We start from the raw sequence: 72,089 nt of genomic DNA, 5'->3' as shown, positions 1-72,089 counted from the left end.
CAATGTGAACTCTTTAAAAGAATTTAAAAAATGTATCATCTCATCTATATATGATGGCGATGTGAAAGCCTTGCACAACTAATGCATCAGTATTGGCTTGGTTTAGATCCTAAATGTGCATGTTTTACTTCTCCTGTAACTCTCTAAAGACCTCAGTTTGGCTGAGTATAGCAAGCCTTTTAAAAATTCCCCAGTGACATCTATGTTAAAGCTGAACTGCTTGGCTAGAAGGATTCTGGAGTTTGGATGTTTTACTGTTTGTGTATTAAAAAATGTTGCATGCTAGGCCATGACCTCACCTTGTCCTGAATCCTACCTTTATGGTTCCAACTATTCTACTTTCCCATGCTCACAGCAGTTTGAACTTCTGCAGCAGTGTGCTGGTTCAGTGGAGAAATTTTTCACTCTTTCATCCTAAGTCTAACGAGCAAACATTGGTGATGTAGCAGGAGTGGAGGGGTTTATTTGCTGAAGTCTGATTTCAGGGGAAGTTTATTGGCACATTTGAAGAGCTGAGGATGTTTTTGTAGTATAGCAGCCAAGTTGACTGTGATAAGGCCCTGTGGGGTGGAACACCAGGGTATTTTCTGTGTTTAGTTAAACTCTTATATCTGTGAGAAATTTAAAATGTTGATTATATTTTACTGAAGACTTGTGATTCAGTTTTCTCAAGAGGCCTACAAATGTGAGGCTCTTCTTAGTCTGTGAACAACCCATATTCCAACATCAGATTTAAAAAAAATAAACAAGAAAACCCCAAAAAACTTTCCTAAGACAATGGTTGGTATTCTAAAAACCTATAAATTAGTTAGTATTCCAAAAAGGAAGAGGGGGTGAAGTCCAGGATAGTCACTGCCTTCCCAAAAGAATGGGCTATGCAAGCTAGGGTCTGATCCAAGACTTGCTGAACCTAGTGGAAGGTCTCCTTTCACTCCAACAGGAATGGAGCAGGCCTCTAAGGACTCTGTTACAACCAATAACATCATGAAATATAGGAAATGGCAACTGAAATTTTATGACATATTATAGCCATTCGGATACAGGACACTTGGAAAGAATTTTTTTCTTTATGCACAAGAATGGCTGAGAGCTGTAATTTTATGTATGTGAGACTATTTTGACATAAATCTGTGGAATAATAAAAGTTACTAGTCGCAAGTGTTAAAAAAATAGTAATAGGACTCTCTGCTTCACTTTGTCTGGTCAAGACAAATGGAAAGAGCCCACAAATATATGGTATAAAATTATTTCCAAATTCTTCTCTTTGCCTGCTGAGCTGACGTTTATACAGTATGTGCAGTAGGTACAGTAACATGTTGTGTATAACCAGCCATTTTGTTGCAGCTGCTACCCTTTCTGTTGAAACTTGCTGCTAAGTATATAGCTAGCATGCAGCTAAGAAACATTCACGCTGAATATTATTTCTGCTGGAAACAACCTTCACTGTTTATGATAGTTACTAAAAGAATTACAAATACACAGTTGCAAACACTTTGAATCTGAAATACTCCTCAACTTATTAAAATATCAGTTCCATCATTTCCATGGAATCTGCCCTGCATTTTCCTGTTGTGACATGACTGACTCTCATGACCCAGCTAACCCAGACTGTTTTCTTGTGACACAGCAAACAGGCAAACACAGAAAGCTCTCTACTTTCTGTAGCAGAAATTGTCAATCACCTACAAATGTAAGCTATGAAAACACAAAATAAAAGCCTTCGTAATACTTTCCTAGATGTATGGTGTTTTTCCCTGTGTTAATCTCCTCTGTTTCCATACAACCACGATTTTGTGCTACTTCTGTATCTACTTTAAAGTGTTACATAAATAGAGATCCACTGGAAAGAAGGAGATGGGAGCATTGCAGGTTATGGGATTTTGGCCAAACCATCCCTAGAGAAAAAAGTGAGAGTGGTTATGACGATACAGGATAAATTTGTGTTCTTAGATATGAACTGTTAGTCCAAAAAACCCTGTCTAATAAAGATTGCTTTAAAAGGCAATCTATTCAAAGTCTTAACTTGCCAATATCTTATTCAAAACAAAATTTGGAAAACTAAATTTTCAAAGATAAGCTTCTGATTTTCACATAATATCTACATCCAAATACATGAGTACCCATCTGCTCCTTTTGAGTACTAATTAAAAATATACTGACATAACGATTCAGGAACTTACAACTATTTCTTTGTGTTTGTTTTTGCAAAATGGAACTTTTATAGTATCCTGGCTTCTTTTTGCCGTGTATGCTACATAAAGAATTGTGAGGGATATAACTTCAAGCACCAATTTTTTCCAGTTCTAGAGCTGGAGGACTGAGCAGCCAAGCAAGGAACGCCAGAGGAATGTGTTGGGGGAAAAGCCATTCAGGTAGATGGTTTGGCATGTTTCCTTCTATTTGCACCTTTAAATTCCTGAGAATTCAGCTTGCCAGGACTCAGCACAGCCTTTCACATAAGTCAGAGTCCAGGGGGGCTCCCAGATTCACTACATTCACACACCAGAAACCTGCAAGCAACACTGGTAGAAAATTTAACTCTTTGAAAACCAGATGCAGACTGCAGTGGCAGAGATGCTGGTATTCATATGCTCACAACATGTTCAGAAAATCCCACCCCATCAACCTATCGCTATCAACATTTTAAGTGACCTTTCTGAAGTCTCCTACAAATTATTATTTTTCTAGAAAGATGCATGCCTTTCACAGAGTTGAAACTCTGTCGCAAAAACAACATCTGTAAGAAGTTTTCCTGTTCTTCTAAACACTTTAGAAGTTCTGCAGTAATTTGTTTGGTCTCTTGATAAGGTTATAGGCTTTGTCCCTGTTGTATTTTGTGACATGCTTTCATAAAGGAAATAATCCACTAATGGTGGAAGCCTGTAGAACAGCCTTAAATGAGGGAGGGACATCTGAGTTTCCCCTTGCTGGCGATGGGAATACATGCAAAATCCTTTTCCAACCCCCCCAACCCAATATCTGTCACAGGACACGACTGAAGAACAAAAAGTCTGTGCCTGGGGAAACACTATATGTAATCTGATTCCTATTTATTAGGGCTATATCCAAACAAATCCTCTGAACTAATTAGAGAGACCGGCAGAGAAGGGAGTAAATTACAGCTGAAAAGAAAGACAGGAAGGTGAGCCAATAAAGAAAGACGCTCTGACCAGAAGCCTGTGGGTGCTGCTGTCAGCAGTGCCCATTTTCAGTCCTGCGGTGAACTGAAGCCAAGTCAAAATCGTTGCTGCCCATTGAGTGCCATGGTCTCGACACAACCATGATTTCAGCTGTCATCTCTAAAAACTTTACTCAAGAGTAATGAACTTCAGGAAGAGAAAGATATGGGAACAACACAGGGATTCCTCAGAGCTCTCAAGAAAGTTGTCCAGGGAAGAACGTGCAGACTATGTAGCTTTGCAGTACTTCCAGATTGTCTCTGTTAAGTAGTGCTATAAAGAAAAAACAATACTTTTTTGAAAGAGAAAAAAATCAAATGCTTTCTCAGACTTTTCCCTTTGACATCTCAGTATTACTTTGTCTTATGTTTGGAGTGACAGAATCAGGTTTCTCTCCTTTTAACCTTCACAGATCCTCAAAACTCTTGGTGATAGAAAATTGTCTTGTTTAATATTTTCACAGTGGCTTATTTGGTCTTCAGCTTTATTGGTTCAGTCTTAACTCAATATTGCCCGTATGTAATGCATATATATGTAAAGCTAGTAGGAGCATGATTTCAGTGATGAATGTTTATAACATAGCTTGAGGAATTTTATCCTCCCCTGGTAAACTGTGTAGGAGATTGTCCTAACGGACAAAGAAAAATGTCTGCTGGACTGTAGCCAGATGCTTGGACTTGCTTACAAAGAAGAAAACGCTTGTCTAACCTTCTGGTACTGTGTACAGAAGACATACTTTTAAAAAAATATTCACCTCTCTTCTCACAACCTAAAATGGAATCAGTGAAAGATTAATGTGTTTTTCATTATTTTACAGCAAATCACTTAGTTGTGACAAGTTTAATTCTGCCTTTTGACCAGATGCCTTACTAGGCTTTCCTGCTCCATTTGCGTCTACAAATACCCCGACCTGAGAAAATAAATTATGGATGACTGTGAAAAGCTGAAGAGAACTAAAAGGTATGAAAAGAGAAAACGATAATTGGCTTTATTCACAGGTGTAAGAATTCTGACTTGAAAGAATAGGTTAAAAACCACAACCGAGTTTTAACTTCTTTGAATGGTTTTGCTTGAGTAAGACTTGGGGCTCAAGTTCAGAAAGCCATTATGTTAGTTAGATTTATGCTTCCAGTTTGTTTAATCAGAACCTGCATAAAAACTTCAGGATTTGAGCTGTTCTGTTGTTTACACGACACAGAGTGTTCTGGGTCTAAGCTAAATTCTGTGTAGAACAGTTTGTACCCTACATTGATGAGTATCACAATTACCATGCATTGTCCTGCTAATCCTAATAAATGTCCTAAATAAATGTCCTAAGAAATGCTACATTTATTGTGAAGGAAATATACATACTCAGCCCTATATTGAAGAATAGCTGCTTACAGGTAGAGAGCCTAAAAATCTTCATGTCACATACTTGTTCAGGATCTTGTTGCTTGCTTAAAAACCGTAGATGCCTAGCAGTTAAGAAGCAGAGTTTCAAACATGATCTAAGCATCACTGACTAACAGCCAGGGTGTGCTAGTGCCTTTATCCACTTGAGAACAGTGGTGCAGAACTACGAATTGCTGTCTGTGTTTACTCCCCTCACTCACTGGCCTACGTTAAATGTCTGCTAACTGGACCCCCACAGAAAATGTCATGTGCTAGGAATGGAAAAGCAGATCAGTCACAGCACCCACATAGCTGATGCAGTGACTAAAAGTTGATGGGCACCTTCTGCCTCTGCATCTAAAAAAAGGGAAGAGAGGATGCCTGTTTTTCCTTAGAGCACCTTACCTCTACTGCTGCTTCTGGGTTGGAGAAGGACACCCTTTCTGCCATTGGCAGGTGCTCTGGAAAAGGAGACCAATCTCCTCTTTCTTTCATCAGAGCCCTGGAGAACTGGAATTTCTCTCCCACATTTCTGGAAAAGACTATCCTTCCAGAGCAAAATTCAAATGGAAATGTGAGCTTAATTCTGGCCCCACCTCTCAGGTTTGCAGGCTCCCTGACCCCAGCAGCTTCCTTGTTGAGCTGTCAAGCCCGGAAGCCATGCAAGCTGCTGACAGAGAAAGCTGAGTGAGGTTGCTGGGCACCCAGGCAGCTTTGGATCCTGCCTGGCTTCTGTCAGAGCCAATGTACTGCTCAGAAACCTGTCCATTTCAATTTGTTTTCTTCCCCAGTGGAAAAATGTTTTGTCAGAAATTCTCAGCCAGCTCTGTTCTGTGTTGCCACTGTCTCTCCAGACGAGAAAGGCAAAAAGGCCCATAATGCCTGGCAGAGAGAGTGGCTCAGGGCCCTGGGAGACCTGGCGTCACAGCAGAGCTAGAGTCCTGGCTGCCACAACCCGGCCACAAATACCCTTCTAAAATGTCAGATATTCCCTCCAGCACTAAATATATGTATTCAGTCTAGCATGGCCAGTAAAACAATACAGGTGTCTTGCCTGAGTCTTTTAATATTAAAGGGTTTACACAACACTGTAATCCTCTGATAAAAACTTCTGCTTTTTATTAGAGTCTGAGAATTGGTCAATATTCTTTAAATTGAAGAGCAAAGTGAATTCTCCTGCTATTTTTTTTACTAAGAATTATATGCTTCTTTTATGAAACACCAGTTGCTTAATAACTTTGCATTTGTTACCTTAGCTGACAGAGATGCATTTACGGCCTATTTGAACAATGGCATCTCTAACGTACACAGAAGTACCAAAATTGCAGAGTCCAAAATTACAACCACTGAAGCTGAGCTCTTGAAATGAATAGAGACATTGCTCCTAATACATAATATCTTTAAAGTGTTACTGTGCCTTTGTTGTCTCAGCTTAAGTAACAGATCAACTATCATGTTTTTTCTTTACATTGCAACTCTAATGCTACCCTTTTTCATGTATTAGAAAGTGAAACAGGATGGAAACATGAAGCTTATGCTTAGTGCATGATTTTAATCTGTTCATGGTATTTAGAAGTAGATGCTACAAAGAAAATGAACTAGAATCTAAGTAGAAATTTGACTTTTTAAACTAAAGAGCTTGTGTTCATAAGCATGCCACTTTGCAACTTGGCTGGAGCTAACTTTTATTATTCTTTACTGTTAAACACTGATTATGGTCTTAGTATCATCACAGATAAAGCCTGCCATTGCCTCAAAGAGATTAAAGTATTTAAAAAAAGATACAGATAAGAAAAAATGCATTGAGAGACCCATGTTTGTTTAGAAATACTGGTCGAGCTTCTCTGCTGCACCAGACTGCTGTTCAGCTCCTCAGGAGAAAGGAGCCAAGATAAGGAGCAAAGCTATCACAGCTTCATGACTCTCTGTTCATTCTGCTGTCTCAGTTTGAAAAAGACTGTAGGACATCTTGCCAAAGGCTGAACCTAAATTCACCCGTTTTAAGACCAAAGAGACAATGATGATCATATGGGCTGGCCTCCCATATAACACAGCCCAGTTATTCCCACTACAAAGATTATCTTGCAAGAGACAGAGGCTGGTATACCTTAGGCACATAGGAGCTAAAGTCAAAGACTGGTCTATAACCTGAAGCAGATGGACAACTACAGCTATTCTACTTAGAGACCCGTGTTACCCTTTGAAGGTGCCTTTCCCTCTGCAGAAGCTATAGGAAGCCTAAACTTATGCATCCTGGTTACATGCTTAAAATCAGGAGAGAGGAATCCAGTCATGGCCACCTTCATCTGGGAGACAAGCTCTCTCGGGAGGCACACAGCTCGTGCTGCCATATACTTTCCTTTAAAATTTTACAGAATTTCTCCACCTTCCTTTACTTCTTTCTTCTTTGCTTTCACTTTCAGTTTTTATTTCTGATCACTCCAGTTTTCTCCTGTGCATCTGTTTTGCTGTCTGTTTCCATTTCTCTCTTGGCATTTTTTTTTCTGAAGACTCAGGGAACACATGGCTCTGAACTGCATCTAGCTCATTAAGAGACAACTTACACAAAGATACACCAAGACATTTATTCTGGTTCAGATCTACACTACAAATAAGAACAAACACCACAGAGAGCTCTGCTGCTCTCTAACTAGTCCCTGAAAATATGTTATCCTCCTCCTGGTACAGGTGTTTGCTAGATACAAGCAGTTTTTGTGCTGTCTTTCCTTTCTCCATTTGTGTCATGCACTTTTCCTGCTACTACAATCCTGATTAATGGTGCACCCTCAAGATGTTCTCATCTGTGAGATGAGCTGAGTCAGTCGAACTGCTCATGCTTTCCTACAACTCTTGGCCATGTGCTTGTGCCTCTTTTCTTGCTTTGAACTCCTAGAGCTGATTAACCCAGCAATCCGGAAGAAAACTAACTAGTCAGGTCAGTGAGCTGCGAGACCTAATGAACAGTGGATTCAGCGCAAGGGACAGGGTAAAATCACAGGGAAAAATAAGAGAACTGCTTTGGGTGGCAGCAAGTTGTTCATTCAAGCAGCTTCATTTTCCATTGCCCATTCTTCTTTCCTCCTTCATTCTGTTTTCCTCTTTTTCCAGGTCACACATTTTCTATCTTCGGTCTTTCCTCACCTCTTCTTAGAAAAAATGGTGAGTAAAATGTTCAGTGCTTCACCAAAATATCTAAATCTCTTGAGGCCAAAATTTTAGAAAAGTCAGACTTCTGAGATTCATTTAAGATATACCCAAAGTGACTATCTAGTAACACTTAATCATGTGATTTTCTCAGGTGCTAAGCACCGGCTGTTCCACTGTTGCCATCAGGACACTTAGGCAGCCTGCAGGTGGATTTCAAAGCTGAACTTGTAGCCGTTTACAGAAAAACACTAAATGAATAATATGGCTTTATTTATTTATTGACCAAGGATTTCATACAAAGGGACTCTCGTGTGACATTTCCTGTTTATTGCTGGACTGGAAATCCCACGTGAACGTTGACCAACAACTTGAGGCATGTCAGCGTTTCCACGTGCGGCTCAGAAACGCACCACAAAGTCCCGAGACAAGGGATGAAAACGGGGCCGGCGGGGAGGGACTGAATGTCTCCTCCAGTATAAACAGGTTCAGTTCCAGGGATATCAGTGGTTCTCTCAGAGAAACGGAGCCCACCCCTAAATACAGAAACAACCGGCATGTTTCACTGCGCACTATTTTTCTGCGTACTATTTTTATGAGCGCGGCGCCCCCCGGCGGGGCTCCCTGAGCGAAGCGGCCGCCTCCCCACCCCCTTCGCGCCCTTGCCGCCGGCCGTTGGGCGGTGGCGGCGACGCTCTCGCGTCCCCCAGCGGGGCCGTTGAGGCCCGGCCGGGCGCGGAGGAGCGCGGCGGCGGCGTCCACAGAGCCCCCTGAGGGAAGCGGGGCTTTCCCTCAGCTGACAGTAGTACATCGTGTCGTTTTTAGGCGGCCGTGCTGGCCTGTCAGCATGAGGAGGGCAATTCCCTGCTCGGCCCAGAGCAGTTGCAGGAACAGTCGCGAGTGGGGCATGTTACGTGTGGGGAGAGACAGGGCGTGTCACGAATGGTGGAGGGCTCCCAGTTGCCTCTGCCCTCCCTGGACAGACATGGCAGTGATCAGTGGTGATACAATAGAGGAGGCAGAATTAGAAAGGGATTCTTGGGTCCCGGGCTCCAGTGCCCTGTGGTTTCAGGGAGTCTCGTTGCCCGCCTCTTCTCACATCTTCCCCACCCCATCTTAAAACCTGGCAGGACTCTTGACGCTTTACACCTCATTGCAAGGACGTTTCAAAACGCAGCTCCTCTGTTAGTTAAAAAACCCTTTGTAGTTTCCAGGCTGCTTGCCCACGGCCGGTTTACACCAACTTGCTGTGTGTTTTAGCATTAAGCACCCCTTCTTGCCACCTCCCTCCCTCAGTGAGCAGCCATGTCCCCTCCCTGCCTGCGCTCGCCTTGCCGGCAAGGACAAGATAGTGCCTGTATGCCAGGGCAGGGGGTGGTTGTTGCATGCTTGGATGGTGGCAGAATCTGAGACAGAGGCTGCGGCAAGCAGGGGTGGTGCGCAACAGTGGCAGGCTGCGACGTGGGTCGCAAGGACTGGCCTGTCTGGCAGCTGGACCTCCCCCCAGGACAGTGCAAGGCCTGGAGAAATCACGTGGGCCACCCATGCCTCAAGCTCCCCTGGCAAAACTGTCAGGGACAGGGAACCAAGAGATGCAACGTCAGGTCATGTGGTGGCATTTGATTAATGCCCTGTCATGGAGCCAACCTGTATTTGTCACATATTTGACTCAAGCAGGCATGTGCTATTCTGAGCAGCCAAACCACTTCTGAATATCTGATGTAACATAAAAGTGCAGAAAAAAGCTGGGGTTTACAATGGGAAATGTTTGGTATTAGGAAAGGACTGAGGTAAGGCAACCCCAGAGACAGTGCTGGCCTCTTTCCCTGTGTGCTTTGCTGTACAAGCCTCATTTATACAGGACCTGACTTTCCTCTTGGCCTCAGAAAGGCAGCTGCAAGCAGCTGGTCACAGAGACTGCATCTGTGCTGTGTCCCCAGGGTCCAGAGTGGCTTCATATCCAGAGGAGTCCAGAGACATAGACTCTGTCTACGTGCTTTGTCCCTCAGGATAGCTTGAAGTCGGTTAGCCTTTAAATCCAACCTGCCCTTGCAGTGGCAGAGAGGACTCCAGTTTATATGGTCTTCCTAAAACTAGCCAGACCACCTCGCATAAAGGCAAATAGGAAACAGCAAGATGGGCAGACCAAACACAGCATTTTGGGCTCATCTATAGGCTAATGCACACTCTTTAGAGTGCTTTCACACTTTTATCCTAGGCATGACAGTTAAGCTGTACCCAGAGATGCCCTTAGATCTACAGTCTGGCCTTGAGCTCAGCTTTTAAAATGTAGGGTGGATGGAGCTGAAGTCTATGAACTCCAGAAGACCATGAGAACAAGACAGCCATTTCTCCATGCCAGCTTGCTCCCGCATGACCTATGGGACAGCTTTCTGTGCCGGATAGCTATCCAGTCTTGAGAAACTGGATTGTCTAGAGTGACTCCCTGCAGTCGTTCATTGATCATCGACATGTGCCAGTGCTCTGCTGATAGTTATTACCAGGATTTCTCTGTCTACTGTTGCTAGGTAATTAGCTCAAGTCAGAGACAGAAAGACAGCAGAGAAGGTAAACAAGCTCTGTCTTCAAAATGGAGTTTGCAGGAATAATAAGCAACCTGTCAATACAGTAGTAGCACTGCAGTTCTAAATACATCCTCTTCCAATGTATTATGCTCTCTTACTACCATGGTGTTGCAGCACTTGCAATACGTGACTTGTGTCCTGCGCATCCTAGTCTGGCCGGAGCCCCACTTTGCCCCTGCAGTTTTCCACTTGTGGAAGCAGTGCAAGCCACAGGGCAGCTCTGCTCCAGCAGTGGGGAAGGACAGGGGTGGGGAGCATGCTCCCTGGCCCCTAAAGGTGGGCAGCAAAGCTCCGCGCGTGCAGGCTGAGTGGGCCCTGAAGAGGAGCAGGCCTGGAGAGGAGCAGGCCTTGGCGGGGTTGTGATGGAAGAGCGTTGGCCCTTGGGCACAGAGATGGGGCATGAAGCTGTGCCACCTCCTGTCCCAGCCTCCTCCGCAAGCGCACGGAATCCCCCCGCAAGCCCAGAACAGCAGGGGAACAGGGAAATAATGAGGGGTGGGAAAGAGAGAAATACCTTTGCCCTCACCAGCAGCTCCAACCTCATGGCCTGAAGGTTTAATAGCAACATGACACATGATGCTGGCATGATGCTGTTTTCAATAAAAATATCAAGAAGGCTTTAAATGTTATCGCCCCACATCAGTTTGCAACCTAGCACAAATGAGTACAAAGTATGCTAAGATCAAACAGATTTCATACTCTGAAGCTCACAAAATCCCTCTGCACCCTGATTTGAGTAAGTTCAAAATTAAGCACATTTTTAGCATTCTTTCTAGGCAGACGGGTGCTTTATTGAACCAGGATCTCATGCAAAATGGTGAAGCTAATAACTTGTCTATGTCCTTTGCTGACTCATATGCTGTTGGCTCCTCAAAGAAACTCTTGATGTGTGTCAGACTTGTTCAGAGTGCAGTGCCAGATTTTATTCATGCTTCAAACTTCTTCCTCAATGGGACTTTCAGTTGTGCAAGGAATGCAGATCCATAGATTCCTTTACAGCTTTGGAACTATTTTAAATTCTAAAAAGCATAAATTAAAAAAAAATAGTTAAAAGTATCCGAAAGGACTGGTTTGCCTCTTAAAGACATACTGTATTTCTGGACATTACTGTACTTCTGGAAGTTGTTTTCTTGTCTTTGAAACCAACCTTTCCACCTCCATCCTATTTAAAAAGCAACAGACACAATCCCATTGAAATTGAAATAACTTAGTCAAAACAATTTTGTTCTGACACACTATTAATTTTCTGGGCTCTGGGGCAAAACTATTCTATTTCTGTCTCTGACCTTTCTAGGCATTTTGTTTGTTTAAGCCCAACTTTGCCAATTCAAGTGTATTCAGTAAAACACTAAGTACATGCTTTATGACTATGGATGGACTTGCGAAAGTGCTTAGTAACTTGCTAAGATGGGTTATATCAGTATGGAATGAAAGTCTATTAAGTATTTAATGTGCATATCAATGTGCAAAGCTGTATTTGCATGAGCATTTGAAACTGAAAATAAAATACCAGAAAAACATATTTAAATTGTCAGTGCAATTTCTTTTTCAGGCTGGAACCCAGCTCAGTAGTTCTCAGAAATAACTGGTATTTCACTTTGAATATAAAAGCACATGCCAATGAAAACATTTCCAAAACAACTATTCTGACCAAAAATGTGCATGTTTCAGAAAAATAATATAACACTGAGATGCTTTTCTAGTTGTTAGTTAGAACTGGATTTTCAAAGCTACATATTGAGAAACAATGCAGTAGCTTTAGGTGGTGGCTGTAAGTGGCTATGGTGGCTAAAAGGGGCTATGGAAGAAACATTTTCACTGCTTTCACAGATAGCAGTACTCCATCTACCCCTGAATGAACTGGGGTGGATTTTGTTACTTCTGCTGAAAAATGCTACAAAATTTCAGGTAGCAAGCCCAAATCTTTTTCTGGATCACTCTGAATACTACTTCCCCATATAACCTACTGTTTTAATCACATTAACACAAGTTGAGTGCTATACTTTCTCTAGTCATAACACATTTAAATTATAACAATGAAAACATGCAAACATTTAAAAGGCTGTCGTTACTGTTCTTGAGATTTGTTCTTAATACCCGCTTGTCTACGTTGAACTTGCTACAGCGTTTATTCCCACAAGGTGGCAGCATTAGTACTATTAATGAGCAAGAGGCTTGTGAGCCTTACCAAAATGCAGCAAGGTTGCCCGATTTACTTCTATTTTTTTTAGTTTTCTGGACTCTGTAACTCAGAATCGGGTAGGGCAGACTTCTTAAAAGCCAGCACTAGGTGCAAAGAGCAATTAAAATAATAAAATCTACATTGGCATTTTGTATTAACAGACCTGTCCCCTGCTGAAAAAGCAAAGCAGGGGATTTGTAACAACCTGCAAAACTAAAATGTTGTGTATATATACATATCTGTGTGTGTGTGTGTGTGTGTGCGCACTGTATATGGCAGAAGTCCTGTGCTGTTACTGTGTGTAGTTAAAAACCTGTAACTAATTAGGAGTGTTTGTTTCCCCTTAACTCTTCCGGTTTCACCACTTTTCCTCCTGCTTGATGCAGCACTTACCAGGTGCCATTGCCCACCAGTGATCATACAGTGAAACTGGAACCACTTTGCCAGCATGCCATGGCTGCTGGCTGGAAGCTACCTCTCCGCTGTACACTAACTCCCTCCTACCTGGATAACTGTGTAACCCGCATCGAAACCTCCTAAATCTCTTGATTCACAATGCAGTCATGCTTATCCCATAGAAAACACTCATCCATATAGGCCTACCAAAGCTGAATTATTCTGTATGCAGTCAGATGCAGAGGCAAAGAGAAGGAGGAAGGTGAAGCTTAGTTCCCCTAATTTTCCTGAATCAGAATGAAGGGTATATAATCTCCATGATCTCCTTTTGAATCCTATAATGTATTCAGTCACAATACAGTCACCAACATTTATGCACTCACATTATCTGAAAATGTGAACTTACCCTCAAGGATCAACTACATTTAGTGATTGTATTTGGGTTTTGAAGGCTCTTTCTCTGCATATTTCCTTAGTCTTGCAAAATAGAATTTGGAACCTTTAAAACAAAATTTGGAAGCTCCCATTTGTTTGTTTGAAAATAAAGTATATTTTGAAATTTTGTATGTGACTTGCAAATCTTTCATAAAGTTCTGCTATGTAATTTTGTTATTGAATTCTTCACAGCATGCTTAAAATCACTAAGAAATTTTAGAACTGTCATCTGGAATGTGAAGATGTTTTCTATAACTTTTTTCAGAAGTTGTTCGAATGAGCATTTAAATTAATATTTCCTAAGCATTTGAATAGAAAGTAAATGGATGGTGAAAATATCTATATTTTCAGAAAGATACAGCTTTAACATTTTCTAGTACTGCAGTTAGAGAAATGCAGGTGCTAAATAATGAAATGACTTACTGAAGGACACATACAAGTTTGAAATAGAGCCAGAGATAAGCCTCTTGTTACCAGCAAACCAAAGGACAATATTAAAAATGTGGAATGTTGACAAGTTTTATATTTACTCAAAAAAATCGGTAAAAATTGTTACTATTTTAGACTTCATTTAGACGAAGGGATGATGAGAAAAACTCTCATTCCATTTAGAAAACTATTTAAAGGTAATTTAAAGGTAATCTTTGCACTGGTATCAGCTGAAAACTTTGACATTTAAACAATGTCTTCTTCAGGGATAAAGACAGACATCTGCTGAGCAGCTTTTAGGCAGGTGGAAACTTGCCTATCATAGCTTTGCTTGTCTTGCCAAAGTTTCACAACTTTTTACTTTTATGCTACAAGCCCCAGCTAATTCTGTCTTTCCTAGGAGAGGCTGTTACACTACATAATGTAAATATGTATGTACAGAGTAATGGTTTAGGTCGGATGAGGTGTGTGCTTCTGAAGCAAATCTCATGGTTGTCCCCACTTGGCAAGCCCTGCTTCGCCCATAGAGCAGGCTTGGGGCACGAGCTGTGCTTCGGGGAAGCCCATTGCAGAAGGGCGTCTAATGAGTTGCAGGCTCTCAGCCCACGCGATCGGGCTAGAGCGAGGCAGATGTAGGCACCGTGCACAGCGTGGGTGTCACGTCCGCAGCACTGACTGTTCTGCCTGCAGATGCACTCTTGTCATTCCACGCTGCTTGCTAATGTGCACATAGCCTTAACTGCCTGGATAGAAAGTTGAAATCAGAAGGGAAATTTTTGACAAGCTCAGAAGTGCTAGTATAGACCTGAGGCAGGAGGGAAGGACGACCACATCACATTGCCTTGATGAGGTCTGTGCGTCTATGTGGAATTGCAGATGTCCTGCAGTGCCATGTATTAGGCCATGCTTAATGGAGTGACACATCTGTGGAGTTCACGAAATAGCACTCTGCTATTTGCAGATGGAAATTGTAAAACCCTTTAAAATACTTTAATATACTCTGAAATAGCTTAGGGAGGCAGAAAAGAAAGGTCAGTTCTCATTGAACAAAGAGAAGAAAATCAATTGGGTGATGTGAAATACATGTACACACATGCACATGTATTTATGAAAAGTTCTGATGGTCTCCCAAGGAATATATACATAATATATTATATATATATTTAAAGTATATTTTTATATATTTATATGTACACACACACACTCTTTCTTATGCTTTTATGACTATTCACATATTTGTTCTTTGAATAAACATCTTAATTCCCAGCAGCATGCCTGGAGTGTACCCAGGCACTCCCAGGGCCATTTCTCTTTGTGAAGGCATCAGGCAGCACTGGGCATTTATTGTTAATGTGACCTTAAGTGTTTATCCCTGTTGTTGCCAACACAACATGCAGAAACCCCTTTGGACTGCCAGCTGTCATCTCCTACATCAAGGAAATTGAACCATGCACCTTGGCCTAAACAATTAACATAGCTTGCATAAATGTTTTGATAATGTCCTTGAAATTCCTGGTGAGATGAAAAGAAAAACAAAGAAACAGGAATAGTGAGTACGTTTTTCTTTTTAAATACCATGACATCAGCGACCATTTGTCTGTAGCTGAAATTGCAACGCTACATCCTATCAACACAATAAATAAATAAACAGATGGTTCTGTGTGCAGTTGAGCTAACGAAACCAGGTTTCCTATCCGCTTATATCTTGTAGCTCAATTCCCTCGCATCTGATAAAATGTAAGCTCTGTTCGAAGCTTTTCCTGTCCATGCACAATGTACAGTGCTCTTCTCCTGGACTCTCAACCACATAGTGAGGGGTGAGCGGTCTTCTCTATAGTGGGGCACTGATTCAGGGCTTTCTCCATTACGTGAAATTCAAAGCAAACTGTCAAAAGTTCAGTTCTCTGTTGAATTTGACTGAGATTGGCCAAAGATTCAAAAAATACCTGAGAGGATGCAGAGGTACAGATACATGTGCACACACACATGCATGAAGAGAGTGCAGTGACAATAGCTCATCTCCTCTGGGAAACAGGCTAAACAGTATGTGTTTATTTGAAGAAGACAGAAAAGGTCAGCGTGCAATTGCCCATCTCCTTTTAACTCCGGTGTATTAATTTTTAATTAAGAGTTCTATGCAATTGTTCAGGCAAGAGCAGCAGAGAATAAGTGGCAAGTCCGATGGTGAACGCTTTTCCCTTCCCTTTGAGGTAAGATACAATTTTGTCTATTTTTATAGCAAATGATACAGGAGAATTCAATACAACTTGACAAAACAGCAAGATTTCTGGCAGGCTGGCTACAGTTTTGGTCAAAGGTATTTAAGGTTTCACAATATTTGGTAATTTATTAACAAGGTTCAACTATATGCTTACAAGACAACTGTTGAAATAATAAGTATAAAGTGTTGCTAACACATTACAGACTAGACTTTTTAAAGTTTCTCTATTCCTTACAGGTAGTAGATATATCTCTGGTTTGTAAGACTATTTTAGAAAAAATTGCAAACCGCAAAAGCAAATTTACGGAAAAATTACAGCTAAAGAATTTTATGTAGATTTAAAAATATGGCTGTCTTTCACGCACAAACTAGAACACCGGTAAGGGAAGCTTCATCTTGTCTAGAAAAAAACATGCATTGGTTACTTGTAATTGCTCTTTCACCTGTTAAACACAATTGGTCAATAATAAACTTTTTAAATGTGACACAAAAATACTGTCTAAGATCAAAATATTCTAAAAGACAAGTTAAGCTACATGGCCTGTTTAAAACAGCCAGTGCTGTGAGCAGGCTGGTGGTCCATGCCCTGGGTCTGATGTGTTGAGCTCAACCAGGAACGCTTGCCCTGGGCAGAGGTGGAGAGAGGGAAGGCTGCTAATATCACAGCCGCTGACCTTCATGAAACTTGTTGGAACTTCAGTGTCTTGGCATCTTTCTTCTTCTGTGAATATAGATTGAAATTAATCTACAGGTTCGGAAGTTATTGGGTGGAGAATGTGTCGTGGTACTGCCTGACAGAAGGACAGCACACAGACCACCTGGGAGCATAAGCTTTGTCTTCTTAGGAAGTAGGACTAAAAACACAATTATGAGTAATGGGCATCTAACCACTTTATAAGAGAAGGTGGTTTGGGCTTACATATTTGTTAGGATGCTAGGGACAAAGTTTGTTTTGAACTGGGAAGAAATCCACATGCAGAATAACAGCACTCTGGGGAAAAAAAAAGTTCATTCAGTTTTCTTAGAATGGCTGTCAGATTTAGGCCAATTTAGTTGTGCCAAATCTAGGTAAATCAGTGTTTCCGTTCCAAGTTAGCAAGCTGTTCTGGCAGGTTTCTACATGCCTGTAATAACGTCTTCACTTCTGCATAGCTCTTGGCAAAATGGCCACAGGTGCAAAGCAAATGAGGTGTTAGGGACCAGATAGGTGACCTGATTTTCACAGCTGCTGAGCATCCCAGAGAAACTAATGGCAGATGTACACACTGGTGCTCATGGCCATTATTTTAGAAAACAGGCTGCTTGACTAAGGCCTGCAGCCTTAGATACCAACTTTGGAAAATCTTTTATCATTGAAAAAATCTACTTTGCTTTTGCACCTGTAATCTTTCAGGTTTGTGTTGTTTTTGTCCTCTAATTCTCATTTAAAATTTCCTGTTTTAATTGGCTTATAGAAAGCTATTTGGCAAAAAATATTTAAAAGTGAAAATACAAATAAAGGTTTTTGAACACTTTTTTTATTACTATTCCTAAACATTTGAAATACAACCACCAAGAAGATTCATGTTACCCTCTTCCATCTTAAAACCATTGGTGGATTATGTAACTTAAAACAGTTATCTCTACTATGATGAAACTTGTTCTTTGGAAATAAGTTTATTTTACCAAAGTTTCCATAAAATTGAAGAGATTCATCCTCAGTTTAAAATTTTCAAATTATGAACACACGGGCAGACTATACTTTTTTTCCTAACTAGGAAAACTACAGGATACTGAACAAATACCCATTTTTAAGAACTTTCTGCGTTTTTCTGAGGTTGTAGAGTGATCTCATGTGAGGCTAGTTTCATCCTCAGGTTCTCAATGGAGAACTATTTAGCAGTTGTAGTTACTGTAAAGTCTCTATTTAATCAATAGACAAGAGACTTGTTTACATTTGCTAATTTACATTAGACTGAAAAATCAAGCAGATTTTTTTTTTACAGAGCACATGGGGGCCAAAATTTGAGTTCTTAGTAGCTGTTTAGGGTATGTTTTTGTCAGCAGCACTGTGTTCACTTTGATAAAAGTAATAAATACGTTTAAGAACTACACTGGAATCCTTTGAGTGACACGGCTGAGGGAAATTGTGATTGCTGAAGAGCGCTTTCTTTCCCGGCACAGATGTTACAGTTTTTGCACAGAAGGACGTGCGAGCTTTATGCTTTTAAATCCTGGCGGGACACTGCGCTGGAGGCCCCGAGGGAGGCACCTGGGCGCAGAGCGCGGTCCGCCGCAGTCCCGTGGCCGCTCGCAGCCAGCAATACCGAGCTACAGACCAAGGGAGACACACGCACACGTACAGGAGGAAGAGGCATCAGCTCCGCGGCCGCTCTGGCGACCTGCCGGCCTTCCGCTGCCCCATGGCTAGGGGCGCTTTCGCGGCTGGTCAGGGGCTCGCGGTGCCTCTGGGGGGAGGCACCGACTCCCGATTTCCCCGCAGCAGCCCGGGCGAGCTGAGGTAAACAGGCGGCCGCGGGCACAAGGGCGACGTGCAGGCGCCGGGACCGGCCGCCCGGCGGCCCCACGCAGCAGGCGGAGGCCCGGCCCGACCCGGCCCGGCCCCCTCGATCCGGGTACCGCCGCCCCTCGGCCGCGCCGCCAGAGCTGCGGGGGGCCGCGCCGCGCCTGGGCCGGGCCCGGCCCGCCGGTACGTAGCGGGGCGGCCTCGCGACGCCCCCCATCTTCGGTGGGCCGGGGCTGGGGCGGCTTGCGAGGGCGGCCGGGGCGCTCGGCGGCGGCTGAGGCGGCCCCTGGCAGCGGCGGGGAGACGGCGGCACCGCGGGCCCAGCCGTGGCCTCACAGCTGTGTCCCCGCAGCCGTGCGGGGGGAGCCGCCTGGAACCCGCCTTTCTCCCCACTTAGAATAATAATAGAAAAAGTAAGTTGCCGCAAAGGTGACGGCGCAGGTGCCGGTGTAGAAGTACCTTCCCCCCCCCCCCCCCAAAAAAAAAAACAAAAAAAAAAAAACAAACAACCCAACCCGTCTTGGTTTTGATGCACACGATGGTGCAGCGCGGCGGGTGCTGCAGCGCTGCTGCAACTGCCCCAGCCTGCACTGCTTGCTCCCCTCTGGCGCTTCTGTGGTTTAAAAGCAAAGTAAGTATTTCGGTGAGAGTAAGAAAACACTTTTCACTCCCCCTGTTCTTGTTGTCTCGCCATTTCAGGAGAGTGCAGAAATGTCTCACTTTGAAAATAAAGGACTAATACTGGGCGTAATGGCAGGGACTGCTGGAATAAGCCTGTTCCTCGTTTGGTACCATAAGATGCGAAAACCCGGCGCAGCTGTTAGTACACCTGCACTGCTAGCTGTGGACAAAGGGTTTAATCCTGTAGGCTTGCAAAATGAAGCTCATAGCGAGCAGGGAGGTGTGCTGGTTTTACACAGAAGACAACTTCAGATACTAGAAAAACTGAACGGCTTGCTGGTCAGTGTGGACGAGCTGAAGAGGGAGGTGAAGTTCCTTAAAGAAGCTATTCCAAAGCTGGAAGAGCTTGTCCGAGCGGAGCTGCAAGGGAAGGGGGATGTTCAGAGAGTTAGCCCCTCGCACAGGGCAACCAGGCGGAGAAAAGCGGAGGCAGCTCCTGGCGCAGCGGAAACTACCAGCTCTGAGGAGGCAGAAAGTGAAGGAGGGTGAGTCAGTAATACATCGCCTGTAATGCAGAATACATGCAGGGCACACTGCATCATTACATCTGTGAAACTGTGTATTGCAAACAGTAGCCTACTTTTTTTTTTTCTTTTATGTGTATTTTATGTTTCTCTGTATTCAGGAAAAAATCCTTTAAAAATTCAGATTAGTCATTTTTAAGTCAGAGGAAACTCTGGGTGACCATCCCTAACTCCTCACTATATGTTAAGTTGTGTATTCAACACCAAGCATGATGCAGACTTTTAAGGGTGCATTTGGTAACAGCCTGATGCAGTATTTCTCCACAGCTGTGTAATGAGAAAGCAAAGTTAAGAATAATGCTATGATTTTAAAAGAGCTAGTAAGAAAGTAGTTATAAGTAGTTGTGTTTCTCTGATGGTGCTGTGTTCAAACTGTAGGAATGTTTTGTGCTTTTCATGATAATTATCTTCTATTGGCTTTAAAGGTGAATTATTACCTTGTTCTACCGAAAGGTATTGCATTTCCATGAAAGCTATGTCTGAATGCAACACGTGAACAAATGGCTGTATGTTTATGTATGTTACTGTCTACAGTTCTCCCTGTCTTAAAAATCATGAGGGATTTTAGGCACTGATTCAGTAAGTTAGTAAGTTCCTAGTTTTGATCACTTCTGGAGTCCCTCTGTTGTTCATGGATTCCTTTATAGGCCTCAGCTGAGGGAGGGACTCTGTTTTTGTGTTACCCAATACACCCTACGGTAGTCATGTAAAAATGGTGACGGCATCACCCTCCTCTGATTGCAGTGTCCCTGTCTCTAGATCAAGACCAATATCATGCACCTAGCATTTATTTATGCAGAGAGGCCGCAATGATGTGTGTTAACTTTATGTTGAAATAATCAAATTAGATGCTTATATACAATTTAGTATGGGTATGTTTGTAGCAACTGAATTTTTGTGCCACCTCCTCATTAAGACAGGAACATGCTGTTATAATTAATGAAACTTTTTTTTTCTTTTTTTTCTTTTTTTTTTAAAGAGTTCCTCAAAATGTCTTTTCAATTCCTGTGGGGAGAATTTTTTGTTATGTTACTTCCCAGCCCACGTGCTTCATGAGCCTTGTATTTTGACTCCGTGTTTTGAGACCTGTCAATTATGAACCAGTACTTACTCTTTTTTTAAATGCTTCAATATTAGCAGGGATCTTCAAAGACATATTCCTCTTCATATGATGTAGAAACATTGCAGTTCTATTAGTTTCTGAGATTGAGTTGTTTTTATTTGGTTTGCAAAGGCCTTTATATTGCATATAAAATATCTGGAGATGTAGGTAAGACTAAGGAACCAGTTTATGAATTATCAGTGTCATAGACTCAGTGCAGAGGTTATTTCATACCTAGCATTTAAGATTACATTTCGTGGTCTGGAGAGATGCATTGCAATTTGACAACTTATGAAGGAAACTTGCCTGCTCAGATGGTTCTGTGTGACAAAGAAGCTGCGAGATGGTCCAACAGAAGAATGACTCTTCTGTGCAAGAGCGTTGAATGTGTCCCTAAGAAAGGCCTTCTCTAATGAGTGTTTGCATACAGCCAGAAGAAAGGAAGGAAGATAATTCAAGGTTAGAGATAGTGTTAGTCACTTGGGTATGTGCTTTACCAAGGCTATTTTTTAATCTCTTCTGAAAAGAGATATCTTTTGTTTTAACTAACACAAATTGCTTACTTTCCTATGCATGTATCTGAAGGTAATTCCTAAGCAGTACTTACAGTTTGACTGTTTTGCATATCTTCTCTGAATTTAAAGGTAGTTCTGTTTCATTTGATTAATTAGTTTTCTTTCCATTCTTTCTCTTGCAGATAGAAGTAGGTTGTCAGTCTTAATGCATGTACAATCCTTATGTATACAGGTTTTTCTGAGGTCATATGTAGCTGTATTGACAGAGCACATTCTGTGAGAATTTGCAGTGAGAGGCAATAGCAACATATGCTTCTTTTCAGTTAATGTGTATCACCACTTCATGTGCTATAGGTATAAGACTATGTATATTGCTTTATGCTGTTCCGTAGTGAATTTGAAGCATGATACAGAATTCAGTTACTAGTTTGTTCATTTGATAAATAATCTTCCTCTTTTATTTTTTCCGCTTGCTTTATTTATCTAAAGTACATACAGTGTGTTTCACTGTCAAGCAATATTTTCACTGTCTAGAAGCATTTTGCTTGTGTTTAGCAATTCTGTTTTTAACTGATACTTGGGTAGATGCTGGGAATTGACAAATGAAGTAATCTTAAGCATTTTCTGGACTTGTGTTGAATGACTACATTGGTTTCAGATTTGCAAACTTCTCCCAAAAGAGGTTTTAATACTACCTACTTTTTCCATAAAATATTTGATGCTGGCAGGCTTACCTGTGGTCTTCATGGCTTTGATCTGTTCTGGTAATCTTCTCAATATTGCAACTGATGTTGAACACTTCGGGGAGAGAAGCTTTGTCTTTCAAAAATCATCATATATTTCTGGAAGTGAAAAAGATCACATATTTTAAAATAAATGAGATAATGACAGCTAGCCCAAATGGGAGGTACGCTGAATGGATCATACACTAAATGGATGCTGAAGAGCCCATTGTTTATAGTCTGTGTGCTCCTATAGACTATTCTTAATAGTTTGTTTCAGTTTACATCCCTTCATTAGCAAAGACCTCAGTCGTTAACTTTTGAGGATTCGTAACGTTCATTCATTTACAAATACAATAAATGGTGTCTAGATGATCAGCTGGGATGGAGTGTGTCACCTAGTTCTGGCCTCTGTCATTTTGAAGCTGTTTCCTCCCTAATACAGCAATGACGAACCACTGACATCAGTGCCATGTTTGGCACCAGTCTTCGGCTACCCTGGCACCCAAGCTTTTCAAATGACACTTGGCATCAGTCACCAGAAAGACTGACCACAGTAAATCTTTTTTCTTCAATTTTTCCCCACTATTTTCCCTTGAAATAGTTTATCCTTGAGAGAGGAGGAAAAGGAGAAACATTTCTCATGGCTGCTTGTGAGTGTTATTTCACTTTTTGTTAATTCATTCATTTTTGCTGCCCATACATTTTCAGTGCAATCCTCAGCTGACCTAAGAATCTGGTTTGGGAGATTTCTGCTCTGAGGCTACTATCATTAAAAATGGATCTGCCCTCTGCTGGGTCACACAGTTAAAATTTGATACAGATCAGGTGTTGACACATAATCACCTTCCTATTGAATTAGCTGGAGTGGATTAGACAGTGTTTGTGTCAGCTTATGCTTTTTATGTTGGCTGGGAGACAGCAGATAATATCTGATCTAAAAGTTGGAGTGTTGTGAACAGATTAGATACCTGGTTAGGCCCAGTGCCTGCCAGTAAAAAGTTACTCTAAAACAGGTTTTGAACCAGCAAAATGAGTCTGTACCACAGCAGTGTTTTATACCAGGTAGCTCAGGTTTTTCAGGGCAGTGCTAGGTGCCTGGATTACTGAGCTGCTTAACCACAGCGTGGTGAGTCCCCAGCATGGTTTCCATTTGGTCTTTGAACTTTGAACAACCTTTGTGATCCAATCCAGTTGGTTGATCGTTGCTCCTTAGAGTCTTATCACTGTTTTTCTCTTTTAAATGAAATATATTAGTAATAAAGGTGTATACTCAGTGCCAACTTGTTTTCACATTTTTTAAGTTCTTGCATTTTGTCAGATACTGCTCAGTGTTTTTATCACATGTAAACATTCACTTTTATTTTCAGCATTTGATAAAACCCTTTTCAGGAAAATACCAGGTAAAATAGCAGCTATCAGTGTTGTTATAGGAAATGTGTAAAGCAAAGCATAATGACTCTTCCTCCTTTGTTGTTAATTTGCCTTTTAGATTACTCTCATCACCCCCTAGATTTTTAGGTTTTGTTAAAAAATCTGCACTTTTGCTTTTTGTGTTTAGTACCAATGAATTTGTTTTGTAGTGTAGCTCTTCATAATGTACAACTTGCTCTTCTGCTTCTCGAATGAGCAGTTATAAAACCCTGCTAGCTAGTTTATTGAAATCAGTTTTCTAGCTCTTCTTATTGTAGTTTTATATCAACAGTATCTTTTAGGCTCTTATTTTGTCCTTAAATAGCTGGAAGGATTTCCTATCTTGAAGTAAAACTGGCTTCAGTTCAAATTGATGAAGTACACCTTACCCAGGTTTTTAGGAAAAATCCTAGCTGTTTATTTTTTAAAAGTCTGTGTAATGCCTTCTTAACATGTTACGTTTTCATGCTTAAAATAAATGTTTTAGTCTGACTATGTTAAGGATTGAACAGAGAGCTAGTAAGAAAATCCATGTAATAAGAAACAAAACAGAAAACATTCTTTTTGCCCAATTTGGTAAAATGTTTCAAGTGATGTATAATGTTTTATACTTGATAGAATTACCTTATTGTCATTTTACTTCAGTAGCTCCCAACCTATGTAGGAGTTTGCTTGGGGTGCCTGATGAGTGAGGCAGAAACTCGTCACAAGTAAGTCCTGGAGCCCCATAAAGTCTGGCTTTGTGTTGTTTCTTCGGGAAACGCTGGGAGCCAGCAATGTCAGCTCTGGAGCCAAGGAAGGAAGGAAGAGGAGGAGAGAACCTTCTGAAAGCACTATATTTTCAGTTTTTCTGAAGGAAGAAAACAGAAATTTTGAGGAATGCTGATGCATCTCTGGGGGGACAAGTAGCATGTCTAAGCTTAAGCATGGAGAATTATTTGTATTCCCTTGGACAAATTGTTATTGGGACAATTAATTTCTGTCCCTCTAATGAGAAACACTGTTCATGGGCCAAACTAGGAGAAGATCTTAAACATTTTGTGTTACTTTCATTTGAGAATGTCATTCTGTTTTGGTTGTATATCTGCTCTTACATAGCTCAGTGTCTTTTGACTTAGGTCAGCAGGCACAGGGTTGCACGTTTTTTTGCAGTTCCCAGAAATGATATTGCCTTACATCACGGGGAGAAGAGTTATCTACTATGTTGATGTTTTTCATTTTTGCACGGATTGTTTAACAGGTACTAGTTTGCCTTCTTTAAAGCATGCAAATCAACAAGTAAAATGAAATATATGATGATCTTATCAAGGTTTAAGATGGTCTGCTCCACATTTAAATTCTTTGAGGACCCATAGGACAGAAATACAGAAGGTGGGAGAGAATTTCCCAGGACAGTGAGGGGTAGAAATAGAGGACCTGTCCTGCCTACTCCTCTTTGTCAGCCCAGATGTGATCTGGCAATCATGTTTCTCTGGGAGTAGCAGGATGAGGATTAATGCAGTATGGCCTCGTCTTAGGAGATCATTGTTCCATGATATTTTATATTTTGCTCTTTACAGGTTCCACATCAGCTGTTAGTCTGTTATCTACTTGCACACTTCTTTTCGTTTCAGTTTCTGGAAGAATATCTTTATATGATGTAACCTGCATGAATTTGATATTTGGTTATGTTGGTTTAATACACTGCTGCTGAAAATTTCTGCCAAGCTTATTTGGAGTGACAAGGGTGGCTCTCAGCCCAACCTTGGCCTTTCCATTTTTGCTGACAGAGTAACATCTTGTGATAATCACTTCTGTTATATTATCTAGCACCCAACATTTAAAGTAGGTAATTGCACAAAATTTTGTTTTAATTGGAAGAGCAACCCAAATCAAGTCAGGAAAGGAGGAAAGGTGCTTTTCAAATATACTTCAAAACCGGGTACTTTTCAAACATCCCATCCACCCTCCAAATCTCGTGCACTTCTGGTCAAGTTGGTGTTCCTTGCTTGTGCTCTCTATATATAATGTAGCTCTGCAACCACTTCAGAATAACTGTGGACAAACAATATGCTGTGTTTTTAAAGATGCATCAGGAGAGCAAAGTAAACATTTACTATGCACAAACACTGACTCTGCGGCATACAGCGTAGGATTTATTTTTGATGTCAGTAGTATCAAGATTTAGTGTTATGATTCTATGGAAATCTCTGACATTTCCCTTCTTTTCTCCACTATGCTTTGTTTTTCCATTTGAACATGTATGTGTATTTTGTTTTGTTTCTTCCTATTCAGAAGTTTTTGAATCCTCTTTCCCATATTACTGGGCTAATCTTGCAGAGAAATTGTCATGCCACATCTGGCAGTTCTGTAATTTAAACGAACACTTAAAACTGCATATTACAGGCTACAGCCAGTGTATCTGGTGGTGTTTTAATTCTGTTCACTTGCTATAGTGATTTGTTGAAAACAGACTATTTAAAAGCCATAATTATTAAGCTCCATTTATATTCCTAACGTTCTGTACTAGTTATGTTTCCAGAAAAAAAGTAGTGCTACTCTCCTGAACTAGTTAGAGTTGCTTGATACATGTAGTACATTTCATACTTCTTTTTTCTGCTCATAGTGACCATTTAAAATCTCCGAACTTAGCAGATAATACTTTTAAATTACTATTTTTTGTAAGAACAGCATTTTAAAAAATGGAAGTGCAAAAGATCAGGCTTTTCTGTCCATATTTAGTGCATAAGCAAATGGCTACTTTTAAAAATAAGGTTGTTCAGTTGCTCCTGTTTGAAATTTGAGGACCCTATTGTATGCTTAGTGCTTTGGACAGTAAGGCCGCTCACTCACCTCTGCATGGAATTTATGGCTTTTGTAAATATTTGTTTGTCCTTGACTGTCTTGTGCTGAGTGTTTGTGCACTAAGAATAATGAATTAATACAAGCTGTTTCCCATTATCAGATATTCCGATCTTCAGGATGTAGGAAAGAAGTAAACAATTTGACAATAATGATGTTACTGCTTATATTTAAAATTGTGTCTGTGACCTTTAAAGTGTTTAACAAAACACTGTGTGATTCTTAAAGCATGTCTGTTTTGGTGGGCAAGCTCTTCAATTTCAAAAAATTGGAAGATTGAGGCACAGTGTTGAAGAGGCCTCTTCAGGGTTACAAAGCATGTGTTAATACGCATTATGATTTACAGTGTTCTACATCTGAACCACAAGGACACACACGTTTCTAATATGTACTTAATTTTTGAATGCGTTGTTAGGGAGGACATAGTGTAATTACTTGCCTGTTATGTTTGGAATTACGATCATGCTGTCCCTTTGAAGATAGAGGTACTATAATAATAAAAAGCTTGATACCATGAACAAAAACTCCCTTAAGGTTTCACAGCTGGCAGAAATCGTGCTCTGAAATTTTTGCATTTGAATTTCACAATGCTTTGCCAATATCTTCAGAAAATATAATTATCATTTTCTGTTATTTTAGTTATATTACAGCTCATACTGATACCGAAGGAGAGTCTGAGGAGGAAAAGGAATGGATGAAATCGCCTTATGTTGTTGTGAGATTGGAAGAAGAAAAAGAGTTATTTAACCTTTTACAGCGGGTGGACAGTTTGCACAAGGGTTCAGAGGATGATAAAAAGGAGAGTTTCAGACTGCTACTTGAGAAGGAGGACAAGGTATTAAAGAGTAAACTTAGTATTATGTTGCTATTAACTTATGCTTAGTACTGTATTTGAGAATTTCCTTAATGTAAGCATTAAAATGCGGACAGGAATGGAAGATGGAATTCCATGCCTGTTTTTAAAATACAGTGAAAAAGAAATATTTTCAGATATTACCAATATTCATCTTGGGCATGCATAGAAGTTTTATTATTTTATAGCCAATCCAGGTTCAATAACTTCAAGTCTCTGTTTAGTGTATGTGTTCTTGCGTGCAGTGGGGGATGATACCATGGGCTTTTTCCTAGACAAGTGATATGTATTTTTACTAGTTTTAAAATGGCCTGTATGAGAAAATCCTGTGGAATTAAGTAGTAACCAGACCAAATGTTCCCAGGAAATAAAACAATGAGTCTGTAGAGCGCTTATAATTTTTTGGTATACTTCGTATGACTTTTAACTTTTGTGTGCCCATGTGTAACTTTTAATGAAATTTTCAAGTGGTTTCATGTGTAGTGCTTAATTCAGTGTATCAGTTTCTTCTGATTTGACAGATACTATTATTTCTGAATATATTTTCATTTACATATTGAAATATCCAGATGAGTAGATGTGATAAGAATTGTGGGAGAATACAGTGCTTATTTCATACCTAAGGAAAATATACATTGTTCAGGAACCTATTGTGCTTTACTGGATTGCCTTTCTATTTTTAATAAAAAGAGACCTGTAAAAACTATTTAGACGTTCCAGGGTATTACCAAAAGTTATCATCATCTTTGGTAGTGGAAAAATTGATCATATGGTTCTCATACATAGGAAAGCTAGTATGCAAGGGAGGACAGAGAAGGATGCAAAATACCAAAGATTCATGCAGTATTCCTCAAAGCTGCTCTAAGTATTATGAGAGGAAACTGTATAAGTGTAATTTTGATGAGTTTAATTACTCAGTTGTCCTCTACTTTCAGTATGAAAACTGTGCAGGCTTTCTTTGGAGAGTTGCTCGTGCTTATGGAGATCTGTTTGAGATGACGACAGATGCTGAGGAAAAGAAAAAGTATGTTACTGATGGTAAGTCAAGGAAAAATGTTTGTGTAAAATGTGATCTGAATGTAGGGAAACATGCTTGGAGCGTTCATGCTTAAGTTTTCCAACCCAAGCAATTTCCAGTCCAATAAATGGGAGCTTGTATACCATAATAAAAATGTTTTGCACAACAAACTGCCACATTATATAGCTTCAGTCTGTTCTTCTCACACTGGAGAGATCTAGTAGTGGTGTAGGAGAAGTGTTGTCAGTCACAGTTGAAGGCAGTTGGCTCCGGATGGTGTCCTAAAATCCTTTATTTTAAAGAGAGTCAGATGGCAACAAAATGTTTTTTTAAAAAAAAAAAGAAAAAAAAAAAAAGATGTTGTCAGCACAGTTTCTTAATTACATATTTGGGAGAGAGGAATAAAGGCAAAGCCAAGATTTGTTTTAATTCCTTCTGTGGCGAAGGAGAAGTCCTACAAATCAGCAAACTCTTTTGTGGTGGTCATGGGGCTAATACTTTGGGAACTGGGAAACACTGTCTAATAAACAATAGTCATGTATGACAATTGAGGATGCTGCTTCCAGGCATCTCTCCCCAGGTGTCCTGTTTGATGACTTAACCTGAAGCAGATTCTGATTTCTTTCTTCACAGCTCTTTTTCTATGTTGCTTTTAAAGGCATTGCCTTTTCTTTCACTGTTTAGAAACATTTAGAAACTGGGGAGAGGAATGGTTTACATTTCCCTTCTGTTTTGGGCCTTCTTTTGATTACAATAAAACCTACTTCTTTTCTACCTATGTCACCCTTCTGCCTTCTGTTCAAAACATTCTCTTAGAATAATCCTTTTTGCCTCTATCTATTTGCCTTCATATTTTCCTCTATTAAAGGTTTTATAATTGTATTCCAAGTTCAGGTTATTCTGTCTTTTGTACCTCTTTTTCCTTGTTTGTTACTTCATGTTCTGTTGTCAGTGACATCCCTGAAAGAGCAGTTTTGACTACCCGTTGGTATCCTCAAAGGCAATGTGACCCTTTGTGCTATCATTAAAAATGCCATAGCCAACCTCAGCTTGTCCAAGGTCCCCATTCCTATTGTCATCTGAATGCTCATGAAGACTTACACTGTCTTAACTGTTTAGTTGATACTGTCTTTGCTTTGGGAGCAACTTGGCTTTTTTGTATAGAAATCACCCAGTCCAGTGAGGATTGTAATGAAAAATAAAATACAATGGTAAACTCTGTTATTGGAGCCTTTGCTTTTTACCGGTGATTAAATGTAGCTTCAGCTGATGGAAGATAATGGCATAGCGAAAGATGGAGAGGTAAGGAATGGTGGAAAGAAATTGGGTCTTAAGTGTTGAGTAATCAGCTATGTTTGGCTCATTCTCGTGGGTGGTGGCAGCCTTTTTCATCTGTTTTTTGGAAGTGGTGTGGAGAGATTGAGACTGTGGGGGAGCTGGCAGTAGATTGTGTTTTCTCATTCCACTCGGTTGGAGGACTGTGTATGCTGCCCTTTGTTTTAGGAAGTTAACTTGTAATACAGAAATGTCAGTGTGGTTTAATTGGTTGCAGCTGAGACTTTGCAAACAGCAAGCATTTCATTTGAACTTCTTCCTGGGAGCATGGATTTGATCAAATGACCTGCTGTCATCTTTACTCACTTAAAAGTGGAACTTAATGAAGATCGTTGTGCTGGAAAGGAGCTTCACCTAGTTCATTTCTGTAACCAAGGTGGAAACCAGCTCTGCTGGTTATTGTGACAGGTGCTTCTCTAACCAGTTTTTAAGGATCTTCCCTCCTGGAGACACCACAAACTGTTTCTGCAGTCCAGTCCAATCCTTCCGTGATTTAGTTGAATCTGAATTGAATTATATAAGAGAATATATTAGAATTATATACATATAAATGTACGTGTGTGTGTATAAATGGTTTAAAGCCATAGTGGTACATTGTCCATCTAAACATTTTAAAAAAAGGAGCAACTTCTTCTTTGCAGCTAGAATTTATCTGACTGCTTGGTTCTTGGGTGTTGCCTAAAATGTAGAAGAGTACAATAAATCCTTTAATGTATTGTACTCCTTTTACAGGAAAGATTAAAGCTGAAAAGGCCATCCAGCTGGATGCCAGGAATGCAGAGAGTCATCAGTGGTAAGTTTGCAAGAGTGTGCATTTTTGCAAAGTTGTATGTACTTATCAGATCTGACCAAAAAGACAGCAATCTCCAGCTCTAAACACTGTCCACAGCAAGTTACACTTATCATATTGGAGATGGACATCAATTTCATCAATTATTCATTAATATCTTTTCCTAGTTTCATAGGTCTCAATCAGTTGCAGCTAAAAACTACTTTGAAGTAGTATTTTGCGAAGCATTTACTATAGCAGATGAAACATCACTAACAATATTTCCGTGAGTATAATGAAATATAAGAGTATTTGCTTAAACCAGTATCCACTACTGTTCAGCGAAGACATTGTTTTCCATTTACTTTCTCTCACAACTTTCTCTCACTTTTTCAAATTAATGTAGTTTGACCTCCTATTTTGTTACTTCTCTTATCCATATGAAAAGTAAATACCCTGCCAAAATTTTGACCATCTAAACCTTAGTAATTAAGAATAGACAATGAGAGCATGATTTCAGTTTCAATTAACTTCTCAACGTTTTGTTTTGAGTATTGCATTTTGCTCCAGGCTTGGCACTTGGATTAATTTTTGTAGACCTTGCCAGAAGTAACTAAGTCTTTGCAAATTCCTGTCATTTTTATTAAATCAGCATTGTCAGGTGGAAAATAATTCTGCCCAGCTAGCTCATAGTTCCAGGTTACTATTTTATTAATCAATTTTATTGAAACTGTATTTTCTTTTCTAATATTGTTAGCTTTTTCATTCCATTTTGGTTTCTCTTTTCTTCTTTTTTTTTTTTTTTTTTTTCCAATCACACATGTAGGGTGGGATTTCATTTTAACCTTATGTGTCTAAACCTGATCCTGTTATCCCAGGCTCCCTTCATAGTCCAGAATGAAGTAGATACTTCTGGAGTGCAGCTCGTATGAGTCCATGTTGCACATCTGCATTAGGGTGAGATGAATTTCTCCCTAGGCTCAACTGACTACATTTCCATTGTCCATACAGGGAGCACAGGTCAGCTAACTCAGGTTTAGATACTTGATTAGATGCAGATGCTCACATTTAATTAGGTGGCTCTTGTGTTTGCGTGCGCGCGCGCTCTCTCTCTCTCCCGCTCCCCTTCTAAACTTCAAAGATGGCTATGTTATTCCATGCTGTGTTCCTTTGAGTGTTGCCATACTTCTGTGATTGTTTCTTTTCCTTGTGCTTGTAAGAACTAGTGATCCAAACACCTGCTTTGTAATGATGGGGTACTGGAAGTCATGCACTGTGGGAATAAGTTTCATTTTGGTGGAGCTTTGCCATCACTGATAGGTTTGCATTTGTCCTCTCCAGTGGCTTGGAAGTAGTGATGATGCCTTGTCTGGAGGTGAGGTGTAGGCCCCAGCTAGCTCTAATGTGGCAGTTAAAGATACCAGCCTTTGCTTTGACCCTTACCCAGTTGCTTGTTAATGTCCGTCAGCTGGAGCTTGCTACAGTGGCAGCAAAGCTAGTGGAAGAGGATGGTGCGAGTGTCCCTCCTCAGCGCGAAGTGAATTGAAGCCCATTTACCTTAAACACCTGCTGGAAGCAAATTGTAGCCATTGCTGCCAATTGCCTGACCACAGCTATGGTCGCTTCTGCAGGGTAATGCTGGTGTACCCCTCTCAGCTAAAGCTGTGTGTATAGAAAAACACACCATCACATGCACACATAAGTCCTCCCACCTGCTGCCTGGGAGACTTACAAAATCTGCTAGTATAAACTTGGCTACAGAAACTTGGCTGACAAAAGCTTTCATGGTGTTCAGGGAAATGTAGGTGGTCTGCCAGATTTCGGATGTAAGATCCCGTACTGGCAGGCACATCCAGCAAGGGAAGAATTACAAGTGTAAGGAGATGTGTTTCAGAGTTAGCTCAGAAAGCCTGTTTTAGAGATGTAAGAAGAAACTCTTATGTTTTGTAAGCTACTGCTTTTTGTTACAGGCAAGGTCTTTCTGTATGCTTTAGTTTTCATCCTTTGTGTATCTGGGTTGCAAGCAAATGTGAGGTTTCTATCTATTACTGTTGAACCAGTGGCTTTCTAGTGGTACAGATGGACATAACAGATGGGAATAGTCTGGTGTAATAATTTTTTTCAAATATTTTGTCCACTTATTGTTCTTTTCTGAAGTCTTTCTGATTCATTGCATAAGTCTTAAACTGTGATGTCCCATACTGGATATACCTCTCCCACTGAGGCTCTAAGCACAGGACAGAATGGACTGCCCTGTTGAATGCTCCAGAAAGACATTTGTATGTTTTTTGTCTAGCATGCCAACCGTGATTCAGTCTGTGGTCCCTGTAGATCCTTTTCTGCTGTACTGCTGCTTAATCAAATAGACTTGTTTTGTAATTGTACATATACTCTTCCCCCCCCCCCCTTTTTGGGAGAGTTCATGTTCATGAGGAACACTCATGTTTCATTGATTTCATGTTGATTTCAGACCATTTCTCTGGTTTATCAAGGATATTTAGAGTAGTAAGTACTTGCATCCCCTCCCATGTACTATTTTGTTTTATAAGTTTGTTCTCTGGTTATCGTTGAAGTCATTAATGAAAATATTGGAAGATAATGAACCCAGGACAAAACTTCTTGGAACAGCTGTAATGATTCACAGGTTCACATGAACTGGTGATATGATTGTTGACCCTGGTTCTGCAACCAGCTATGGGTGACTTCATCTAAACAATATTATTTAACAAATATTGAAACAAAAGGATTAGGACAACTTGCAAGTGGTCAGTTAAGGAAGAACGGCTTACCGGTTTTACTTAAGTTCAGAGATGAAGGGCAGGACCCAACTCCAGACTGGCACCTAAACATACTGTCTGCATTGTAGGTGTATGTACCGTTTGACGTGACAATACTTGCATGTCATGGCAGATACAACACAGGACCTCTGGGAGGTCTCTACCCTTCTGGGCCAGCAGCTGGAACTGGTGGGAAGCCTTAGGGCAGCACCAGTGGTAGTAGATACCTGTGTTTGGGCAGGCTGCTGTGAATTGAACAGGGTCTCTATTGACTATAATAGGAGCGTAGATGCACAGTGAGAACGTGGATCATCTACAAATGAGCAGCTCAGCATGTATACATGCTCAGTGCAAGTGCAATGCCACCTCATACCAAAATCCTTTTTTTTCATCTCATCACCAGTGTAAAGTTTTCTCAAACTGTATAAGCTAGCTGAAGACCCTACGAAATGATCTTAACCTGTATAAGATACATCTGTCTGTTGGTTATATGGTTTTCTCATTTTTGTATAGTATCACATTCTGTATTAGCTGTTGATGAAAAAGTTGGCTGACTGTTGCTTAAGGAAAGTTTTGTCTGATTTCTTTCTTCTCTGTACCTTCTCATTTCTGAAGTTTTTAGGTATTTCCTATCAGTGTGATTGAGTTTTTCCTGATGTTGGGTATAGCTGCTATCTGTATTGTTAACTCATGCATTATTTCTCATGTTCTGTTAAACTGTTTAATATGTTATGGCTTACTAAATGAGTGAGGATTAAATGAGTGAGGATTAAATGACAGGCCTATTTTTTTTCCTGGCCTGTGGTCCTGTCCCCTATTACTGCTTACAATTAACACTTGGAGGTTGGGGAGGGAAGGGAAGGGTATACACAGAGAAAAGATTGAATAGCTGAGCCTTGTTGGTTTCATCACCACCTCTCATTACTAGTGGTTCTGTACTGCTGTTTGTAGCTTTTTTTCTTCCGCTGTATTTATAGAGCCTTTTCTTACTGCCTTTTGTGTCTCTTGCAAGTTGCAATTCAGTTTGTATTAAGCATTTCTGAATTTTATCTTTAGATACTATATGCTGTTCTTTAGTAACCATCCGATATCACCAGCTTGGCCATGTGTTCTTATTTTCACTTTTGGGTTCAGTTCCTTTTTGATTTTTAGGTCAATGGAGAACATCTCACTGGAGCTGAATTGGCCTTTAAATCCGTGTCTTGTCTTTCCTCCATGTTAGGAAGGGTTGTTTGCCATTGTGCTTTTGAATATTGTCTCTTAATAAGTCTTCTATAAAACTTTTTATAACGTGGCACTCAGTTTTCCTTGTATCCTGTTCTGCTTATGGTTTAATGTTCTTTATTAGGAATGTATACTGTGTCTGTCAAGCAAGGATTAGGGCTATAGGCCTCTTCGAAAGTTTGTTTTAGAAGCTTATCCCTAATGCTTAAAAGCTTTGTTCACAGCATAATATGTTTTGGTCACACCCTGACTGGCATAACTGTTCCGTGAAAGCCCTAGTGTGGATGGAGTTATACTGGGGAAAAGTCCTTTCGCCAGGGCAATTTTTTTCTTTTGTGGAACTGCCATAAGCTGTCCTGGGAAATAATAAGTGTTTTATATGCCTCCTAGGAGAACTTAGTGGAATGGTCTTACCAGCAAACCCTTGCTAATGTACACAACACCTAGAGTTCAGATATCTTACTTTACTTTTCATTTGTAATTCATTAAAAAAAAAAAAAAAAAAAAAAAACCATACACATCCTAAGTAAACCACCTAGATTTTATGGTCTAGTCTTATGAAAAAATATATTAACACTGGAACTGGCCAGCTTACTGACTAAAACACTGACAAGTGACTGGTATTCATCCTCAGATTGCATTTGATAAGATACATGCAGAAAGAACTGGGCAAAAAAGCTTGGAGTAGTCAGTCAGCTTTGGTAACAATCTTTTCCAGCTGCTAATAATTTTAATATCCAGATATTTGAAAACATGTGTTCATACTTAGTATTGTGGTTGCCAGTCAGATCACAAAACCTTCAGGCTATTTGAATGGACACCTTTAAAAAAAATTATTTAAATGGAAACACTGGAAAGGAAGAAACATAGCTGTAAGCTTTTATTGTTTGTTTGACTGCTCCAATGAAAGGCAGAGTAAATATTTTAGGTGACTTGTTGCATTTTTCAGCCTGTGGCAATTATTCAAATTGTGAAGGAACCTGAATGTAGAAGTTGATATTGGCCAGTCACAAGTTGTCTTGTTTTCCCAAGCCTCAAACAAAATCTTTTTCTTTTTGGGTCAGTGATTTCCAAATGATAGCTGTGAGCCCTCACAGCTCATCTTGGACCACAGTGTATCCTTGTCATCCTGATTTTAATTGGAAGTGTTATGAGGCCAATTCAGTGCTGTAGCCACTTCAGATGGCACCACTTTAACTTCACAATTGCAAAAAAATGCAGAATGCCAAGGTGTGCTGAACAGTGCTTTTACTGAAATACAAACAATCACTTTAAAGTTCATTTTCAAAGCAAGTGGATTTCTTGTTGTTGTTGTTGTTGTTGTTGTTGTTGTTGTTTTTCCCCCCTAAGAGTTAGGAAAAAAGTCCAGAAGGCTTCTCTGGTAATTGTCCAGAATCCTGCAACTCCGTTTTCTGGTGAAGAGGATATGCTACATACAGGCTCTTCAAAGAACAGAAAGACTACCACATGCAGCCAGTTCTCATCACATTCACTCAGAAGGATCAGTCTTTGCATTGGACTTTGATTTGTTTGCCATGAAGCAAGCTTAGTGCTGCAGTTAAGTTTGGGTTGCTTTATGGAATTCACCTAATGACAGGAGCTGTACAGAACGTGTATCCCATTTGCAGCAGAGTGAAATTATCAAGTGAAAAGCTCGTAATTTTAAGTGCGGGCTCCCCAGAAAGTACAGCTGCCTCTAAGACTTTTCTCTGTCATATGTATGTGAGTTACAGAGAAGCACAGAAACAAGATCCCCAAGCCTGGGTTTATCAATGGGAGTCGATTCCAGAGATGGCAGTCTCACTGGGAGAGGTAACTGTGGAAGAGAGAGGATTGCCTTCATTGAGAACCCGAGTAACTATCACTTGGGGATTTTGGCTGACCCACATTAACAATGTAGAAAATGGAAAAGGAGGTAGGACTGTACTAGCTTTTTTTAGGTGCGGAGATTTATTACTCACTTCCAGGACTAATTCAAAATCTTGACCCTTATGTTTATATATACTTTTCTACTGAGCTTGTACCTGGGCTAGAACTTGGGTAATCTTTGCATTAGTATGCCTTACGCATCTAAGTGGACTTGCTGTGTCTTATACTTGGCATACAAAAAAATGAAAGAAATTAAAGTCCCAGGTAGGCCATATTTCAGTGAGGAAGCCTAAAGATGGAAAGATATGGAAGGGCCTGTATGTAACAGTTCAGAGAGTCTAGCCTGGTGTTTTGTAGTACTTGAGAGTTACAAAGTATCCAGAAATCTGGAAACATCTTTAACTTGTGAATCTTGTGAATAAAAGATGGTAAACTCACTGGTAAAAAAGGGTCAAGAACTGCTCAGAAAGACATTCCCAAGTGTGGAAGTCTATCACTGCTTTGACCTGACCAGGATTAAGTTTCTCCTCAATCACAATTAGTGGACTAACTTTTAAGGTTAATAGATATTACCACCCAGCATGATAAAGTCAAGTTCTTAAATGCATATAACTTGGTTATTTTGCAGAAATGTAGGGGGCTGTGCAGGAGCAGGAAAAATGTTCTTTTTATGGAAGAAGTACTTTAATATTAAATGGCATGTACATGCAAAGGAGTTTTACACAAATTTCCCACAGAGGATTGAACGTCATGCGCTCTTAGTGATGGAATTGTAACAAGATAGTTTCTTGGATTTGTAGGGTGCAATGCCAGTAAAATATTTTTCTAGTGAGATGGAACTCTTTAAAATTGTAGAATATGTTGTAGGATATTATCATACTACTGACAATTTTTGAGAGTGAAATCTGTATGGTGCTTGTTCTGACTAAAAACTTGTGACCTTCTCTCCTTAATTATCCCTTACTTAGCCCTAGAATGGTAGCAGAGACAGATTAACTCACAAGCTACAAGCATCTGTTTCTATTATACACTCTTGTTTTTCAAGACTTGATGCCTTGGCCAGAAATACTGCTTGCAGTCAAAACTTGATATAATGGAGTTTCAGATTATGAATTATTTATCCTGTATTTGATTTGTGGGAGGACCAAAGAAGTTTTATAGTAATCTTCATTGTTAATTATGCTTGATGTCAGCCAGTTATCCTTAAATCACTTATTATTTTGGCAGCAATAATTTAAAACTTCAAATACAGAAAGGCAATTTCAGAAACCATTTTTGAAAAGCTTTAACTTGTTTTGTAGCAAGTAAATCTGAGGGCTGCTTAGCTTGTGTATTTCCAGGTAAGGAGCATTTAAAAGAGAAATGGTTGAAGGTCACACATTAGGACTGTGGCTGGTGGGGTTCTTATTAGATCAGACAAAAATCATTTGGGGGGGGGGAAATCACAATTTGGGATTCTGTGTGTTTTTGTTTTTTTTAATAGAGTAGGTCACTGAAATGTTTCTGTTCAGAAATGTTGTAATGTCATTGCAGTGCCTGAGGACGTTTTTGGTCCATTTTCCATCTGTTGATCTTCCCCCCTTGCTGAAGGGAGGCAGGAGATGCTGGCACTCGCGTTGTAGGAGCCCCTTGCAAGGGACTGAGCTCAGGTCTGTAGTCCAGCCTGTGAGGAAGGGTACCCTGTGTTCCCTGGGGGTAAAGGCTCTTGGAGTAGCAGCGCCTTGGTAAAATGCTGCAGCATCCTTATGCAAGTACAAAGGAGGTAAATTTGGCTTGTGAAAAGATGTATTTACTAGAAGCTTTCTGCCAGAATGGTCTCAGAGGAGATAATATTGGCAGCCTACTGATCCTCATTATATTTCTGTCAAGGAGAATTGTTGTGTTATGTTATTATCTCTGACAGCTGTTGTTTCACCCTGTTTCCAGATTTGCAGATTTTTTTGAGGTCATGTTTGCAGCAATAAGGACTAGAAATGTCTATGATAAAAAGCTATATTTCTGGAACATGATTCAGTTGCAGAATCCACAGCCTCAGAAATGTAAAACATAACATCCACATGTTCCAATAATGCACTTCTGTGAATACCCATTAATGGCAGCTTTTTTCCTTGTTTTGATTTACTGTATGTGTTGCAATGATTTATTAAGCCAAAATTTTTAAATGTCCTTGCATTCATGTTTTGGGGGGTTTTTTTTGTTTGTTTTTTTGAGTTTTTTTTACCGAAACATTGGTTTGTTCCTCATGTATGTACAAGTGGCAGCTACACAAGTGTGTGCTATGTCTGATATTTCCCTGGAGCTCAGGTTTGTTACTCTGGTGAATTTTTAATATGAAAACTATATTCCTGCCAGTTTCTTCAATGTAGACTCAGCTGTGTTCCAAGTAAGGAAAACCTAAGCATTTTACTTTGCAACTTGGCACATTTTACTTTGTACATTGGCAGTCTTTCACGTTCATAGCCACTGCTGCTATGCCCTTGCCAACATAAGGAAAGTAATATCAAACTGATGTTTTACTCTTGCCTCGAAGCTTAATATCAGATGCATTTTTATAGATGATGCATCATGGTGGGAAAGCAATGCAATTTTAAGTAAGCAAAACTGATCTCTGAAGCAGTAATGTCACAGGAATCACAAGTGGTAATGCAAGTTGCAGAACCTTCCTCTGTAGGAACTGAGGTCTCATTCAAGTCAGATTATAAAGAAAGCCTGAGGGTCTGGCTGCATTGCAGAGAGTGTCAGAATATACCCACGCGTGAATCTCGTGTGCAAGGTGCACGCAGCCCTGACAGAGGAGGAAGTGCATACGCTCCAGCAGCCCGGTCTGCCTGACGGAACGAGGGCTGTGAACACATTCTGAATGTTTTCGCTGGTGGGATGACTGCTGTGATACAGATAAGAGGGAGTTAATGGCAAAGAAATAAGACAGGATGCACAAGATTGTGAGCCATGTGGAGAGAGGCAAGAACAGCATGTAGAACCGGAATGAAAATGGACCGTTTTTTCTGTGGGCCTCTCATGCATTACCCATACCTGGAGGGGGCTGGAGGGAGAGCAGGAATAGTCACAAAGCACATGAGTCAAGTTGCCATTGGCCTTAGTAAATACCACGAACTTTCATCTGTTCTTAGAGTCATACTGATTTCAATAGAAAAGTTTCTCTTTACTGTAACTAGGCTGCTAAATGGGAGGCTCAGGGAACCTGAAAGTCCAAGTCTCCAAACTTGTGTTTCCAAGCCAAAGTTTGTGTGGAACAGGAGGTTTTTTGGAGTTGGAATAGATGAAAGGAGTTATGGAAGAGTAAGGAGCCAGCCTGAGAGGATGTATGTTATTTCTGATTTTGGTCCCATGAAACTTATCAGGGAAAAGATAAAACTTGCTGTGTTTGTGTGTCCTCGAGTGGCTTCTCTTTGGCTTCAGGCTTTAAATCTTTTCTGTAAATCCATCTCATATGGGATAAACTATGCTTGCCAGAGCCTAACCCCTGGTAGTGTCTATCTGCATTTTTGATATTAGGTGCAATTAAAATTCAGGTTGCTTGTGAAGTTGCTTGGTAAAACTAGCTGGATCATCCTGCTGTTCTTCCTTTTGCAGCAGGTAATTTCCTCTTAAAATTTTATCTTGTCTAAATATGTATAGAAATTCTGGAACACCAGAAGGGAAAGCATAAATTGACTTCCAGCTGGACCCCTTTACGTGAGGTCCATATAGATGCTTGGCATCCATCTGTGTCAACTACATTTTTTTGGGACTCTGAGTTTCTGTCACATCATTTGTGGCAAAGGGACTCGGTACTGACTTACTGCTGAGTTTTACTGTGTTTGTGCTTAGAGAGAGAATATTAATTGTGGAAGATTAATCCGTGTGCTTCTGTACTATTTTCAGTAAGTTTTCTTCCACATAGAAATAATTTTTTTTTAATGGAAATAATGTGCGTCTGTCTAACGGAGTTGTGATTATCTCCGTTATGTTTATTTTGATGCATTTGCCTATGGGCATGTTTTTGACATTTTTTGGGCAGTAATGCTAACGCGGTGGTTAGGTCACTTCCTTGCAGTGCTTAGTCAATAATGATTTTCACTTTATTTTTCCTCTGTGTAGCTCTTTTAAGTGATACTGTAATCCTGTTCAAGGGGCAAAGTAAGTAAGTAGGGGTAAGTAAGGGCAGTGGTTGTAAGGAAAGACAATATCATGTGCTCTAATAAAATATGTGTATGTTTTATTCATTTTGTAGAGTATTTGCACATTCTTGTGGGGTTTCTTTCACAGTTTTTATGATAATAGTGCACTAGATGATCATGTCAAAATCTGTGAAAATCTCAGGGCCTTCGCCGGTGTGATATTTTTATGTTTAACCACTAGATGGGGGAGGTGACTGTGAAGAGAGAGAAGACTGAAGACAAAGTTAGTGCAGTGGGTGCAGCTCCAAGATCGAGAATGTGCAGAAAAAGAAGATACAGTCTCTGTGATACAAGCACTTCTGCTTTGGTCTGGTTGCCGAGAGCTGTACCATAAACCTGTAAAGATGTCGCCTTTATGGAACGAAAAGAGCAAAATGGAAGTGCTTTTAGTTAGTTCCTTCCTAATTTTCACTGATCATTTTCCTATTAGTTAGTATCACCATTTACATCAGTGAAAATAAAGCTTGCTTTCTTACTCTTCTTTTCTGAACTGCTTTAAAATTATATCAAACATCTAAAAACTCTTTCCTGGCAAAAGGTACTTTTTTTTTTTCCCCTGGAAATTAATATCTGAAGTGCCATAGAATTTTAACTCCAAAAATTAAATTACTTATGCTAATTGCCTGTTTAGTCCAGTTCAAAAATATAAAATATAAAAAAAAAAGATACCCACACATGAGACGCTCTCATTTCAGCTTTGAAGAAAGAAAATGCATTTAAAATAGTAGACTAGCTTATTTTTCATTTGTTAAAAATTTTACTGGCATTTCTCTCCACTGGAGATTTTAGCTGTAAGTAGAAGTTTTTCTCTGAACTGGTTTAAACTAAGGCCCTCTTTCTTGTCACGCACAGACAGGGAAATACTGCAAGATGCTGGATTAGCTTGTTCGCTTTTCATTGTTTTCTTTTGTAGCAGCAATCCGTTTAGCTATGGTATGCTGAGTTTATCTGATTAGCACTTAATGAGTAAAGGGAATAGGGGAAATGTTGCCTGAGTTACTTAAGCCAAATAAAGTTTTCGGTACCTTCCCCCTCTTTCCAAATACCTGAACTTTGCTGACCCTCCCTTGCTTTTTTTTCTTCCACCGAAGCTCTTTCCCATATGAAATGTGCTCCCCTTGCAGCTTTAGCTGTCAGAAGTAGCGGTGCGATTAGCTGGATTTTGTTCAGTGCACGTTGATCACAACATATATCCTGCTCAACAGTGTTTGACAGTCTGTCTGGAGCTCTTACAAATTCAACTACTGTTGTTATGCTGACTTTCATGCTGTACCCGAGAACACTTACAGAATAAAAAAGTAATAATCTGTAGCAGGAGTACTTGTAAAATACATTTTTAAATTAAAACCATTAGGTATGACTGTAAGCAGTAAAATAACTTATTTAGGCTAGAAGTGACATTTTAATGAGGATTCACTGGGGCTTCAACCATTATGTTATATAAAGAAATTCAAAAAAGCTGAGATTTAGTAATGCCTAAAATCAGTGTGCGCCATACAGGTTGTGGTTCTGTTACTGTGATTAATGTGGTAAGTTTTTTGCATAACTCATTTTTTCCTCTGGAATTCAACTTGATTTCCCTCTTTTGGGATTACTCTGTTTCAATTTGACATTGCATTGTAAAAGTTTTAATAGGAAAGTAAAATTCTGAAAACTTTAGGGGAGAACATCTGTATTAGTTTATACTGCTTAAATACATCATAAGTGGTTGCATTAGTTTTATACAGAAATGTAAAGTTGTCTTAATGCCAGTGAAAATAGGTCCATGGAAGGTAAGACTGATTGCATGGGGAATTTCCGTTTGGTTATGCACAGCAAGTTCTATAGCTGTCAAAGTACTAATGGCACAGCAATAAAAATGTGTAAAGTGGGTTGTCAATAAAACAATGGTATTGCTGAGGAAATGTAATAGAGAGAGAGATCATTGAAAATGTTACAAGCTTTACCTGCTTAACAGTAAATTTTTAATAGCGATGATCTCACATTTCTGTTCTTTTTATCAGTGTCTTTCTCAGAATTTTAAAAAAAAAGCTTTATAATAGACAGATAGAATAGCAGTAGTGATCCTGTAAGAGCAGAATGTGTGTGTATACTTTTCAGTTATTTAAAGCATACTGAAACGCACCACAACAGTTGAGAAGGGTTGTAGGAGACAGTGAAGGACTGTTGGGGTGTGCTCATCTTCCCATTTAGCACATCCCAAGGAGTTGCCTCCCCAGGGGAGGTGCCGTCACTGATGGTGTTCATGTTCTTGTGTGCGTTGCAATGCAGAACACAACATGTTCACTTAAACTACTGCCAATGCCGAAGCCAGTCTGGAAGTGTCGCTGATTTAAATGAACTAAATTTTGGAGGAACATCCCTGTTTGTTCACTTCACTGACAGCCCAGTGTCATTTAAGCTTCTTGTATCCATTATTGCTGTGTTTTGTTTTGTTTTGTTTTTTGTCTGCTCCTGAATATGTACAGCTTATGCCAAACTTCTAAGCAGCCATCAAGATGGAAGAAAAGCAAGTATTAATCAAGTGAATTAGGTGCTGAAATTTTTTGTAATTTGATTCAAAGGTTTATTCAAGTCACAAAAAGTATGTGTGTGTTTTTCTTTTCCCCTCTCAGGTTTGCAATTATGTGTGGCTATATGTCTCAATTTGAAAGTGTACAAAACAAAATCAGGAATGGCTATCTCTTTAAGGTATGTTTTTTTTGCAGGGTTGTGGATTTTTTTTAAGCTATTCCTGTAACTTATTTCATCATATAGTGTCAAAGATGGATTTTTCCAACACGATAATTCTTCCTCAAAGGTATACTTTGGTGCCTATATTAAACTGAAAGAGTTATTTTTATGCACGCAAATAGGTGATATGCTGGCAAAATATAAGAATTGACTTAGGATTCCAATAACATCAAGATTTCCATTTAATTCTGTGATCACAGTGGGGAGGAGAAGGGAGTAACAATTTCATTTGCAGAACTGAAACACATGAAGTGGTGAACTGACACATTCCCGCAATCATGCTTCATGCCAGCCTTAAGAAGTGGTATATGCTTTAACACTGTCCCTTCAAAGGTAATTGTGTAATTTAGACATAGCGGTTTGTGTTACGTGTTCTCCCACGCCGCTCCTTGTGCTCAGCATTGCTCTGACTCCTTCTATCTGCTGTCTCTTTGAGCCTGCATCCCTGTTTCTGCATGTCACCAGAGTCAGCAGGCGGGTTTGCCCTTACTGGGAGTTCCCCTGCTGGGGGACGCTGGGCCAGGCCCCCATCACACCTCCTCCGTGACAGGGCTTTGAGTGTTGCAGGGCTCTCCTATGAGAGCATGTTAATTCTGTCAGAGCCATGCCAAGCAAGCTAAGTGCCAAGTGAGCTAAGTCCCACGCATCAGGGCCTAATAGGAGCAAAGCAGAAATGCTGTGATGTTGCATAAAAGGGGGCATATAACAAAGAAGTGCTGCAGTTGTTAAAGGATGGAGCTTAAGAAGAGCCAGCAGTGTTAGCAGTAGCCTTTTCAGTGAGGTCCTTCTCCTGAGAAGTAGTTGCTGAAATCCATGTAAATCATTTGAAAGCACAGAGGCTTTGGGGAAAATAGTAGCATGAAAAAGTAGCTCATATCTGAATAGTTGTGGACAAAATGATGAAATAATAGGCTCTCAGGTCAGTATAGTTTGGATACTTTAGTGATTGGCTTAATTAGAAAAACAGAGATATCTGAAAAAATGACATCTTAAGAGAAATTTATTTTGAGAGGCAAATGGTAGTTAGGGATGAAATAACATATTTCTTTTTTCTTTGAACTCTGGTTAAGCAACAAGAACTTTTTGCAGTGAATTAAACAGAGAAGTAGAGAAAGTCATGACCTATAATGAAAATGGTTTTGGAAGAAGCACCCCATTAGATAGTTCCTGGGTTTTATTGTTTCACTGAAGCAGAGCCATTTTATTTCCTATGTTCCATGTTATTGCAGCAATTTATTGTGTCATGAACAATATCGTTAGGACAGTGATGTTCCAAGGTGGAAGAGATTGGTGCTGACTTGTAAGATCTATCCAAGAGAATAATTGCATTCCTACTGATTTGGTGTGCTACCACTTTATTATGGTAACGGTATATACAATTAATATAACTGAAGTTGTTGCCTTTTTAAGACAAAAGTTCTTGAGCTATTTGGTTGAAATTTGGAGCTGCTCAGTCATGTTCTAAATGCAACACATCTTGCTGCATTGTGTGCAAAGTTGCTAAATAATTTTGACTGTGGTTTTCCTTCATAAGGAAGGGTTTTGCTAATTAAAGTATTTTTAGCATATTAGAACAAAATTAAAGCAGAAGAAAGTTCCAAAATTTGTGCATGATTTACAGTGAATTTCTTAGAATGTAAACACACTTGCCAAGCAAACATTTAAAGTACAACTAGAGTGACACTGATTTTCTTTCTAATAGGAGCACCTAGACAAAGCAATTGAACTTAAGCCTCAAGATCCTTTTTTATATTACCTAAATGGAAGATGGTGCTATTCAGTAAGTTGCTTTCTGTACCTAACATATGATTTGAGTATACTGAAAAATGATAATGCATTTGAAACGAAATAACAGGCTTTAAGACAAAGTACATATTTTCTTGAAGTAGATGTTTTGAAGCTATATGAAACGGTACATATACATTTCTGGATTTTATTTCCACAGCTGTGATGTTACTGCTGTCCATTCCTGTCATGTACATTAAGTAAACTACACTCATGCCTCTCATTGTTGTATCCAGGTTTCTTATTTAAATATATAAATGAAAAGTAACAAATATTTGGAAAAGAGGATATAGGAAGGCTTGAATTCAGTTCTTCGCTGTGCCACAAACTTCCTGGGTGCACTTGGGTCAGTTATATAGCCGTTTTGTGACTTCATTTCCCCACCTGTAACTGGAGATGACAGCACCTCCGTGCTGTGGCATTAGGCCTGTGGCAGAACAGCTACCGCAGTAGTGTGGCGAATTTCAGGTGAATGTCACAGCAAAGATGCAGGTATAAAATCTGTAACTTATCTCAAAATTTCTGAGTAATACATTTTTTTGTTATGCCAACATGACAAATGTGTTTAAATATTGTGTTAATGACATAGTGATGAGTATTCACATATGCAAAATTAAAATAATTGCCTGGTTTATAAGTTTAGCTGTTGATTTTTATTATTATTATTATTTTAGAAAAATTGGTGATTGTGCTTGTAATCTGAGAGTTCTTTTATTCCTAAACCCACATCCTTGATGGCTCAGATAGCTATCCTTATCACTTCATCTTGCATGTTGTGAGGCATCTTTGTCACAAGAAAATGTTCTTGTGTGGTCTACGCTGTAAAAGGTCACTAGGAGACTTCTCAAAGCAATAGCAGCCAATGTTAGGAGGAGATCTCTTATTTCTCTCCAAAAACTCGGAGTCTGAGCTCTTCATATTAAAAGTTGTGTTCTGAAACCACAATATTCCTTTTTTAGGAGGGTGTTGCCTTCAAGCACATTAATTGAATCAAAAGCATATACAAACATGAGATGAAGATGTCCATCTAGATTGGGATCAAGTGTTCAGCATGCCTTGAAAAACGGAAATAGGTCAGAAAAATGTGCCACACCCATGCACCAAGGCATTTCAGCCTTTTCACTGCATTCAGCAGGGGCTTCCTTCACTGACACATTCTGATAGCTTGTAAAATTTTGCCTAATTTGTGTACTCAGATCAATCATTTATCATTTTGAGTGCTCTAATTTGGGGGAGGTTGTTTTTCTTTCTGAAAGCTGAAAGTTGGTCTTGAACCATGTGCTTCTGTTTCTAAAACATTCGTATGTATTTCTACTGATCCAAGCAGGGAGACAACAACCTCTTCTGTTGGATTCTATTTTTTTAATTGTCAATCTCTTAAAATATTTACATGTCAAAATTGACGGCTTTAGCTTTGCTGTTCTTTAGTCCAGTGGTGATGGTACTGCAGTTATTTTTCCTTCTGGGATAATATTAAGAAATCCATACTTTACCGACAGAGTAGGTAATGAAAGTTCCTTTTAATGCAAGAGCATTAACATACATACCAGGGTGTTTTTTTTCCCCTATCTATACCCACATGAGTTGGGAAAAGAAACATATGATGATACGTTTGAGCAAGTGTATTTCATAATCAATTTTCTCTGTGGCCTACCTCACTGCATATGTCCTCTCCCCTTACCTAAAAAAAAAACTGCTAGAAAAAAATGTGAATTCCAGCCCTGCCTTTCTCTTTCGCCTGCTTCCAAAGCTAGTGCATGCAAACTAGTAAAAGGGAGTTGCTGTAACATTTAGAGCATTGCAGCCTTTGAGTTTGGTTGTCTTTATCTGCAACAAGACTTAATGCAAGGTAATCTTTCAGCAGTTCTTTCAGATCGTGTACATGACTTTCAATAAACTTTCAGCAACTACATTTTTCTTAGTTGATCCAAACAAGGTATGTCACCAGATTTTTCAAAGAACTTTTCATTCAGCTTTTCATCATGGTGTACTCTGGAATATTGGCACTAGCTATGCAAAAGTGAGTTGCTAAAGACTCTCCTGTCTTATACCTGCTCTCCTGCCATTGAGGAGAATCTCTCTCAACCACTTCTATACTGTGCTGCATCCAACAACTGACTGTAGCTTGCATTTATATCGGACACTCCCAGATGTTTCTCATGGCTTGTTTCTCACTTGAGCTATCCCTTTTGGATACTTGATATGTTATCTCAGTATATCCCGCTTGGTTCTTGCTGCACAGTTCATTTGTGTGGGTTTGGTTTTGGGGTTTTTTTGGTTTTTTTTTTGTTGTTGTTGTTTTGTTTTTTTACTCTTGTTTCACTTTAATGGCAAGCACCACTTCCTGACCGAATGATAAATGTTGCTTGTTGTGCTATATCATTGAACATATCATGTTGCACACTCACAGCGTCTATGCAGTGCTTCCTTACTGAACAGTAAAGCCACAGATTAGCATTTGCTTCAAGATATGGCCTGACCTGCATTTTTTTCTTAAGTAAAACAATCCACCTAATCAGATGTAATCTGATGTATGCGTTAGACTGTTTCAGGATTTTTTCTGTAATTTGCAGCTCCTGTGACTGTCTTGATGGCTGTGGTGAGGCACTTAAAACAGATTTGCATAATACAAATAAATGAAATACAGGACTAGGTTACATTTTATTTTAACTTCTGGGACTGTCAGCTCTTAATCACTTTTTGTGATTTGCACCCCTTCAGTGGCAGGATGAGGCTATCATTTTGTAACCCTATATGGTTCTGAAAACTGGCTCTAGCATGGAAGTTAGCTCTAGGTCCGCAGCCAGTGAAATTGGTAATATCCTCATGAATTTTAGCACACCATGTGGTTAAGTTAGTGTGTTGATGCACTAATGCAGGTTTTGGCTGTGCATTTAACATAGATGGTCTTAGGAGCCTGTGGAAGATGTGACAAATTCCTTGGCCCTGTCCTGGAGACCAAGGTGTTTCATGCTGTGGTAATAATCCCCAAATTAGACTGTTATCTCTAGTGTTGGTCCCAAATATTTCTTCGGAGTAGGGATTGCAATAGGGTGCTGGAAAAGTAGATATATCATACTCTTCCTCAGTACAGGTACCCCTAAATGGAATGATAATGTTCCTCTTAGACCCTGTGATTTCTCTGTCTAGTCTGTTTGAGGTTGAGGCTGGGAAGGCTGTTACCTGACATGAGGAAATGACAGGAGAAAAAGGGTGACTGAGGGAAAAAAGGTGAGTTTGTACTTGCAGTTTAGCTCATTTGGAGCTCAAATTAGGATTAGCCTCAACATTTGCTTTCATAAGTGTTTCCTCTAGGGACACTTTTAGTTCACATATTCTCTTACTGAAGCAGTGTAACTAGAAAAGGTAACTAGTGTTTGATACTTTGTAGATTTTTATAACACTTTTGGGAAATCTGATGTACTTGGATCTTCCCATTCTAGTCAAACATTTCCCATTTTTTTCCCCATTGAATGCTGGGGGATCTTACTACTATTTTCTAGCACTGTTCTTCTGGCTGACAAACTTGAAGTTAGGTATAGCATAAGAAACTGTAAAATGGGATGCTTCTAGTATTATTACTCTGAACTCCAGTTTTATTTTCTTGAATGAAAATTGTTTGAACAGACGTTTGAGCTTAAAAATATAGTGGAGGCAAACAGTGAATATTTATTGAAGATCTACACCCAGAGACTGCATGCTATACTGGTAAAGCAATTTGATTGGTAGTTTTGCCAGAATTTGGCTCTGACTGCCACTTCTCACCTTCCTCAATATAACACGGTCCTGCTGTGAAAAGCAGCAATAATGGAGAGCCAAGTTTCAGACGCAGCAGTTGTTCTCCCTGGGCCAGATCCCTGCTGGTGCCTTCCAGCAGAGCCCCTGGCAGCCTTCCCTCCACTCTGCAGCATGGAGGGGTTTGCCTCTGATGCACAACCAGTGACACTCGGATGCCTCCATGTCTAAAAATCAGTTTCTGATATTTTTGATTTCTCTTTGTTAAAAAGCTGGTAGAGCTGTAAGACAGAGCTAGATTCTATGCTGACTCGTGTATCATCTCAGCTTTGTTAGAGAATTACTTCTGGTAACAAAATCAGATATGCAGAGTTTTTCATAGATCACTTCATAGATACCATGATAGGCAAAATTTTTCTGTAAGACCTGCTGTGTATAGAAGAAACCACATAAGGCTGCAGTGTGGAGCATGTTTTTTGTTTTGCAGAGGTGATGAGGAAAGAAGAAATAACTTTTGCATTTAGCAAATGTATTTGAACACTGTTAGAGATGAATAACCATAGAACCCTACCAAATGTTTTAATATTCCTTTTTCCAGAGCTGATATGTACTGCTAAATAGTGGTTATTTTTTCCAGGGTAGCTTTAGTGGTAATGTTGAGGAAAAGATGAATGCCATATAATTGTGATTAAGATGCTTTAAAATATTTAGTAAGCAAATTAAAACTGTGGTTGGTATGTAAGAAGGTATGTTAGTAATTGCAAGGAAAAACAACTGGAGCAGAAGAGTTTTCATTTAAAATTTCCTTTATCATGGTAGATGAATCTTTCCCCCCCCCCAACCACAATGACAAAAAGCAGACTTTGCCAAGTACATATCTTCTAGGGAAGGTTTCATGTGTTTAATATATGCTTATTTGATGCATATGATTTAAAATAAATACAGCGGTGTCTGGAGACTTCTAAGTTTTGGCTTCTTCATTTTTGTGAAGAGACAGTGAAAACTACTTTACTCTTCAAATCAATAGGAAATGTTTGTTGGAAGTGAATTTCTGTGGTGAATTGTATGTATGAATTAGAGCTTTCTTTAAATTATTGTAAGCAAATATCTGGTAGTTCTTAATAATTATGTTTGTTTTTTAGTGCTTTAGTGTTTAGAGTGGCTTTTAAAACTGAGTGTATATCTAGTTAAGATTTATGGCTACCTGCAGTTACAGTACCAGCACAGCTGGCATATAGTTGTGAAACTGGATTATAGCCTCTGGTAAATGCTAGTGCGGTGTTAAAAATGAAATCTCTTGGAATTTGCTTTTGCAGGTTACATGCCGTGTGTTGGATTCATCCCCGGTGTGACCCAATTTAACGGGTTACATCAGGGAACAGATTGTCCCAGTTCCTTTGTCTGTGTGCTTTGCAAGTCTGCTCCCCTTACTGGAAGGGGAACAGCCCAGGGAATTCAAGTTGGATAAATGGCTAAATGCCTGTGCAGGCTGTAGCGGTTCCTCAGCTGGCAAGAGGCGAGTGTTTGTGTTGGAAGCCAGTATTTTAAAGCTGCTGTCCAGTTACTTAATCTCTTCCAGAAGTCAAAGCGTTGTAAAATTATTTAATACAATTCACATTAATGTGTTGTAATAAAAAAGAAAAAACTCTCAGAAGATATTTAAATAGGTTGCATTAATATTTTACTGAAGTTGGATCAATAGGATGATTTTCCTTTATGGAAGACAATTGTGTTGTGTCTTCAGTGAACTATTACCAAGGAAGCATTGGAGAACGAAATCCTTTAGGGTGGCAGGTCAGTCTTGGCTGAATTTTCAGACTGAATGGGTTAGTTTCCTTGGTACCAACATCCTGGAGTCTGACAAAAGCCATGAATGGACAGGGTTTGCATCTCATCAAAACCAAACAGAAGACAAAAACAGACTCCAAGCAGTGGATGTTTTAGTTTATTTTTGAGTTTTGCTGCCACTAGTCTACGAAGGAGAAAGGGACGTTAGGGAAACCTTTTTCCCCCACTTCAAATTTAGACACAAAATATATAGGGGAGAGCCACATTTTCTGCCTTAGTCTTCAGTCGAATGAGAGGTTTGATAGGACAGTGCTGGGTGCTGACCTTATGGTCAACTGCAATTTAGTCCTGTGGATGGTGTTCTTCCATCTCTGGTATTAATACAGATTTGGGTAGAATAAGCTGCTGAAAGCTTGCTCTTTTGACAGATCTCTAAGAGAAATCTTAAGAGACCCCTGTCTCAGTTAGCTTTGGATATTGAAGAGTGATGTCACCTCCTTGCCAGTGGCCAGGCTGTGTTGGTGACCTGCTCCCCTCCAGCCCTAGGGAGGTTGAGGAGAATACTGATGTTTTCTTTCTTCTTAGTCCCTCTTCTCAAGTGAGCAGGACTAGTTGGCCTCATGTACAGCAGCTGGGGAGCGATGTTCCTCTTCAGCATAATCCAATCCATTCAAGACAGACATTCTTTGGAAACAGTGTTCATTGCAGTGTCCTTGTGAATTTTCAGATTGCTGCGGGGACAGAGGTCAGGGCTTGGGAGATCTTGAAAAACCAAAATATGCTAAAGATTGGGAAGTCATCTGTAGAGCAGGAGACAGTCTTGTTCTTTCTTTAACTTTTTTTTTTTTTTTGTAGTGGTTATTACCTACTGCATATGTTATTTTGCTTTTTACTTTCTGCTCTCCCATAGCAGTCCTGGGACATGCACATTAAGTGAAATAATGGTCACGCTGAAGCTGATGATAGTTACAGTCTCACTTCATCCAGTCTTTGTGCTTCACTTTGTATGGGCCTCCAGATATGCTTTGCAAAATTTGGAATAACTGCAGAAATTGAAATTTCACTATGCTAGAGCTTTCTGCACAGGGGCTTCTGTTGCATGTGCTTGCTGACACACAGAGAACACTTAATAAAGTTGGTATAAAAATTTATTGTCATAAATTGATTTCAAATTAAAGACTCTGCTTGTGTGTGTTTAGGGGAAGGATATCATTTCCTGTACATCATTATTGCTCCAGGACACAATTTTATGCTACAAAGCAGCTCTTTTCCATTTGTCCCCACTCAGTCATATGAAGAGGGCAGTGAGTCTGCTAGGGAGTGGTTAAGCTGTTGGGATGGGATTTATCTCACCTATCTTTAGCCATCCACAAGACGTGTCAGATCTGAGCTGTCAGCACTCCTTTTGTAGTCAAAAGAAAGGAGGAAGAGAGGATAGTTCAGCCCAGGCTAAAGTAGATGAAGCAAGAGGAATTGCCTGATGGAAAAGCTGCTGTCTCTCTATTGACTGTCCAAGGAACCCAGAAAATCAGTGTAAACTAGGCACTTCATTTGTAAATGGCTAGAGTTTGCTGCAATGAGTTCATCAAGCCATTGGCATGTAAGTTTGAGTACATAAAGCATTACAGAATTATCTGACTACCTGTGTAATACCCATAAAGTGTAATATTGATTCCAGTGCACATTAAAGAAAACTTGCTATAGCTGCATTTTGCTTTTAAATGTTGCTTTAGGTTGGTGGCTTCTGTAATATAGAAGTGGCTAAGTACGTATAATGCAAAGCAGCACCTAATATAAAATAATAACTAAAATAAACTACATAACAACTAAGATAAAATAACAACTAAAACCTCAGTAAAACAATTCTGATTAAATCTTGTAAAGCAATAAAACAACTGACAGGAAGAACTTTTATTTTTAAATAGCCAATTATAACTCTGCATGGAAAAACTGCAAGTTCGTTCTGTGTATGTGAGAATTGTATCTATGTAGTGCATATATAGTGTCAGGTGGTCTCTCAGAGAACAGTATAAGAAGATACACCCCCTTCATTTTTTTCATCTCTTCCTTCCCTGTAGCCTTGCTCTATCTTGATGAGATGAACCTGAAGACAGAAGCCCCCTTCCTCTTCCAAGAGAATGAGGAATACTATAGCAGTGGATTGGCCTGAAGAAAATATTTTTGTAAAAAGCAAAATGCATTTAATACCTCTCACAGAATCTGTCCTAGGAAACTAGAGAGTAGCAAGGAAAGTGCAGTGTGTGGGGAATTATATATGCTTATATACGTACATATATCTACAACTTGAAGTTTTAACCTCTGTGGTACAATTTGTAACAGTGTAAAAGCATTTCAGTACAAAGAGGGCAAGCATCATTTTGTTTAATGAGTGAGAACTGAGATGGGTTAAGAGAGCTTTTCTAAAAATGCTTTATTGCATTAAAAGAGGCTTCAAGAGCAAGAGATCTGAGAGAGATGATGAAAAAGCTTTGCTTTCTTAATATTGTTCATCTCTGGAATATTATTTTTAGTGATTTTGAGTGAAAGACTTACTGACGCCATTTAACAAACAAGGTGTTGGACCCTGCCAGACAACCAGCAGGGCTTGGCCAGAATGCCTTCCGTCTCCAAGCAGTGTTGCTCGCTCTTAGTTAGAGTTTGTTGATGCCAGACAAGAAAACATGGTTCTGTGCGTTTTCCTACTGCGTGCTGGCCTGTATTTGCTCTCTTTGCAATGGTATTTTTAAGGCAGTTTGCAACAAGAAATAGGGAGAGCTTGATGTCCACTCGAGAGAGACGTTCTGATTGATGGCTGTGGGTAGCTGTATTTTAGCATAATTAACCGTAACCTGCTGGATAATTGCTGGATTCAGCAGGAGAGGGCAGGGGAGGCAGCAACAGCCCTGAAGAGATTGGGAAGCCAGGGAATGAGGTGGGAATAATAAGAAGCTATCCAAATCCATTTAAATTTTTACAGCAGTGGGACAGGCTTGAATTCAAGGCTTAGCTCCATTACTGAATCAGAGCTCCCTCTAAAACAGATGGCAGTAAGGGACTCGCATCTTACTTCACCTCCTGGTTTGGATGGGAAGCTTTCTTACTTTGCCTGTGCATATCCCTGCATTGCTCTGCCTAGATCAGGCCAGAAATCACTAGGAAAACACAGAACCTTGCTTTAACTCTCTTCTACTCTGTGACAGGAGCCATCAGTGCTGTGGTTCAAATACTTCTGTGAAGGCATAAAGACCTGCCCTTTGTTTACAGATGTGCTAGCTATTCTGGAGGAGGGAGGAGGAGGAGGGTTCCTTCACTTGTTGTCCATATGAACAGGCTTCAGGCTCATGTTGCATTTCTGAGTGGCTCCTGACTTCAGTAGAGGCATGAGGTGTGTTTCACTGTGCTAGGGGATGCAACCTGATGCCTTGTGGCAGTAACCAGTGCAGGTTCTGTCACGTGTCACTGTATGTAAGGGAAGAAGTTGTGTATGTCATGTGGCAATATGACAGTTCCATAACGTCCTTTTGTAGCAGCCTGTCTTCCTGAGAAGAGCTTTCTGGCATGTGTTATTTCTCAGAACTGGAGAGGGAAAAATGAAGCCTACTTCTTAACAGTTGTTGTGACCAGCTTCTTTGTAATAAATGAGCTTGTTCTACAAGGGCCCAGAGCACGTTTTGACTGTAGCAACAGCTTTTCATAATGCTGATAAGCATTCAGTAGATGCACTACCACTACCACTGTCTGTCTCTTGAAAATCTTTAAAGCACTATTTCTAGCCTTAGTTTTTTTTAGAATAGTACACTCTTATCAGGCTTTAACTGTACTTTAAGCTTTGTAGATTGGGATAATCTGTCAATGATGTTAGTGTTTTGTGTATTTCTACCCATGTACTTTTCCCTGTTAATGGACTCAAAAATCCAAAAGACTGTGCTTTAAGTTGGCCAGTCAGCAACATTAAGCGTTCCTTTTTTGTGTTCTTTTGCAAAATGTGTTGTATAGGTAGTACAGCAGCACAGTATAATATTTTACTCCAAATCTGAGAAACAATCCTAAAAGACTTCTCTCTCTTTTTTTTTTTTTTTTTTCTTCCTCCCATTTATATTATAGGTAGCTCAGTTGTCTTGGATTGAAAAGAAAGTAGCTGCTGCTCTTTTTGGGGCTCCACCAACTTCAACAGTAGAAGAAGCATTGCAGAATTTCCTTAAGGTCAGTCCTAGCCAAGGGATTTCCTGTGTGGCTATTACCAGCTGCTCTATGTGACTGTTTTCAAGATGTCTGTTCAACAGATTATGTTCAGTAGCTATAAATCCTAAATACCGCAGGGCTTTCTAAAATAATTTTTTCTTTTCTATTTTAAAATTAGTTTGGAGAAAAGTGGCTAATACCTTTCTTCTGTTACATTCTACAGAAGTCTGTAATGACTTGCCACATTAGTAGTTACTGGATGTAATGTGAGATGGATAATAGATGTAGTTATACATACTGCTGAAACAAATCAGCCACAATGATAACTGATTATTTGCCCATTTTTGCGAGGGATTTAACACAGGCAAGGAAAACTTCTGACCTGAAGCTCTTTTCTTTGAATTTCAGTAGAAGCTTTTCTTTTTTTGTGGAGGTGAGGTGGATGCTAAGAAATGACCTTTACAGTGAAGTAGAAAAGAAAGCTCTGTAACATAGGTTCTGGCCGTTGTGCTTGAATGCACAGTTACAAGAAAACACCACGTGTATAAAATAAAGCTGTCTTTCAGCCTCTTTTATGTGAATCATTTCTACTTCTGGAGCTGAAAAATATAAGTCTTTTACTTGACTAAATTCGAAGTGTAAACTTCCATCATTACAATTACCTTCAAGACAGTTGCTCAAAAGAATTGTAGAAAAGCATATTTTTGGCAATATCAAAAGTGTTTATTTTCTGTGTTCCTAGTCTATTTAAAAGTGGAATAATCTCTTGAATTTTGGACAACGCAATACATTACAACCTTCCCTGTGTAAGAGAGTTTTATCTTTTAGATCATGATCCAAAGCTAGCGGAAATCATTTGAAATATTCTTCAGGACATTTTGTAGTGGGCTTACAGACCTCAGTGCTGCAAAGTGTAGTTTTAAGTCATCTTCTGCAACAAATATTAAATTATCTTCTTAAAGACAGTTGTTTGGGCATCCTTTTCAATTGTTTGATAATACACAATTCTAGTGAAAGTAGCACTGTTGTGGTCCGAGAGCTGTAGCTTCTGTAAATGTTGCTGATGTAATTTTTCACTCCCAAAAGTCTGTTGATTAAAGCTGCCTCTTGGTTAGTAGATAACTGGTAATGTTTTTACTCATCATTGAGGTTCTATGTCCTTGGTGGACATAGGAAGACAATCTTGAACTTTCTGAATTATTTGAACTTTTCAGAAGATGATGATGTGAAGAGAAAAGTGAACCCAGAGACAGAAGATAAAAGTCTGTGAAAGAAAAATAGTTATAAGGTTAATGGATATAGTTCTTAACCATCACCCAAAGTGAGGAACACTTGGTTGCTTGTTTATTTCTTTGATGGGGAAGTAACTATTAATAATGCAGAAAAATTAGTGTCTTCCAGCTCACTGTATGAGTGAATACATTTTGTTTTCTGTTTAGAATGAGCCATTGTCTTTACAAAGCATTTAGAGAGGGAGAGAGAAGACTGGGGAGTTCAGAACATTTTCGTGTTCAGTATCAACATCTCATGTGCCTGGTTTGGGATTTTTCTGGGTTTTTTGATTTGGGTTTTTTTTTTTTATGCTGAATGGATTGTGGTGCACACAGTAGGAATGATTCAGTCTGATGTCTGAGAAAGCTTAGGACATTACTAAAAATGTTACGCTAACCACATAAGTCTCATCACACAATTTTTTTGTCTATTTTGTTTCCTGTTTTTTATTGTTTAGGCAGAAGAAATGTGTCCAGGATATTCCAAGTCAAATTATGTGTATTTGGCAAAGGTAATCAACTTCTTTAGAAAATAATGATTTGTAGGCTCTGGTATTCTTACAGTGGTCTAGCTAGAAATAAAATGTGTTTTTTCTTCTCAGTGCTATAACGATCTTGGCCAGAAAAACAACGCACTGAAGTACTGTGATTCTGCCCTGTCAGTTCTCTCAGTTACTAATGAGGTGGGTATTGATAATGATAACTTGTTCTCCTGTGACTGCTGTCCTGTTTTTAGTACCCGTTATTACAGTGTCAATAGTAGCATAATGTTTCACTTTTTCCTCTGAACACAGAACCTTCCTTTTCCCTCCACTCTAGGCTGGCTCATTACAGTTGTCTGTATCAACAGCTGTAAAAAAATTCTTTGGGAAACTGTCAGAGACTTGTCTGTGTCAAAGGCTGTCAAAGATTTGCCTTGTGAATTAAGCTCTTAATTTAATGAAATGGGTTGAATTACAGTCTTAAGCATAAGCAGTTGAGTGTGTCACACTAGCTGTGCTGAAATTTTGCCTCACACCTACTCTTTTTCTCGGCTGAAAGTATTCTGGATTTCGGTCTCACAACAGTGGGACTAGTTCACCTAAAAGCCTATGTTTTATGATTCTTGTCAAGCCCTCCCTTGTCAAGCCCTCCTGGGCACTGTGGGTTGTTGACTATAGCAGAACTGGATGAATTGTTCAAGCTTGTCTTTGTCTTCAGCCACAGTCTAGTTAAAGAGGCATAGTTCTTCCAGTTCCATCTGCTGGAAGTTAGTTTATTCTTACAGATTATTAAATTATTTTTTTAGATTCTTTAGAGCGTTTTTGTACATGGATGTGAAATTTCTGTAGATACTTGAGAGATTTTAAATGGTTTAATTTCTCAAATGTAACCCAAGTCATGGCAAGAAGATTCACTCTTGCTGTCTGATCTCATGTAGAAGCAAGTTCCATAATTAACAACCTGTGACTGAAAATGTCTTACCATCCTAGAGCATCACAAGTTCAAACCTGAGCTTTGTCAGCCTCAGGGACCCCCTTTGAGCATAGCAGATGGGGGTAGGGGGAGAGAGACAGACAGGTGATTCCAGAGACGAATTGGCTCTATCCCATTTAATTCTTTGAAGTTAAGGAAAAAGACCTTTAAATAGCTCTGTAATTTGATTGACAATAAGTCAGTGTGTGGAGCACTAACATGTTTATGTCAAATGTTCCTGCTCCAAAGAAAGACCACTGCATGCCTCACCAGCAGCTGCTCCTGGGTGGCCTCTATTTTCAGCCCAAGTTAGACTATGTACCAATCATAAATTAAGCAATCATTGCTTAACTTTAGTGTTTCTTTAAATATGTATTGATGCAGATATGACTTAGTAATCTCTTCACTCTACTTTATTCTTTACTTACTGCTGAAATGTACTTTCAGTTTGCCCATTTTTACAGAACACAGGAAAGACTGCTATCAATGAGCAGTAATTTTGTACCATATTTCTTTGCAAAAAAAGTAGGTCCAGTGGTTTAAGGGAAAGAATATGCAACTGCTTGAGCTCAGCCAGTTTTGTGTATGTCTGGACTGATTATGCTGATGAATTCTTTTGTTTTTCCTGTTATGGGCCAGGTAATATTGCAATGAACTCTGAAGTCAAAAAGTAAGACGTGTAATTACAAATGCTACCCAATAAAATTGCAAACAAATATATCACAGAAACTTACGGTGGTCAGAAGACTGCTTGTGCATAGTAAACTGGAAATCATTCAACATATTCATAAAGACTCCTCGAAAAATACAGAGATAGCATAGGTTGGGCTTCATCTCTGCTAAGATTAGCTGGCCGAAAGTTTGCAACCAGTCAAAGGTAGTTGTTGAGGCTCCACTCAGTGGAGAGAGAGAGATATACCTCCAGGTACCTCATCCTGCCTCTCTCTGTCCACTGATGGTAGACAGAGATGAGATGTGAATGCCTTAGATACTTTCAGGCTGCTCTGTTAATGGGAGACAAATCCTGCCTCCAAACTCTAAACTGTAAACATAAGCTGCAGCCCATCTGGGGGTATTTGGTTCCTGGAAACAGGAAAGCGCTATTTCATTTCTGAAGTGCCAACAGACCTGAAAAAGCAGGGGGTTGCTATGGTAAGGAAAGGAATTCAGGAGCAATCTGAAGGGTGCGTATGTGTATTGTGGCAAGCAGAGTGGTGATAAGAATAAGAATTATACTGGTATGTGAACTGAAAAAGAGCAGCAAGTAGGTCCCAAAAGTCTTTTGTGCATCTGAAGAGGACAAGATGATTTGTCCTCTTCTGCTATGACTCATTTTATAGGTATCACAGATTTGCCTGATTTGGCTTGTTTACATGTGATGTGTTTTGAGATAAATTTAGAAAAAGCTCCAGGAATGCAAGTTGTTGGGGCAACAGCGTGTAACACACACACAAAAAAAACCCCAAACAGTCAACACAAGGTAAAGCGAGCACATTAATATAAAATGGATATCTGGAACATGACCTCTGCTGATGCCATTAACTCCAGTCCCACCTGAATTAGAATATTGTGTATTGTTCTGATTACTGTGTTACAGAAAGACTGTTACTGATTTTTGGGAAGACATGTTGGAACAGCAGTTGTTCAGGGTTTGGAGTTGAACATAGGAATAACTTTTAGCTAGGTTAATTTAAGGGAGGGACAAGGCTGTAATAAGGTTGAAGAGACTTTGGGGACACAAAAACAGATGCTGGTAACGTGCCTAACTTGACTATGGCCCTGTAGACAATGGAGTTCATGGAGTGAAATAGAAAATGCAGTTCAACAGCAGTCTGAGGGTCTCTTTAGTTTGCCGCAGCACAGAATCTCAAGGTTGTCAGCAGTGTAGTATGTTGTCACAGTCATGCTAGAAATCCAAGAGTAATCACAGTTTCTCACGTGATTTTTAAAACCTCTCTTTCTTCAGGCAGGGGAATTCCTTTATTGTTTTTAAATGCTGGCTTCTACTGAGAAGCATATATATGTATAAAGGCATAAAACCAGCAGTAGACTGAAAGACAAAGTTGCTGGAAAGGTGCCACATTGAGAAAACATATAGTATTTCATGATACAAATCACCCTGTAGCACAAATATGAAAAATAATAGTAGATAATAGTTTAATTTTTTAGTGTTTCTGAGCATCCAGTTTCCATTGACTTTGGTGGGAACCGGAGGTACTTGGCATCAGTAAAATAACCCATAGCTCATTTTAATCCTCAGGCCAAATTCTCAGCTGGTCTAAGTCAAGGCACTTCTCTGACACTTGTCTAGGATTCATTTCATGTAACATTTCAAATAAAGTGAGAAGATTCTTGTCTTAAATGTTGTATCACATCCAGTTACCCTTTTTGTGTGTCTGTTCTACCACTTAAAGAATATGTTTTTAATTCATGGGGGAGAGGGACTTCCAAACAGAGTTAATTCTTATTAAAGAAAAAAAATCCGATAGCCAGTTTCAACCCAGTGATAAACCTGAAACAGAATACCAAAGAAATTATCAAGAGAGAGACAATTTATTAAGAAAGATTCCCATAAGTCCTAGTATCAATTTTTTGAAATAGTCAGTTTGGCACCTTCTTAACTAAGCAGTATGCACATTTTTTGTCTTTTAAGAGTGAGTACAGGACATTTGGTACAAATGAGACCTGGAGAATGAAACTGATGTTATATTATATTAGAGACCTTTCTTTTTATCCTCTCTACTCTAAACAGAAACCCCTGATGAATCATATAGTCTTTCCTTGGCCATAAATATTCTTACATTGTAGAGTGGTGCTACATGGCTAGAGGATCACGGGACATTAAATTGTCCCGCTTTACTCTGGTTGCTGTCCAGGTGGATAACCTCAGGGTCCTGGGAAACATTCACCCCTTCAAAAAAAGAGATCCTAATGTTCAGGGCTGCATGTGAGTTATTGTCAAGTGCATAATAGCTGCTCTGTTTATGTAATAGTCATCGCAATACCCTTTCTGAGACTCTGAGTGCATTACAAAGTAATGAGCAAAGAGGCTTGGTGAGTGTGACTACATAAAGGGCTGCTGAAACCAGATGCGGTGGACTACTGTGATAGAAAAAATAACTTTTTTAAACTTGGGGAGAAAAACATAATTTAAATTTGAAGACAAGAGCATTGATCTTGCATACAACCTCAAGGTTCTTGTCTCTATGACATTGCTTGAAAATGAATCTAAAAAGCAGCAGTTATTTTACAAACAATCTAGTCTTGGAAGAGCTGAAAACAGTAAAGCAGGAAGAAAGCAAAGCAAATTTATTTGCACTGAGAGTTACAGAAAAGTCTTATTTAAAATGCAGATGAAAACTTCACTTAAGCTGAGAATGTATTTTACAAAATTATTAGTGGTTAAAAAAAAGTCTTGACTTAAAACACTCCCTCCTTCTCAATAGTTAAAAATGAAGGCAATTCAGATTTAAAAATTAATGAGAGCTCAATATTACAGATATTACAGAAACTAACAATTTTGGCTTTTACTTCTTATGGTCATAGCATGGCAGGAAGCATAGGCTTGGTAAGGGCTCTGCCATCATACTCAGTGACACTTGAAAGGCCAGAAAACCCTGTGAGAACACAGAGGTATATGTAATACTGGACAGGAGTAATGGCCTGATGTTTGAACGAGAATGCAGCTGCTGAGGAGAAATCATGCGCATAAGATTTTCTTATGTTTTCTTACCTCACCATAATTGATATTCCAAGTCACTGATTTACTTTTTGAATATTGTCTGTAAGGAAAAGGGTGGGAGTTGCAAAGGGATGGAAGAGGGGGCAGAATATAAAATTCAGCACCTGTCAGTTGCTTTTGTCAAAACAGACCATTTAGATATCTTAAATTTTACAAAGGAGATCTTCCAAGATATGTCTTCTCCAGTCTAAAGGCTGGTCCTATGTAGCAGACCTTGCTGTGATATTTTCAGTAGATCTCATTTGAAGCTGATGTGGTAATCTGTGTTTCTAAGATTTTGAGAGGAGGAAAAGTAATGTAGTTTTGTTTTTAAAGCAAAGGGTACAAATTATAAGTTTTTTTGTGAAGAAACTACCCACTGAAACTATATGAATTATTTGGGTTAACCTTATACAAAAATGTTTTTGTTTTCTCGTCAAATGGAACATTTTCTTTTCTCTGCATCTTCCCTTTTTTCCCCTATTCAAAAATGTATCAATTACAGATGCTACTCAAAACAAAATGTTATTGTTTTCAGAGGATATTCTTTCCTTTAGATTTTGTGTACATTTGTTCTCAAAATGCCATACAAAAATCCATAATGTTTCAATTACAAAATAATGCGATTATTCAGATTGGTATTCATTTTTAAATTTTAGGCTATTGTTTTCCTAGTAATACTGTTTGTGAAGTTCAACAAGAATTTCCTAATAGCTACCACCAACCCAAAATTAAAGTATCTTTTGAATATACTGTTTGTCAAAAGATCGTTTGCTGCTTAAAAAAAAGAAAAACAACCCTTAATAACTATTGCTTTAGTTAGTGCTTCGGTTTACATGGAATGAATATGAGTTCTTGAAGTTTAGGGAATGGACCTTCGAAAAACTCATATTAAAGGGATCAGTTTTCAAACTGTAAAATGCTGCTAAAATGAGACATTTGTAAAAGAGCTGCTAAAAGAATTTGAGAGCTCCTATTCTTTATGTTATTTAGCTCTTCATAGAATACAGTCTATTTTTTTCTCTCTTACTGATCCCACTGCTTTATAGTCTGCATATTTTTGAAGTTCTTGCCAAAAGGTTTGTTTGCATTGTTCGCTCACTCTTTTTCCCCTCCAAAAAAAGATTTCAAAATATGATGAAGATTTTGGTTGTTTGGTGGTGTGGTAATTTCATTCATATGGCTAAAGTCTATACTGTTAAATGCTGAGCTTAATATATTTATGATGAAATGGACTAGTTTATTACAGAATACTTCTGGCAACATCCTGTCAAAGGTAGCACGATTTCAGCATCGCTGTCAGTGCAGTAAGACATATCTCCTCCTCGAGCATGCTAAGGATGGGGGGAAAGCAGGAGAGGTATTCACGGAGGTGGCAGTGCATTTCAGGATGAAGAGGTTTGCAGTTGGTTTCATATTTTTTTAAGGGCGGCTGAGAGAAATCAAGCTTCTGGGAGTTTGAAATACATCATCTCGGAGGCAATATACAGCGTGAAGGTGCGCCTGAGCAGGCATCTTTCTGAGAAGGCTGTAACTGGGCATGAACAGGTGCAAGCCCATTCAGCAGTGACCAGGCAGAAGGGAGGGACTGTAGCTCCTGCAGCAGTGGGAGCCGCAGCCGCAGAGAAAGCGGGGCTGCCTCCAACAGCAACAGCTCCCTAGTGTGTGCGATGATAAAAGGAGACCAAATTGTCAGTGAGACTCCGTGTTTTAGGTTAGAAAAATACCTGCTGGTGTATAAAAATTCTACACAACTATTAACCATTAGAAATTGGATTCAGTTATTTTGCAACTTTTCAACAGCAATCCTAAAACTAGTTGAAATGTCAATTCTCAGCCATTTTGATGGGAAAGGATATCTTTCCCATTATTTGAAGTATAATCAGAACATGTTGAATTATTGCCCATTCCATATTTTAAAGCCTTGTTTGCCTTGATCCTAAAAGCCTAGAGAAGTCATCTTTCTTCCCTGGAGGAGGATACTGAAAATATGAAAGAAAATAAAAAGCCCTAACTTGTGACATGCAGCAGTCATACAGAAAGTTGCAAGTGGATGATTGCGATGGTTTATTGAAATATCTGAGGGGAAAAACAGTATTACGTAACTGGATGTAAATTAATGCCTACTGCAATCACACCACGTGTGAAAAGTTGTCACAAAATTGAGAATGCATAGCATATAGCTTTCTGTAACGATTTATGTTGTCTATAAGCGCTGTTACTCCTTGTGCATGCCTGGGAGCCTCTTCTGTTATAGTCCACGGTTTCTCCTGGAGCTGCGAAGGAGTGATACAGCTGTACCCGAAAGCTGGGCTCACTCTCAGCACCTCGTTGCTGTTCCTGAGCAGCAGAGCACGGCCCTGGACCACCCTCGCAGCGCCGCTCGCTGAATATACCATGCAGTCCCACTGCCTGTGCTACAGTCATACAGGATGCATGTCAGCTTGGAATTTGGCACCGGCTGCACACAAGTATGTTATAGTTGGCGGCTGTAACCGTTTTGGCTGCCGTCATGGGGATGTATCAGTACTCTGTTGACAGTTGAGACTTTGTCAACAAGTGCACACATATGTGATGCCTGGGTTGTGTGTGTTTAATGCATAAGGAAGCAATTAACTGAGATGGAAGGTAAAATCATTATCTTTTTGTCTCAGTTTTAATTGCCATATAATTTTTACATGCACATTTATGTGACTGTATGTGTATGTATGCATAAATAAAATTTATTAGCAGAAATTAACTATAAAAATGTGGACCGCATCCAGTTAAGCCAACATTCCCTTCTTCCCACCACCTCTCTTCCGTCTCGCTCTTGTTCTCAACTCCCTCTCTTCCCTTGTTCAGTCCCTGGCCTCCCCAGTCTTTCTTTCCTGTGCATTTCCCCTGTGACTGATGAAATAAAAAAGAAAAGCAACTGAATAGGAAGAGGGAGAAATACAGTCACTGACCCTGTAATTCTGAATTCCCTTTGTGTGACGGTTTGCAGAACATTTTGAACTTGTGTTCAACTCTGAACACGATATGAGAAGTGTTTAATAAATGTAAGCCTTGACAGTAGAAAGTCAAGGTTGAAAATGGCTGGGTATTCAGTGAGAGCTAAACTCAGCCTCAGGGTGAACAACTGGGACTATGGCAAATATATTGCATTCTTCATCTGACTTGCACATTGTCCTCTCCCTGCCCCACTCTAGGGAGACATCAAAGCCTGCCCATGGTTTTTAAAAAAAAAAAAAAAAAAAAAGGCCAACCTTAGTGTTTGTTTCTAGAAAGCCAGAGACCCAGAAATTGTCCAGATACAGGACTCAACTTTGTTTTCCCATTAACAGCCAAGGTTTGGGCAATAATTAAGTTTTCATCCTTCAGACTGGAGACTGGCACAGTTAACAATGTTGTGGGCTTCTCTCTTCCTTTAGCTTGACCCAGCTCTCAGGAAGGACACTATCTGAGGGACACGTAATAGTTCCCAGACCATTCTCAGCTTTTCTTTTAATTTTTACTGATTTTTTTAAAAGTGTTTTTGTCAGCTGCGTTTTACTATTGAATGGAAGCTGCTAGCTCAGTTAACACAGCCCATTAAATACGCAATAATTTGCAACGGTAATTCCTGCCTTTACTGATATGGTCTTATTTAAAACTGGCAACCCAGAGGTAGAAAACTGTGTGACGTTTCCAGTTTCTTCTTTAACTAGTTCTTAGAACAATCATGGTTTTGTTTCATTCTTTTTCCTAAGCCCAGAGGAAGATTCAGGAAAGATTGTCCAATGGTTTGGGGACTTTGCAACTCCCTAAAGCTGCCCAACATAATCGTTTGCTTCTAAGGAAAAAGATAATTATACAGAACTGTTTGGAGATATGTTTTTAAAAAGCTATATTGTGCAAAGTGAGTAAAGAATTCTGTGAACCCATAAAATGCTGACCACAGTTCATTGAGGTATGGCAAAACCTGCATCTTTCTTATTTTTGGCTCAGAAATGTGTGAAAAGAGTAGGAGCAGATAGAACCAGATAAAACCTTTTTCATTTTCTTAATAGCATGGGACAATATCTGGCCTGTTACTTTTATGTTTAATGGAATTTAGGAATCATTTTCATAGATGGCAATCAGTACAGAAAAAATGTATTTTTCCCTGAATTAATCAAAGTATTGATGCAAAGTTCGTGGGTTTTCCAGTTTTTATTCAAAGGCATGGGCTGGTGCTCCAAGCAGCCCACAGTGACATGGAATTTAAGGGGTGCTGGATTCAGTGTGACATTTCCTTCTGTTAGAGTGTTTTGGCAAGAGCTTACTAGCTTTACAATGTGTGCCTTTTAAAGGCCTCTGATAAATGATTAGGCAGATAGTTTAGCCTGTTGTTGGCAGTGGGAGCAAGGCAGCAACTCCAAGAGAAGTGTCCAGCTAATGTATTAATGCCTTAATGCAAAGCAATAGTATAATGTAGTTTGACGTATCTGGCATATGGTTTCTCTCATCTCAATATTCTACTCTATTCCTCCATGACATTATAGACAACTAACCAAAATAAAGAGAAGCAGGAATTTCTTCGTCCGTAAAATATATTTTAAAATGTCCTGTATTTTGTTTCAGCTTTTTGGTTGATTAGATAATGAAGTGATCCTGAAATTCAGTGGTTACTTCACTGTCTGTCTGTAGTATTTTCTTTCAGAATTGCCTGTTATTTTATCTGGGAAAGAAATATCGATCTCTGTTGATAGAAATACTTGCACAAAATTTGTGATGTGCTTGTGCCTTTGTACCGTTAAGTACGTGTGGGTGCAAGTACTGGTTGTTTGGACCCTTACCAGTCTGGAGGTATGAGGTGCTGACTTTTTAGAAATGTCATTTTAAGCTAAGGTCCATTTTGCAGGCTAGAAGTTTTGCAGCAGCAAGTAAAGTGAGTGGATTATATCCAGGAGACATTACAAAAAATAAGTATAAAAGTAGGATTTTTGTACTGCTGTTACATGCTTGTACACACCTATCCCTTTCCTGATGGTTTATATGGATAACTAAGATGTGTGTTGTTGGGTACCATTGGAAGAGTTCTGCAGGCTAGGTTTTGTTTTGAGGAATAACTCTGTGCAAACTGTGCGCTTACACATCAGCGTAAAAGGAGTCTTTGCCTTCTCCCCTAGGTGATATGATATAGTATTGGCTCTGACCATAGCAGATTGCTTGCCTCTTGCTCCCACACTGGCTCCACTCTGCCGTGAGCCTGGTAGCGTAGGCAGAGCCCACGTACTCCGGTATGGAAGATACCAAGGATGTAGTCATTCCATAGTGGGATATTATAGGTAGGTCTGGCTGCGTGCACTGAAAACACAATCTCGTCTGTGTTGTTAATTACATTTCCCAATGTTTTCTTGTTAATTGGATAATATATTATTAGGAAACATCACAGAAACTTCCATAGAAAAACTGCATGCAACTGGGTTGCAAGCTTGTGTAAAATAAAAGGCAAGGCAGAACTTTATGCAAAGTACACCAATAAAAGTTATGGCCTAAGCCGAAAGGCTTACTGCTCTGCTGAGGAGGCTATTTGCGGCTAACATTTTAAGTGCTTTAACGGAGCTGTATAAGGAGGGCTGCCATCTGGCTCTTGTTTTCACTTCATACTTTATTTTTGCGATCACTGATAAATTAACTTACTATGCAGTCTTGTACATTGTGTGGCTATTACAGCTGTATGTTATGTCTGTTGCTAGTGAAGAAATGCGGATAGGCACGTATTAGGCAAATCAAGGGATTTATCCTAAGTTTATGTATGATGGTCTGTCTCTTTCAGGATAAAGAGGCCCAGAAAGACTTAGAGGCTTTACTTCTCACACTGAAGCTGTGATACTATGCACTTTTAACTCTTCATGCTGTGATAAAATTGCAGAATCAAAATGAGAATCTGTATCCACTGGGCACTGCAGGTAAATTCCAGCTAAGCCGGTGGGAAATCTGTCATTGATTTCAGTGAGTTTGGATCATGGCCTTTAAGTACCTGGCAATTATGGTATGAAAATGATGCATTAATTTCTCTGAATATTTATAATTCTTGCATTTAAGTTTAATTTTAGATTGTTGACACTGTGAGTTCGATTCTCTGAACATGAAGTCCACTGCTGGCAATGGACATACCAGGGGTCAGAGCGCAAATTGCATAAATCTTACTATTTGAAAGATTAACCAACTAAAATGTGATGCCAGCATAGAACTACATATAGCAAAAACAAAAAAAATTGTACTTTTTATTTCTATAGTAAATTATATTTGTATCAACTGATCTGCACAAATGTATGCAAAGGGAAATCATGAATGTTTTGTTTACACATTTACTCTTAAAAAATTAGAATCTTGCTGAAGTTAAAGAAGAAGATGTTGCCTCCACAAAGCTCTTTTTACTTTAAATCTACTGTTGATTTTACATGGAAATATGAAAACTTTATAAATTAAATACCGAAGTTATATTTTATGTTATTTGTAACCTCGACAAGTAAAATATTAAAAATAAGACCAATGATATTAAGTGTTTTGGGCAAGTCTGTTACAGTTGTGATTTTTAATGATTTTTTTTGTGAGACCTCCATGAAATTTATGAATCCTGGCTATTTCACTTTGAACAATTGCCTACTGTGGTGGTGTTACTGTTCTGAGGACTTTCTCCAGCATGTGACTACCTTTAACCTTTTATCTTTTCTGTATAACATAACCTGACATAAAAATAGAATAATTAAAGACCTACTACTTCTGTCTGACGATATAGGGCAGCAGTGTTTTCAATAAAACATAATAGGCAGGGAGAGAATTTTGTTCGCTAATGGACTTCTCCAGAATTCACCAAAGTTTGTAGAAGAACAAAGGCCAGTTTTCACCGGCTTTTAAATCAGGGTCTTTATCTAGATGTTAAGAGCGTGCCCAGAAGTAAGCATTCCTGTTAAAGGAAACAAAGCAAATGAAGTAGGATTAGTACCGCTGCACACTCCTGCTAGTTTGATGTGTAAGATGAAGTGGACCAATTTATGGCTAAGACATTGAGGACTCTTATGGCACCAATGTATTGAATTGAGGACTGGGCCTTTAATTTAGGACCAAGGTCAGCAGTGACATAAGCTTACAGGCAAGTAGGAACTACAGTGATCTGAATGAAGATCTAAAAGTTCGGCAGATATGAAGGAATATGTATGCATATGACTGAAACATCTCGTCAGTAAGAGTGAGCTTTGACAACTGACAACAGAAGGCAATAGGTGCAGAAGACTGGAAGAAGACAAATATATAGAGTTATATTTGAATTCAGCCTAAATCCATGACTGCTCATGAAGTATAGGGATTTCTCAAGCTTTTCATAAAAAAGCTCTCTGTTTTCCAAACATTTTTTAAAAACATGTTTTTAGAAATGCTAGTATTACCATGGGATATTTCTGACCAAAATCTTAAAGTTCAGAACATTGGTTCTGAATTTTCGCTGTCCTCTTCATGTCTTTCATTCTACTGAAGATCTCCGCAAATTGCAATGAGCATTTTAACTGTTTTCACTGTTCTTTCTGGGGGAAAATATTTCATATACCCATTTTTCAATCCCAGAGTTCTCCTTTTCCACACAAAATTTCAGGGAAAAGAAGAAATATCATATCAAATAGATCATATCAGCTAATTCCTTCTGTGAAAGAATAACTGACTTGTGAACAGAGGAGAAGCTGCAAAGGTGACATGACTTGATTTTGGTGGGCTTTTGATAAAGGCTGCTTTTGGACATTGTTGTAGTCAAAGTAGCGAAGCGTAGTCTAAATGGACCTACCACAGTGACTTATGCTGTTAGGGGTTGTCAGTAATTCACTGTCACCTAGGAGGATGTAACAAGTAGGGCTCTACCTAAGTCTGTTTGACGCTACTCGGTTTACTTTATAAATTATCTTGGATTATGCAATAGATACTTCATTTACAAAGAGTAATTAGTGATAAAGGTTGAAAGTGCATTGGAGGAATAGATTAGAACTAGAAATTATTTAAGTTAATTGGAGAAATTGTGAGGTAAGTAGGATTCGTTTCATTAAAGGCAAATTAGTAAGTATTTCATACAAGTAATAACAGAGGATGGAGGATAACACAGTAGTTTTAGTAATTCTGTGGAAAGGGAGCTGGAGATTCCAGTGAATGGCAAGGTAACCGTGGGTCAATAATGTCATGTTTTTGTGAAAAAACAAATTACGTACAAGAGTGAATAAATAAGAGTTCCCATGAAATGCATGTGGAATAACATTTTCCTCTAATTGGGCCTAATAAGCTCCAAGTAGGTCTGAGCTGGAATACTGTATCCAGTTCTGGGCATCACACTTCAAGAAGGCTGGGGGCTAATTGGAAAGAGTCCAGGGGAGAGATACAAGAAAGATGAGAGTAAAAAATTAAAGAATTTGGTTTGTTTAGTCTGCAGGAGTGAAGACCAAAGGAGTATTCACATTTGTGAAAAGTTACTGCAGAGAGGATAGTAAGAAACCAACCCGAAAACCCTGTTCTCCAAATTCCCTGTTCATAAGATAAGAAGTAGTTGGCTACCTTTAGATTAGACATTAGGGGAAAAAAGTCCTGGTGGTAACTTTGCAAAGCCCTGCAATACATTTCCTGAGAACATTATAAAATCATTTACACAAGTTTTTCTTAAGAAAAAGTTAAACAAAGATGACTTTAAACATTGGCGACATTTAAGGCACAGCTCATCGTCTGGCAGGGGTGGACTAGATGACTTCTTAAGATCTCTTCTGACCTTGCTATCTCTGGGGAATACAGTACAGGCTTTTGTGAGCCACGGGCACTCCTCCTCCGTTTCCGCGATCAGTGGGATTGCATCTGCACTCACTGGCTCTGAATTAGGGCCCAGCCTACCTAATGAGTTTTTACTATGAAACATTTACCATCATGTCTCAAGACGTGAGTTTAGAGCTGCACATTATGACTGCCATCAACAGTTTTATTTGGTTTATTGCACCCGTGGTTTTAATCCACATATGCTTTGTACGGAAATTCTGATTTTATGAAATGAAATTAGTGATTTTCTTTACAGTTTTATGAATTAAAGCTATTCTGCTGTTTTAATTTTTGCTCATTGCTATTCTATGTGTAGAATCTCAAAAAATAACATCTGGGAAATAAAAGGCTGGTTTTAATCATTTGTTCCAAGCTGTCTTTCATAGTTTGCAAAAATATCCCTCATACAGGTAAGAAACTATTGTTTTCTACAGGTAAAATATTTTGTGCCTGTTTTTATTTTTTTACTGGTAACTGCACATGAGTGGTCTCAACTCTTTGTGTTTTTTGGTTCTTTAATCTGATTGCTTTTAAAAATGAAGCATTTTCCTCAATTTGTTTTCTGATTGCTCCTGGAATAAAGCTTTTACATTTAGTTCCAGCCCTAGGCTCTCTGTTCTCTGTGACAGATCAGCTAGAGAAGCAGCAAGCATAGTTCCAGAGGGCCATATGTTTTCCTTTTTGTTTAAATATTCACAAGCAGACGTTTACTTCCGTGGTTGTCTCCTTGGAGGAGCTAAAAGTTGACTGCATTAACCCCCCAAGGGCCTAGAAGCAGTATGGAAGAGCTGGGGCTCAAGCTGAATGAAGCTGTGGTGTCTTGGCTGTGTTGCCAACCATCTCCTTCAGCTCTTCCATTCCTGCATCTCTTGTTTGGCCTCTGTTCCTGTACTTACATTGTGCATTACCTGGGGAAGTGCTTGTCTCTTCACATCTTTGCAAAAGGTGTGTTCAAGGGGCCTCGATCCAATACTAGGATTCTTGTGCTTCATTACAGTTAAAACTGCTAGTTCTGCATACTGCTTGATGCCTTCCTAAATAACTGATGCTACTTTTTCTTCTTGTGGTGAAAATAAAGGCTCTGTTAGTGGATCCTGATTCATTTGGAATTGCCTCCATGCGACAGTAGATAGTCCTCTAGCAACTCAGAAAGTTATTGGTACATAATGGAAAAAGTTACAATGATATAGTCTCATACCTACTTTGTTTAAATTACTGTCTTTCCTTTTGCAGAGTCTCAGAGTGATTTACTCATTTTTATGTAGTAATATCAATACATCAACTGCTGGAACGAACTAGGAAGCTGCCCAACAGCAGTGAGTAGCTGACAATTTAGGAAGGAAAGTGACAATTTCTGTATCCAGTTAAATCAAAATAAAACTAAAATTCCTGCTTCCTCCCCCAAACTATTATTATAGTATTAAAAGCCAGAATAAATTAAAAAAAAGAAGTGGCTACCAGAGATACAGTGTATCCATGTCAACCTGAATATATCCATTTCTTTGGATCTAGGTATCTTTCTTCAGGTTATTCTACCAGTCATCACTCACTGAACAACTCCCATGTGAAGTTTCTATAGCTGTAGGTAGGTACTGTAGATTCCAGCAATGTCCATAGTTTTCTGAATATGCTGGAGCATGGTCCTGTGGTGTTTTATTTCAGTGGGCACAATAGTCATGATGAATGCCTTACACCTGTTCCAAAGCAGAAAATCCTGCAGTAATGCGACAATTAAAATTGTATTGCAGCATTCATCTGGTGCAAACTTCGAAGAAGGAGTACTTCTGACTGAAGGACCAACATTATTTCTTGCAGCTCCTGATTTTTCTTTTGTTCATGAGGTTATATTCATATTTGCTAGTACTTTTCCTTCTTACAGACTCTCCCAAGTTCATTGGAGAAGAAACAAATCAAACTGTCTTGACAGTACAAATGGAAGTAAGCTTTCCTGGCCCCATCTGTGTTTGTGTAACTCATGCATGTGTGACACTGGTAAATGAAGCACTAGAACTAAGAATGTGAAACTTTCTTTTTTGAGGAAGTATTTTACAGCATCTCATTAAAATAAACAGTCATTTTAGAAATATATGTAGGGACTATGTCCGGTATGCACTTGAATATGTATTTTCTGGGCTCTATGCCTGGTTGTGCTACTGATCCATGATGTGACTCTGGGTAAGTTACTTGTCCAAGTTACTGATGCAAATGCTCATTTATCCATTCTTCATTTGTTGTCTTTATTGAGATTATAATCTGTTTTGGATTGCCTACCTGTATAAGCCAAATAAACAGACACACAATACTAACTGGGAACTATTGTAATGTAAATATAAATTAATTATATCAGGCATGAATAT

The 72,089-nt window shown here is 39.3% G+C and overlaps 1 protein-coding gene across 4 annotated transcripts; it reads left to right on the top strand.

Moving 5' to 3' along the window:
• The first annotated feature begins 18,169 nt into the window (after positions 1-18,169).
• RMDN2 (regulator of microtubule dynamics 2) lies at positions 18,170-67,685 on the top strand. Of its 4 annotated transcripts, XR_010388503.1 has the most exons (12): positions 18,519-18,634; positions 19,151-19,617; positions 26,889-27,084; positions 28,038-28,140; positions 30,188-30,248; positions 42,891-42,966; positions 44,711-44,788; positions 54,421-54,519; positions 56,228-56,281; positions 56,372-56,452; positions 66,078-66,236; positions 66,728-67,685. XR_010388503.1 is itself a non-coding variant. In XM_026122965.2 (11 exons), exons 2-11 carry the CDS (start codon positions 19,163-19,165, stop codon positions 66,779-66,781), a joined length of 1,257 nt encoding a protein of 418 aa, XP_025978750.1. In that variant the 5' UTR covers positions 18,170-18,445; positions 19,151-19,162; the 3' UTR covers positions 66,782-67,685. The 4 variants fall into 4 exon arrangements, 3 of the variants coding, with proteins under 3 accessions (XP_025978750.1, XP_025978751.1, XP_025978752.1); XM_026122965.2 differs by lacking the exons at positions 18,519-18,634; positions 66,078-66,236 and adding an exon at positions 18,170-18,445; XM_026122966.2 differs by lacking the exon at positions 66,078-66,236.
• Positions 67,686-72,089: the final 4,404 nt, after the last annotated feature.

Source organism: Dromaius novaehollandiae, chromosome 3, assembly GCF_036370855.1.
Source record: "Dromaius novaehollandiae isolate bDroNov1 chromosome 3, bDroNov1.hap1, whole genome shotgun sequence".
NCBI lineage: Eukaryota > Metazoa > Chordata > Aves > Casuariiformes > Dromaiidae > Dromaius > Dromaius novaehollandiae.
This window is presented reverse-complemented; position numbering and strand designations above follow the sequence as displayed.

Coding starts and splice junctions, on each gene's coding strand:
- RMDN2 (XM_026122965.2), top strand. CDS start 19,163: ATGTCTCACTTTGAAAATAAAGGACTAATACTGGGCGTAATGGCAGGG. Junction 56,282..56,371: donor ATTATGTGTATTTGGCAAAG/GTAATCAACTTC, acceptor TTTTCTTCTCAG/TGCTATAACGATCTTGGCCA. Junction 56,453..66,727: donor TTCTCTCAGTTACTAATGAG/GTGGGTATTGAT, acceptor TGTCTCTTTCAG/GATAAAGAGGCCCAGAAAGA.